This window comes from Hirundo rustica, chromosome 6 (assembly GCF_015227805.2).
Source record: "Hirundo rustica isolate bHirRus1 chromosome 6, bHirRus1.pri.v3, whole genome shotgun sequence".
Taxonomy (NCBI): Eukaryota; Metazoa; Chordata; class Aves; order Passeriformes; family Hirundinidae; genus Hirundo; species Hirundo rustica.
This window is the reverse complement of record NC_053455.1, coordinates 25006688-25078776: the sequence shown is the minus strand read 5'-3', so window position 1 is coordinate 25078776 and position 72089 is coordinate 25006688. Positions and strand designations below refer to the sequence as shown.

The 72089-nt window shown below is 43.0% G+C and overlaps 1 protein-coding gene across 1 annotated transcript; it reads right to left on the bottom strand.

Moving 5' to 3' along the window:
- Positions 1–48589: 48589 nt before the first annotated feature.
- NKX2-1 (NK2 homeobox 1) lies at positions 48590–50550 on the bottom strand. The gene is made up of 2 exons (XM_040067827.1): positions 50172–50550; positions 48590–49395 (listed from the first exon to the last, which is right to left on the bottom strand). The coding sequence occupies exons 1-2, from the start codon at positions 50536–50538 to the stop codon at positions 48725–48727; spliced, it is 1038 nt and encodes a 345-aa protein (XP_039923761.1). The 5' UTR covers positions 50539–50550; the 3' UTR covers positions 48590–48724.
- Between the last annotated feature and the right edge of the window lie 21539 nt (positions 50551–72089).

The following is a 72089-nucleotide window of genomic DNA, read 5'->3' as shown; positions in this document are numbered from 1 at the left end:
TTAGGTCATCCCAAATGTCCTCAAAATGAACATTTTTAAGCAGGAATGCTCACAGAAGAACATCAGTAGCTACTGAGAAGATTAGAGTCTGATCATACTCCAATTTCAACCATTATATCAGATTGGACTAAATGTGAGTAGTATAAAAACAAGTATTCTAATACATCACTTGAACCCTCCTAACAGCATGTTAGAGCCCATCTCTTGGACCACTGTGTGCAATTGAAGAAACTTGAGATGGCTTTAATGAGGATGATCTGATCTGATCTATATCAATAAAGTATATACATAAAGGTAGATTGCTGTATTAATATCATGAATTTTCCCCAATTCAGAGAAATCTTCTGAGTGCTATGTATGTCTATTATTGCTATGCAAGCTTAAGCTTTTCATTTCCTCGCCTTTGACTCTACCAAGATTGAGATATGGCATTAAACTCTCAACAAAATTATGTGGAACATGACAGTGAAGCAATGATCAGAAGTGATTCTAGTTTTCCCCTATGGTTGTAGGGCTTGCTGTGGAGCAAACTCCATGGGATGCATCACAACTAACAGATACTTACTTCTCTAATAAATTCAAGACCCAACATGCAGTTGTCAGTGAGGTGATTATGTAGTTAGTGTGTTCCAGTGAAATCTTTTCTGCTTACTTTTGGGACTTACAGATTAAATAGTTTCCTAAATTTTCTTCTAAATCTTACTCTCTTGGGTTCAAATAACCAAGTTTTATGCTTTAAGCCCACGGAGTTGTATATGCTGCAGAGTGGTCCAGGATTCTGGCCTCTTAGCACCCAGTAAAGAACCTGCCAAGGGCCACACCTTCCTTCTGACCACATGAAGGTCTCTGTTCAAAAGACAGCTGCACGTACCCCAGTTTCCATGCACCCATGGAAGGCATTGAGCCCAACAAAAGAAGTAGAGCCAATGTCCCTGTGGAAAGTGTTCCACTTTTTAGAAAAGAACTGAAAGTGTACTAGGACAGAGAGAAGGAAGGTGAGATGCATAACAACCGAGCCTAGGACTTAGAATAATTGCAAAAGCTGAAGTAGTCCTAAGTCCCCTCTTCACGACAGTATTTTTGTAGTTTATCCAAAAGGTACAATTCACTGAAGAACTAGTCTTATCTTTTCTAGTTATTGAAGTTTCCTAATCTTCAGAAGCACCTGTGAAAATGCACAATGAACTTTTACCTATGGAAACCAAATTCAAGGCCCAGAATCTATTTGAAACTTTATGTCTCTGACACATATGTCCTGTTGAACTAGACTGGGAAAATTTGTACCAGGGAGAAAATCAGTTGTGGGACGGTTTTCTCCTTTGTTATCAGAAGCAGCAAAAATAGGTAGGTATCAATTCCTCAACTACCCAACACATCACTCAGTATGAAGTCCTTTTTCTTTTGGTGGTGAAACTGAAATATAAGTTTGTGAAGTTTCATTAACCCTGACTAGCAGAGTTAAACTCACACTCTCCTGTATGCTGTCCTTTGCCCTACAGAGGTTGCAGGCAGTATATATCTACGTCAAGGGCCACTGTGAAGCTCAGCTTACTTATCACTGACAGCAGAAAGACTCTTAGCATGATTTAAAAAAACACAATCTAGATATGCACAGACTTTCTTCCAGTTAAAATTTAAGTCTCTTTAGGCATGGAGTGCCTGTGGCTTTAAGACATAAACTTGGATGATTGCCCTCTTTGATGTAGATACTTAAACCACCCATGAGTGGCTAATTCTTTGAGACTCTAGCATTTTGTTTCTCATCTCTCATGAAAATATTTTCATTGAAATCCATAGATGTTATGATCATCAAGAATATTACCTTCAATAACAGATAGCTCCTCAGAAATGGTATACATTTTCCATTCTTTTTTTTTTGATTGGTTGTTTTCTAACATTGATTGTAATATTGCATGGAAGTCACAGAACTACTGAGACTAGTGTGCTGTGGAGAGCTGAAACATGCCTGACTGAGATCCTGACTTTTGTAACTGATCTTTCTGCCTCTATTGTCTTAACTAAAAGCTTGGACACCATAGTTTAGTTTTTTCTCTCCTACCCCACTGTTCTCTTTGGGAAAATCACACTGATCTCAGAGAATGTTTTTGTTGCTGCTTTCTGACTCCATCTGTGTTCAGCTTTTTTACTGAAAACTAAAGCAAAAAACTACAGTTGCTGAGATATACTACATCTGTGTAACATGGCTTTGCTGGTTAGCATGCACAGGAGCAAATCACACTTTAAAATATTTTTAAAACATGGAAGAGCTTTAAAGAACTGTTTAAAAAGCTGCTCTTGGTTTGGTGCCAGATACAGATGCCACACTGATTACAGAAGATTACATAAATTCTCTGAGCCTTATTATCCTCTCACTTACACCTATAAAATTGGGAAGAATTCCACTGGAGTCCCTAGAATTATGCAGGTCCTGGAGAAGAATATATCCCTTCTGGATAGCAAGCTATCAGTATTTTTAGTGGGTCCAGTTATCGCTACCTGTCTACTACTAATACTGAAAAAATTGCAAAGAAAAATAGGGTATCTGTCTATGCAAATACTTCAGCCTTCATTGATTTCAACTGAATTGCACAGTTGTGAGCTGAATTTTCACCTGAATATGTAGGGAAAAAATACACGTGTTCAGCATCTTTGTTGTAGCACATTACTGAGATTTTCATACAATTTGTGAAACAAAATATGACTAGAACAGGTCAATCCAAAGTTCAATCTAGCTTTAGAAGCCTTTCTGTAACAATGGCTTAGAATGAGGGGTAAGATGTTCAAGAAAAAGCTAGGTGTGTGTGGAAGAGCTTTCCGGCAATACAGTTGCATATCCTGACAGTTTCAGAGATTTTTGAGCAAATCATGGGTACTGCTTGGAACCTACCTACTATGAGTGCTGACATCTGCTCTTTCAGCCATTTGCCCCACCGCCCTCCTGTGGCAAGGAGTTCCACAACTTAATTATGCATCATAAGAAAAAGTTATTTCTTTCAGCCTTATAATCTGGGTGATTTTATTTACTGCCCCTCGATTTCACTGGATGCTTCAACTTTTTTTTAAGAAGATGAAATTAGTTTTCTTCACGTACTTTCTCCACACCACCTGAAAAAGTATAAGCCACTACTATATCCCAGTCATGCGTATTTTCAGTACTGCTTTTCCATAATGCTCAGACTGTTTAGTTTTCCCAATTCAAATGCCATTCTACACCATAGCTCATCCTTCTTGAATTTATTTTCTGCATCTATTGTTACTCTCCTTTGAGATGGCTTACAAGACCAACATACAGTATTCAAGGTGAGGACATGCCATTAGTTTGTGCATGTTAGTCCTTACTATCACAGTAAGGTTGTGTTGTGAGTTTTGTTGTGGGGTTTCTTTTTGTTTCTACAATGAAACACAAGATAGTAAGGAACCTGAAGAATTTCTAGTAGAATGTGAAGACCTTTGTAAATCCAAAAGCTCCAGGGATAACACAACCATATTTTCACATGAAAATCATTGAGAAGTTGGTATATCCCATGATTCTTTTTATGTTATTTAGCTGACAGTAGTTACTAAGAGAATTAGAACTTTGTCACCTGCCAAGTTTCCACAGGCTGCCACCAACAGCTCCACAGACAGCCACTGGTCATGAAGCAATGGTTGGAAACCAAGCTACAGAGAATAATTCATACTATTTTTTCTGAAAAGTTGGGATGATCCTATGTTCTACCAGTGTAAAAAAGACGCAAGACCTTCACTGTGGTCCCAAACTCTCAAATTAGATGAGAAGTTCCTACTCTACAAAAGAATTGTATATTTCTTGAACAATACAAAGTTGAGAATAAAAACAAATTTGTTCCTTAGAAATTGCCTAGTGAAGCAGTTGTTTCATACTGCCTGTTGAACATTTGGGTAGACTGATTCAAATGTTAAAGCTGTGTTCAAACCAGAAAAAATAAAAATAATAAGCTGTCAGAATAATTACTAAGAACATACAAGGATTATACAAAGTAAACTGCAGCCTGCAAAAAGAGAATTGCATGTTAGCTAATTGTTAATTTTAGCAATTGCAATGGCTAATTACTGTGGCACACATTGACTATTAGCATGATGCCCCAGCACCTGCTTTCTCCAATGAACAGATTTCTTCATTGCTCGTGCAGGAGCAAAATGTGTAATTATTGGCCATCATTGGGGCGATTTTTCAGTGATTCTTTTGTGTGATGTGAATGACGCATAATGACATATTTTATTAGAGGGCAAATAGCTGTTTGTTAATGGAAATGATTCGAAATCCAAGAAACTAGAAACTAGGAGCATGTTTTCAGTATCAGCATGAATTCAAATGTATTTTCTTTTAACTCTTTATAAAAGAAGCATAGAAATCAAATCTAAACTTAGTATAATATATTTAATGATATGTGCAAACACAGCATTGATTAATTGCCTCAAATGTTTTCAATGCTACACCATTTCATTTGTTACAGCAGTCTGCTAAATTTATGCATTTCTTATTTAAACTCTTCTTTCCTGGGCATATAGTGTTAGCAAGATTATGTGGCTTGTTCCTCATTTACTGGGAAAAAAATCATCTTTGTAACTTAAGCAACAATTACAGGCTTTATGAGGCACATTTTCATTGCACACATTGTAGAACACAGTGCACTGACATTATTATTCCTGAAAGTACATGCTTGAATGTATCTATCAAGACCCAAATGTCAGCTACTGAATAGATTATGCATAGTTATCCAAAACAGAATATAGATACATAAAATATCAGCAACAGAATACCCAGTTTCTGAGGAAAGACTTTTATTAGATAATCTGTGTGATACTTTGAAGAACAATGGAAATGAAAAAATCACATATGAACATTAGACTATAGTGGTATTTAAAATAGCAAACTGCTTTGTCATTTTTGAAAGACAGGTTATAGCTAGAATAAGAAAACTGGCCTGTTCATTTTGCTTTAATTTGAATAGTGTTCAAAGCTGGGGAAAAAGAGGAATACTAGGGGACCTTGTTTGCTGAATTCCACTGAAGACTAACTTGATGGAAAACAATGAAGTAAGTTTGGATGTCCAAGAAATGTACGCAGTAGTAGTCTCATGAATGTCTTTGAAACTTTAAACAATAAGTAGGAAAACTAAGGATCTTCTAGACTCTTCAGATAATGAAGCCAAAAGTTTAATGCTACCTTGGAATATAGTAATAACAGATTTTTTTTCAATGACTGATCTCATTCCATTTCCACAAAGATCCAGTTGATGACCTTTGATTATTTGACTCAATTTATAAACACACAATTTGGATGAAATTCAGACTTAATGGATGCATATGGAATAACTGACTGAAGTAACCTCAGTTTTAAAAGCATATTCAAATAAATAAATACATAAATAAATCACACATATAATAGGTGTAATAGGATAATATCTTTTGTATTTCTTCTATAATTGCATATGACAAACTTACTGCATTTTAAAATTGCGGCTTCAAAGACCACCATAAGAAATTAAACCAACTCTACATACACTGAAAATATGGGTTGTCCCATATACCAAGTGAGAGTTATTTACAAACTTGAGGAAGAAACTATGAATGAGCACTTCCTCTTCTCACCCAGGGCCTATAGCTTCTCTGCTGTTGCAAGATTGTAGATAAGTTTGGCATTCAGGTTCACTGTTTGACCCATTAAACTGGTATTGAGGTATAATTTGTGTGTTTTCCCAGTACGGTTGCACATAGAATGGGATTCATTTCCACAAGTTTGAATAAATTTATCCAGTTCAGTGAACCTGTTGTTAAGCTTAGCAAAACTCAGTAGGTGGCTTTAAAGTCCTGTAATTAGCCCATTACATAAAATCTGTACTTTAGATTTTTGCACATTGGTTAATAAGTATAATGTGCTTCGTATATATAAATAACATTACATTAAATGATGCAACATAAAGGAATTAAAGGCCAAAGCAGTTAAATAAAATACTTGAAGGAGATCTCAAATTAGCATGTTTAATTCCAACTCATTGAACAGGAAAAGGCTTTAGCCTTACTGTACCAGTTCTATACAATGTGCAGAATAGCAGATATTTAGTCTCCATTTTACATAAGGTCGCTGTCATCTCTGACCTCTGTGTGACTTTGGAAAAATGTTCTAATTAGCTTGTTTCTTTTAAAATCTAATCATTACAATGTCTAAATATAGTAATGAATTACCAAGACAGCACTTGCCTCAACAATTTTTCATAGTTTGTACATAGCTAATTAATTCTTGATCCTTAATTTTTGCTTTCCGAATGAAATATGTGAGGAAAATGAAGTCTACAGCTAATTAACCCATGCAATGCTTACCGTTTCATAGCAAAAGCACTTATCCTAAAGTTCAGGGTTTTTACTAGCTGAAAAAGAAAAACACAGCTTTGAATCCTATTGTACTAGGTCGAAGTTCCACTTCAACCCAACAGATTATTCATTTTTAATTTTTTTTTTAAATAGCATAACCAATATCCCAGACTTTAGTTTCTCTTCATGTCTATTGATGAATTCCGTTAAATGAATTAATATATTAAAACAGTGTTACATATATAACCATTATCTTTTTAAAATTTTTCTATTTATATATAACAAATGCTATATAACATATAGCCCTCTTCAGAGATTCAATTATCATTGCATGAAAAAATATATTTTAATAATAGAAGTCTTGTAGAAATACACATATGTATACACGCATCTGTCTATGTATCTATCTATCCTTATATATAGAGAAATGTAAAAGTGTTTTGAAGTTATATGAAATATTCGGAGTTAATACTGCAGCCAAAGAAAACTTCCCCAGATTTGATCTCATGAAAAACTCAATAGTCTTTAATAGTTTGTCACACTTCATAAACACACAGATTCTAGGGGATGAACCGGTCCTGTTTTATATGTTTATACTGAATTATGGTAAATCAATGGTTTCACTTGATCTCAACCCCAAGCTAGACCGCATTCAAAACAACAACAACAACAACAAAAACCAACCACCTCATTCATTTGCAGTTTTAGGATTCATCTGCAAACTCACAGAAAAAGCCTGGATACCTCTACGATGCACCACAAAAAGAAACAAGATGGAAAGGGACAACTTTCACACATCTTGTGCTTCTTGTGGCATGACAAATAAAGCTGCTCAAATTTTTAGCTTTATTCAGTTTATCCTGTGCTGTTTTATAACATCATCTTTGAGTTCCTTTGACTTCTTTCCCATTTCAATTATTGCATGTATTGGATTTTGTGTACTGGCTCCTCTACTGTTCTATAATTGTTGCTTATTTTTCCATTTTACTGACAATTTTAGTTTAAAGCTAACGTGATTGCTGCTTTATATATATATATATATATATATATATATATATATATATATATATATACACATTTATATGTTTTTCTTCTTTTTTCATATAAACATTTACATCTGAAGGACTTTTGTCCTTTAACCAGACAATCCAGTCTTGGATCTAATTCTCTGCCATACAGATACATTTCCTGCTGGTTTCATACAGAGTTGACAACATAAAATTGGAGTAAAATTTGATCTCTGGTATAAGGATCTACATTTCTCATAGAACTATCTTCTATGTTTGGAGTTAAGAGAAATCTTGAAGAAAATATTGCATGTGGTATTAATATATCAGAAAGATTAAGAGGTAAAATGACCCACACTGATAGCATATTCCATAATTTGTGGAAAATTATTCAATTTAACAGTACAACAGTTAAAGAAAGTTTAGAAGAAATTGCAGGAAGGAAAAAACTCAGTAGAAGCCACAAGAAAAGCCATGTAGATCTTCCTTAACTTGTTTCATCTTCCCAACCCTCCATCCTGTCTTGTAAAATACACATCCTTGGGTTACTTCTGAAGGCCAGGTTAATGCTCTGGTAAGCTATTTTCCAACACCTGTTTAGACCCTTTTTTCTCTAACAAATTTGAATCGAATCAGTTAAGTACACCATCAATTATACTTCTTTACACTATGGATCTGCTTAAGTGAAAGAGTTAGGAGGTCACAGCTTATGGGTTATTTTTGTGAATGGAATATTTGATGCAGTCTCTTAATTGACCATGTGCATGATGTCTACTTGTGGGGAAGAGTTATACCTGGGGGTAAATCAGCAAGAACACTGAAGGAAGGCAGTTATGGACAGCATTTACAAAGTTGCTTTTTTTCTCTCTCTAAATGAAATTTTCCTCATTAATATCTAGTAGTAAGTGAACAAACCAAAAGAACACCATTTTGCCTACCAGCCATAATTCAATTTTACAGAAGCAGGAGCTACTAATGAATAGAGCACATTGAGTCAAATTATTTTTCTCAGCGTAAACTATTTCTGTGTATTTCTGTTTGCTGTCATTTTGTAAATATATGTATTTCCAGGCAATTCTTAAGCACATTCATCATTGACCATCTCTATAAAGAAGCTGAATTTAGTAGATGTATCTTATCACAGCTGAAGAGATTTTTGGGATTTTTTTTCCCAGCAAATAACTTGAAGAGAAGACTTAGTTTCCTCTGTCTAGAAAATGGGTATGCATATAGAAATAGATGAATAGTTGTCTAAATGAGACACACACACACTTTTTTATATATATATGTGTGTGTGTGTGTGTGTGTGTGTGGCAGTAAATTAAGTATTTCTCAAGTGGTGAGAAATGTGTGTTTACTTTGAAAATCAGGTCTATATACAATGCATTATGTGACCATTTTTCATTGTATATGTGTTGCTAAATATCATGTCAAGTTATTGGCTGCCCCTGCATCAACTAAATATTCCTGTATATCTGAAGGCTATCACTGTTATATATGAAACAGCAAAGATACAAAATTTTGGTTTTGGTTGCTTTTGGATCAATAAATTATTAGCGACATTGTATCTGGAAGCACCTACCAAATCTAAGGACTTTTGCTGGTTATTGTTTAGATTAGTTTGGGTTCTTTAACTATTTAAATAAGAGAATTAACCATTCAAGTACTGAAAGGTATAAGTATCATTGTCATAAAGGTAGCTAAGGCAGGACAAACTGAGATAGAAAAACTGTATTTCCTTCACTTATGTTTTTTTGGCTGAACAATACTATTTATGATTGTCAGGGCTTTAGCTTTGCTTTCACTACGTCCTTAGCTTTCCTGGATACACAGACTGGTTTGAAAATATGATTAATTTTAATAGTCCTTTACTACTTTTCCTTATATACCACATGAAAAACTAAGAGGCACAAAAGAGCAAAGATGCCGAAGAAGCGATGTATTCTTTGTTGCTCCACTGACTGTACTGTTCCAGAGTTGGTAGAAACAAAAATCCATTACAAATTTCCTTATCATAATGGACCTTTTATAATACATATTGAAAACATGTTATGTGGGAATATTTTGTGTGGAACTATCACAAAATACAGATTTTTTTTGCTTACAGCTATCATTATGAAGACACTAGTCATGACTGGGTAATGAAAAATGAGTTGATCTTTTTATTTAAATGTAACAGACTACCCAAGAGTACTCTAGTATATCCAGTCATCATCACACTCCCAGCAACTGGCAAAGACAAAAGTAAAATACAGGAGGTGTGCTGCATAGTTTGTAAGGTGTGCAATAATTATTGTTTGATTTTTGAAATTTACATTTTAAATTATGGAAAGGCAATTTTTTAATAATTTACTGAATTTGCTGTCTTCTCTATCTTCTGCTAAGACAAGCTTTCTTTATACAGTGACTCTAATTATCTATACCTTGAAAACATTGAAGGACATATTGCTCATGTAGCAAATAACTCTTAATTTCATGTAATATCCTGGGATGGTTGAAAGCTTGAAGCTAGTCCCGTGGATTCCACTCATTGAAACAGCCCAAATTTTTATTTGCAGAATAATATATATCTCTGGGGAACAAACTGTTTGTGCAAAGTAACTGGCTTAAGAGAATATAGTTCAGCAGAGAACCTATCTAAAGAATTTTTTTAAGCTTTCATGCAATGTGAGAACTGTAAACTTAGAGGAGTGACCACTCTCCAACTCAAATGAGAACACATTGGTACTCAAGCAAGTACAAAATTGAATTAGAATGGATGTTTTCTCTGGTAGATAAGCTTCATTCAAAAGCCCAAAGATGATCTGAACTTTCACAGAAAATATCATGGTAGACAGAGAGCATGTCTGGCTGTCAAGATTACATGGGAAATATAACATTGCTACAATGACATTGGAGTACATTATTACCATTGTTGATGTGAAGCCTATGCTTTCACCAGTGCATAAACTCATGGAATCTGTTTCTAATATCACTGAGTAAATTAAGAGGAAAATTCTGTATACAGCAGTAACAGCAATTCTTTTGATTTACCAAACATTCATTCTAGAAGCTGTGTTTTTGCTCACTGGCAATTTCTACATTTGTTCTACTCAATTTGTGGGCTAGTTGTTAATCTTCTATCAAAGAGATCCATTAAAAACACATGCTAGGGGATAAGAAAAAAGGTTATTAAAAAGAGAATTACCCCTTTATATAGAATATGATGTGTGTTTCTTATGGTCACCAGCAAATTTATTTTATAGTAATTCCTTCTAAAGATATACAAACTGACTGCATTGAACTCAGGACTGCAGCCAAAACACCTTGGACACAAGACACCTTAATGAAGTGGAAGGAGTTTTGAAGCACACACGGACTGCAGGATCAGAGCTAAACAAGATACAAGGATTGCATAATTAATTTTAATCCATTGTTGCATGTCATCCAAAAGAAATTATATTTATTACCAAAAAAAAAAAAAAAAAAGTTTCAAAAAAGCCCCAAACACTATTAAGATGGAAAATTTGTGTAAAATACTTGCTATTAATTTAAGTTCTGTGAAAGAATCCTTATTTTCTGAGGCCATTTGGTTACATGGACTTGGTAAAAGAACCATACTTGTCTTCAGACTATCATCTCACTACCCAAGAATCCAGGCTTTCCAGTTGCAATCCTGCTCATGTGCACTTCAGGGAAGGAAGAATAAGTGGCTAGGAGGAAATAAGTGTGCAGGGAGAGAACTCACACAGCAGAGGAAAGTTTTAGATCAAGTAAGCAGAAGTCATATAATCTAAATTAATTATCCAAGCTTTTCTCTTGGTCAAGTGTTTAGAGAGTTGGACTGGAAGTTCCAATATTCAGGGTATAAACTTCCAGCTCGGCTCTAGGGAAATGCGTGCTGAAGCTTATTAATTCTTCTGAAACAAACTGTTCCTAATAGGTTCTGGCTGTCAGAACTTCCCATGCTTTCTCTGAAAGTGTTTTAATTTCATATTCACAAGGCTTCTCCCACGTTAGCAAGTGAAGCACAAAAATTTCAATCCACTTAAAACTCAATGCAGGAATCTGGAAGGCCCAAGAGAAAGAATTTTGCATCTCTCTTTTCAGAGCACAAAACCTTTAAAATGTGTAAATAAAGCTCCAATTAGGTTAACCATTCTAGAGGATAATGAGAAGTGCCCATCAAATATGCTACATTCTTAAAATGTTTTGATTTAGCAGGCAAAATTCAAACTACCGTAGTAGCTTCCAGAGTAAAACCTGATTGCACTTGCATGTCACACTCACTAAAAAGCAAGAAAAAAAAAAAAAAAAAAAAAAAAAAGAAAAAAAAAGAAAAAAAAGATCGACACCCCACCACCTCCCAACACACACATACACTCACACACACACAAACCATAAAGCTCTAATTGGAAAGCTTCCATCATCTGAATACTTGCTTCCTGGCATACATGAAATGATCAGTGGGGAAAGCAGGGTCAATCGAGACAGACTGAGAGTGAAATTAAAATAATAAAATGTCTAAACATTTAACTGCAAATAGGAAATCTTTATACCCACCCACACCCTATTCTGTAGCATAAAACTAAGGCAACAATTATTCATATACCTCCAAGTAATTTGCAGGCTCCATACAAAAATCTCATTTAAAATAAGAAATTGCTATTTCTGCACATTTATTCTCCCCAAATGCTGGCTAATTGCTGCAATGGCCATTATAAAGAATAATTTTCGCTTAGTGAAAAAAAAAAAAAAAAAAAAAAAGAGGAATGAAGAGAACATTTTCTGGTTTTGTTCCTCTGCGGAGGCTCTATTCAGCGAATCCTGAATGCACAGCGTTTCACTGCTACATTTATTATGCTGAGAGGTCAAGTATTACACAGCATCTTGTATTACGCTTTGCATGCTAAGTATTTCACTTCACAAATTGACCCTTCGGTGTACTTACTACATAATGCTCTAAAAACCCAGCTAAAACGCAGGACAATTAGCAATACTTTGGCTCACGCTTAACAATGGGGACACCAATGTAGGTGATTGCATTTACAGTGTTGCTTTCTTCACAAAACATTTTTGACACATTAAAGGTACTTTGAAATTGTGCAGTACCAGTCGCCTCTCTCGTGAATGGCTTTTCCAGCATGTACCGAGAGAAACAGTTACTGTAGTTTAGGGCTTAATTGAAAATAATTCAGGCACGGCCCTATGAAGCATCAATTAGAGAGATATTATATCATAAAAAGCTGTAATATCCATTTTCAGGCTTGTTCACCTGCCAAACAAAGTAGGACACGGCTTAAAAAAGGAACCGATCTGCAACTCGGGAGAGCGGGATGTTTAGGGAGGAGGAGGAGGGCGGCGGCCGACTGCGGGAGCAACGCCAGGTGCGCCCGCCTGGGGGGCACGGAGCCCCGGCACGGCCGCGGCCCCGGGTGGCAGCGGGAGCCGCGGGATGCAGAGCCGGCCTCTGGCGCCAGGTCCTCCTGAACGACAACGGCGGCGGCGGCGCGCAGGGGAGCGCGGCCGGGGGCAGGGCGCCGCCGGGGAAACTCCCTGGGCTCGGAGAATGAAAGCACCCGAAATTGTCGAGATTTTTTTTTTTTTTTTAACTATTATTATTTATAGCTGTAATCATGGAAACAAACAGAACCCTCCATTACCGCCGGCGGCTCGGCGCGTCCCCGTGCCTCCCGCTTCCACCCCCAGTCCCCCCCCCATCACCCCCCCGCCTGGCACTTCTCGAGAGCGGCAATTTCTTTTGGTTCATTGTGAGCAGAAAACAAACAAACATAAACTTATCGCCCCGAAAATTTTGTATTTCTCGTGTCAAGCTGCTAATAAAGCGACATTAATGGATCAGCTCCGCGAAGTGACTCTTCACCGCCTTTAAAGTATCTTTCGAGTGCTTCGGGGAAGCCAAGGCGGGCCCACTCCCCGCCGCCGCCGCCGCCCGCTGTGGGCACCCCCGCGCCGCTCGCCGGGCGCTTCGTGGTCGCTCCCGCGCGGCGCCACCGTCCCGGTAAACGGCGATCCGCCGGGGTGGCCTGTAATTCACTGGCCGCGCTCGCCGACAATACTTTAAATATTTTATTTTATTTTATTTTATTTTATTTTATTTTATTTTATTTTATTTTATTTTATTTTATTTTATTTTATTTTAAACTGTGAAGAAACGGGAAGCACAGCCGGGGTGCGCGGGCAGCCCGGCTGCCCCGTGCGGTGCCCAGCCGCGGTACCACCGCGCTCTCCCGCCGCAGCCGCGGCCGCCGCCGCCGCGCCTCGCCCTGCCCCGGGTGCGCTCCTCCGCGGGGACGGTGTTATCACCTCTCTGCGGCCGGGCGGAGGCCCGACAGGCGCCATTCTGACGGCTGAGCCAAGGCAACACCTCACGGCCACCATTTTACTTTCCCCGCATGGGTGCCGTTCCTTCGCCTGAGGGCCTCTCGGCTGCCGCGGCCCTGCTCGGGCTGACCAGGACCACGCTGCAGCCATTTTGCTGCCTGAGGCAGGGGACATGCCTGCAAGTCTGTGTTGCCCTGTCTCAGGCAGAGCAGCAACCTCACAGTGACCAATTTACTTCCTCCAGCAAAGGTGACTGCCTTTGGGGCACCAAGACCAAGCCTTGAGGAGTATGAGGGACCATGTGTAGGGGTTCCAGCCATCTCTGAGCTGACCAAACTGATTAACAGAGCCAGCCCCAAACTTATGGTGTCCTGCACAGAACAGTGTCTGCTCCCAACGTAGCCTTATCACTTATTAACCGAGTGTGAAGTGTGAGCTTGAATCACTGTCCCGGGCTAGAAGAGAGTACTGGAGGAGCCTAAAGGTCATTCTAGTTCAGTGTTCTCTCGAACACTCACTTTTGGACTGAGCTGCTGGGAGGGTGTGTGCAGTCATACAGATTTCTCTTCATTCAGTCCTGAACTACTCCTCTGCACCTGGAGGTGCCAGGAGAGCATCCTTGGGGCCAGCCCTGCAGTGAACCTGTCTTTGGCCCATAGGAAAGGTACATTGTTACTGTAGCTACATGATTTACTAACCAGACTATTTCTAAGGTTTACCAGGATATTTCTAACCCATTAATCTCTTCCTATTTGATGGCATTTAAAAACAGGGGAGAGAGAAAACTCAGGTGTAAGGTAATTAAACTCCCCTTCATACACCTGGAGTGAGGTTTTTACTGGAAAATGCCGTGGATCTCCTGCCTGCTCTTAAGTCCATGCTTGTCTATTCCTGCCTCCTTTGCAGCCAGCGATGAAAGGGTGAAGTCCAGTGTCAACACAACTGATGGAGAGAAGATTTTCACTGTGACTTCCTGAACAGATGGTGAATGGGTACGTCAGACTGTGCCCCTGTGAAAATAAATGCCCTCAAGAAGAACAACAAAGCCTGCTGTAGAGGAAGACAATGCAGAATTGCAACACATCTGATGCCTCTTCTGTCGGGCTTTTCTCAATCCACATATTTTTCCTTTCTCCTTTTCCTCAAAGCCTGGCATCAGGTCTTTAGCACTGTCCTGGGAACAGAAGTGGTGCTAAGATCATGGCATGAGGGAGGAGGACTAGTTTAACTAAAGGAGGACATTTAACTAAAGCTAAATGATGGGGAGGGAGGGGGATGCTGGGGGCAGGGAGCTGTTGGATGCATGTACAATCTGGGCAGCACTATCCATCCTCCTGAAATCCCAGCTCCTGCTACTTCATGTGCTTAAGAGACATCCTGTAAATGATAAAGCTGAATGTTTCCTCTGAAGTGAACTGATAAAATAGCACATTTCAATGGAATGTGGTTCCATCAGTGCTCCTCTGTCTTGCTCTTGAGACAGTCTTCATGCATAAAGTACTGTTTGTGAAGAGCAAGAGCTTCGAGGGCTGACAGCAGCTGTAAACTGTAGTGGCCCTGCTTTAGCAAGTGCAAAGTCACATGTTTTCCTCTAGTAAGGGCTTCTTGGAGCTGCACATAGCAGTGAGTCATTCTGTTTTGTCATACTTAAATTTGTGACAGCTCACTTCAGGTCAGGCAACTTATTACTTTCACATTAATCGTCTGTGTGGTTCGATTTTAGCTGTATCATCTGACAGCAAACTTTTAACACCTATCTTAACCCTAAATTATGGACACTGAAGGCATTTTTTTACTTGTTATCTCCTTAAATATCTCAATTAAACTATGGGTCCTAGCCCATTGCATAAACTCTGAAGAGGCAGAGAGTCAAAAGAAATATTCCTTTTGAGAACAGAAAGAGTCATGTCTGGTTTTAGTGTAAAATATCTTATTTACAAATGTGGGGACAAAATAGAAAGCAAATATTTTGGACTAGTTTTAAACAAATAAAGAACCAAACCTATAAGTCTGGCTGAAAAGTCCTTTCTCTGTGGGCAAATGGTAGTAAGTGATGATGTGGAGGAGCAGTGTGGGATGATGATTTTCATACTCTGCTTAATTATAAATTAAGTACAAATTAATGATATTCTCTGTGGCCACAGACTGCAGCTGTTTTAATTCATTCTTCTTAGTGTAATGTTAGGTGCACTGTTGGAAGTGCACAGCAGTTATGTGTTTCAGCAGTCAAAGCTGCTGAAAGTAAAAACCTTCTCTTCTGCTCGTGCAGAAATAACCCAAAGTGCAGCAAACTGGGCTTTATGTTTGAGGGTTTTATGTATGGTACAAAATAGGTATTTGCAGTGACCTGCTGCAGGACTCTTGTTGAGAGGCCTATGTGACATGCAATGATTCATTGGGGTATAGAAAATATGACATAGCTGGCTTTAACTAAAACAAGTTTTTCATGTGCCTTCCAGAGGAAAGCATTTTTCTGTAGCTCAGTTAATGCAACCTCATAGCTGATATGTGTCTGGTTTTTATGGAAGTCAGTATTTGATACTACATCAGTGTACCTATGTCTCTCTGGTGCAGCCTGTATCTCATTGCGCCTTGTCTGTACTTTTGTGTCCCTTATTTTAAAGCAACATTTGGTATAAGAATCATTTAAATATTGTTCACCATGACAAGCTAGCTAAGTCAGCTGCAATAGCCACAACATGGTGTTGAATGGATGAATACCCCAGCAACACAACACTTGATAGAATGATCCACGTGTTGATTAGTCCAGTGAAAAGTACTGTCTAATTGTATCACCAAGCTTAATGAAACCGTGATGAAATATTTTTGAGAAACTTTTTTGTGTCTGTCATAGTAGAATGTGTGGAGGACAACTTTTTGTTGCAGGTGGTGAGTGAGCCCATCAGGGGAGAGACTATGTTAGACCTGTTGTTTGCAAATAGAGATGGACCGGTGGGAGATGCAGTGCTTGGAGACAGCTTGGGGCATAGTGATCATGAAATTATAGAGTCCTCAATATTTGGTGAAATCCGGAGGAGCATCAATAAGACTTTTACATTGGGCTTCTGGAGGGCAGACTTTGGCCTATTTAGATGACTTATTCAGAGAGTTCCTTGGGAAGGAAGCCCTTAAAAACAAAGGAGTTCAGGAAAGATGGGTGTGCTTCAAAACAGAGAAGTTGAGGTCACAGGAGTAGACTGTCCCTGTGTACCAAAAGATGAGTTGATGAGGCAGATGTCCAGCCTGGATGGGCAAGGAGGTTTTGAAGGAACTTAGGAATAAAAAGAGGATGTATTCTCTTTGGAAGGAGGGTCAGGTCTCTCACGAAGTATTTAAAGGGATTGCTAGGGCATGTAGGAAGAAAATTAGGGAGGCCAAAGCTCAGTTCGAACTTAATTTGGCAATTTTTGTAAAGGATAATAAAAAATGTTTTTAGAAATATATTAACAGCAAAAGGAAGGATAAGACCAACCTTTGTTGTCTACTGGATGTGGGAGGGAACTTAGTAACTGCAGATGAGAAAGCAGAGGAGCTTAATGCCTTCTTTGCCTCAGTCTTTAGTGAGAAGATGGCTTGTCCTCAGGACAGCTGTTCTCCTGGGCTGGTAGATGGTGTCAGGGAGCAGAATTGTCCCCCTGTTATCCAGGAGGAGGCAGTCAGAGAACTGCTGAGCAGCTTGGATGTTCATAAATCTATGGGATCAGATGGGATCCATCCTGGCAGATGTGGTTGCAAAGCCGCTCTCCATCATTTACCAACTGTCCTGGCTCACTGGTGAGGTTCCAGATGACTGGAAACTGGGCAATGTGACGTCCATTCACAAAATGGGTGGGAAGGAGGATTCTGGTAATTATAGGCCAGGTAGCCTGACCTCAGTACCTGGTAAGGTAATGGAACACTTTATATTGAGTGTCATCACACAGCACTTACAAGAGGATGGCCATGGTATCAGGCCCAGCCAGCATGGGTTTAGGAGAGGTAGGTCATGTTTGACCAACCTGATCTCCTTTTATGACCAGGTGACCCATCTGGAGGATGAGGGAACAACTGCAGATGTTGTGTCCATTTGGACTTCAGCAAGGCCTTTGACACTGTCTCCCACAGCACACTCCTGGGAAAGCTGGAAGCCCATGGGTTGGACAGGAGCACTCTTTGCTGGGTTAGGAACTGGCTGGATGGCCGGGCCCAGAGAGTGGTGGTGAATGGTGCTGCATCCAGCTGGGGCCAGTCACCAGTGGTGTCCCTCAGGGGTCTGTGCTGGGGCCAGTTCTGTTCAATATTTATTGATGACATGGATGAGAGTATTGAGTCTTTCATTAGTAAATTTGCAGACAATATTATGCTTGGAGCATGTGTCCATCTGTTGGAAGGTAGGATGGCTCTGCAGGGAGACCTGGAATGGTTGGATGGATGGGCAGAGTCCAATAAGGTGAAATCTAATAAGTGCCGAGTCCTGCACTTTGGCCCCAATAACCCCCTGCAGTGTTACAGCCTGGGGACAGTGTGGCTGGACAGTGCCCAGGAGGAAAGGGACCTGGGGGTGCTGGTGCCAGCAGCTGAACATGAGCCAGCAATGTGCCTAGGTGGCCAAGAGGGCCAATGGCATCCTGGCCTGGATCAGGAATGGTGTGGCCAGCAGGAGCAGGGAGGTCATTCTTCCCCTGTACTCAGCACTGGTGAGGTCACACCTCAAGTGCTGTGTCCAGTTCTGGGCCCCTCAGTTTAGGAAGGACGTTGAGATGCCTGAGCGTGTCCAGAGGAGGCAACAAGGCTGGTGAGGAACTTGGAACTCAAACCCTCTGAGGAACGTCTGAGGGAGCTGGGGGTGTTTAGCCTGGAGAAAAGGAGACTCAGAAGTGACCTTATCACTCCCTACAACTTCCTGAAGGGTGGTTGTAGCCAGGTGAGGATTAGTCTCTTTCTCCAGGCAGCAACTAACAGAACAAGAGGACACAATCTCAGGCTGTGTCAAGGGAAATATAAGTTGGATATTAGGAAAAAGTCTTTTACGGAAGGAGTGATAAAGTACTGGAATGGCCTGCCCAGGGAGGTGGTGGAGTCACCATCACTGGATGTGGCACCCGGTGCCATGGTTTAGTTGAGGTGTTAGGGCATGGGTTGGACACTGTGATCTTGAAGGTCTCTTCCAACCTTTGATTCTGTGATTCTGTGATTCTGTGGTCAAGTTTAAATGGGCATGCAAGACAGATTAATTCTGAATCTTATGCAGACTTATCTTTCTTTAGCCATTATGTTAATCTCAAACCAAACTAAAGAAAAAAAAATGTAGGACAGAAATATCCAATAAAAGAATTCTAAGAAGGAAAAAGCTTGCAACGATCAGCAAAAGTAAAGAAAAACATAGAGAATTAAGTGTCATTGTACAATCAATCCAACTTCTGTGTTATGTCTATATTGTTGGTTGCTAAGTTTGCAATTTTTATTTATAAAGTATTTCAATTGCTTATAAAGAATTACACAGCTAATCAGTTAGAACTGACATATATTTTGGCTAAATACCTATAATTACAGTTGTTTCATACCTGAGCCCCTGTAACTGATGTTGTGTAACAAGCAGTCCTGATTGCTGACATCAGCCCACTTAATGTTCCTGCATTTATGTGATAATTAGATAAAATCAAATAAAGACTTTCTAGTAACTTCATAAAAATGAAGTAAATATATTTACTGAGATTAGTGTAAATCTAAAATATTATGTATGGTTTCATCTTTTTCTGACAGTGAAAAGGAGCATGAAAATACATAAGAGTGTTTTCTAGGCAGTACTACTTTATAAAAGTAGCAGTGTGCAGGTCTGTGATATGTGAAGTGAGATTTGCAGAGATAACATCTTTGATTAGACCCACTATTTAGAAAAACACAGACAATTCAAGATTTTGTGCTTGGAAGGTCTCTGCTTCTCCCAGGTCTGTCAGCTCACGCTTGCACCCTTAGACCATCACTGCTACAGCATGAACATGTAATGTTCATGTTAACCTAGAATATACAGAGGAGCAAACTAAACTGTCCTTGTACATGTCCATGTGGAAATGATGGCATGTTTAGAAATTAAGCTTCAAAGATATTCTAGAGCATCATCTTATTCAAAAGATGCTTCAGATTAGAAAAGATGATTTAAAAAAACCCTTTGGTCAATCCGAGCAGCAGATTTGGATTGATTTTTAGATCTTTTCCCCAAAGCATCTGTTGTTCAGTACATGGGACAAGTAAAATATGTGGGTGGTATACATGTCACAGAACATCACTTTAAATGTTAGAGCAATTAAACTACATTTGTTTACCCCAAGGTAAAATGCATTGTACAGCAAAGGGTCTGCAAAGGGAGTTTTTTCCTGCATTAACTCCATGGCTAGTGGAAGCCAGAAGGAAGGGAGATCTAGCTTTTGGTGATGCACACCCAAGGTGACCACAGGAACAGTCAGTAGAGGCTTGGGTTTTCTCTTTCTTTCTGTAGGCTAGAGGAGATCAGCAATGCAGAGTGTCAGGCTGCACACAGACAGTTGAATTTCAGTCCTCCAAGCTTTCTCCTCTTCTCTGTTCAATTCTTTATTTCACTGATTCTAAGTGAATCCTAGTAAAGCTCATCCTGTTACATGCTCCATGGTTGGGTCCTAGCCTTGTGGACCAGTTTCCTCTTAAGCTTTCCTCAGCCTGAGTAATCTGCAGCACTGCTTCTTTCCTTGACATCTCTGACATGTATCCTAGGCCTCTGCTTTTCATCTTTAATCCCTTTACAAAAATGGGTTCTTGATGGCCAATTGCCATAAGCCAGCAAGAGCAGCTTTGGCTTGCCAGGCTTCTCATTAAAGTAAGTACCTCAAGCTCCAACTTTCCAGGCTCCACTTTATCATTTCCTGGGCATATGTAGCAGTAAGACAACACAAAGTTTGTGAAGATTTTGAAATCAGTCACTCTGTGCTTGGATAGACAACAATAACAAACCTTTACAGGTATTTCTTTACCTCCTCAGCTTAGTTTGTCCTCCACATTCAGGTAAGGGTGCTGCTGCAGAAATCTTTGTCTTTCCTATCCTGCCATCATAAGCTTTTACCTGAATTGTAGAATTTTCCTTCTGTATATCTGTTTTATTTTCTTTCATCTGATCTTGCAGTTAACCAGAGCCATTCTGCTTTGGAAGTATGCCCATCTGTTCTACCCCAGCATCCTCTGTCTGTTTGCAAGTTACCTTCGAGTGACCCTGCAGTCTTTCAAACTGTGGGGTTTAAAAGCAGTCCTGTTAGCTCCTCTTCTCTTTCAAATCCTTCAGAACAGCTGGAAATAAGTGGTTTCAGCCACTCCATTTCTTGAAAATTAGTTTTTATTGTTTCTCATTACTTGGATACATAGCAGAGCCATGATGAAAAATAACCAATTCAGAAGCTTTTCAGATAAAACAATGGTATAGAGTTTAATAAAATTAATTGGAATTTTTCATTATATACAGATTTTCCAGGTCATCACATGGACATTTTCACATCTTGTGATGTTATGAAGAAACACCTAATATTTAGTTTTATTCAAAATTTCTGTTTCCTGGAATCATGTGGCTACATGAAAATACCAGTTTTCATTTCTTCAGGAAATTCTCATATGAACATAACCAGAGACTGACCTTATTGGATCAGATCTAAATGATCAAGGATGCACTGTTTGACAGTGTTCAATGGCAAACTCCCACAATCTAAATAGATAGGGGAAATACAGCATGGTACTACTGTGTTTTCCCTTAGACATCTAAGAAATCAAGGGTTTAATGATCTCCTGAGCAGAAACTTGCACTGAGATCATGCTGTGACTAGAACCCACATGAAGAGTTTAATTCCATAAATTTGTCGAAGGCATTTTAACCCCCTTGCACTTCTGGCCCCATCAAACCTTACATCAGTGAATTTCACAAAAAGATTACGCAGCATTTATTTTTGTTACTTTTAAACCTACTACTTCATCCTTTCACTAGATGCACTCTTGTTCTTCCTTATTCACCTTCCTCATGTAATTCTTTACAGGTCTTGGTTTCCAAGCTGAAAAGTCTTAGTGTAATAAACTAAGACTTGATAAGAAACTATGTTATCCTACTGATAAATCTGGTCTGGTTTTCTATTTATTTTTTTTCCTGAATAAGTTGTAACATTATATTACTTTGTGGTGGCTTCACTCTAGGGCTAGAGGCTAATGTGTGGCTGCAGTATGAATTTGTTCATTGACACGAAGATACTTTCTGTTTTCTTCTCTATCTTCCCCAGTAATTTCTAACATATGTTCCATGTATGTCATTACCATTGAGCTGATATTTTCACTGGACTATACAAAAAGATTGCCAAAAGCTCCTTCCCACACTGCTGGCTAATTTAGAGCCTAACTTTGCGTATGTAGAGCTGTATGTAAAGGGGTTGTTTTTCTTCAGGTTTGTAACTTGGTGTACATCAGCATGGGGTTCAATAATCATTTTAGTGGCCAGTTACTCAGTGTGAGATCTTGAGATCTTTCTAAAATTCTCCATAATCAGCTCTAGTTGTGTAGAGCTTGAGTATCAGCAACAATCTCTCTTTGCTTGTGGCACCCCCATTTTCTTATCATTTATGAGCATTCTGGATGGAGTTTAGCTAGAATGTACTGGTAACCAACTTCCATATTTTCCATCAACATGGTAAAACCTAGCCTCTTATTCCTGTCCTTGAAGCAGAAAACCTACCATCTTATGCAGGGCCGTTTAATTTCAGAATCTTTGATGAAGAACTTTATCAAAACCTTTTATTAAAATCTGCTGCGCACTGTGTAGTCAATATATAATCATTGATCTTTTTCCCCCAAATTAGTGGTGAAGTTGCTAACAGCTGTTTGCTTAGGAAAACTCTGGGGGAAACCAAACATACAAATTTAGTCAGTGCCTAAACAGCGTTCTACACATGCATTAAAAATTGTCAACTAAAGGCCTATTTTGTAACTTTTCGATGATTTGTGTTGGCAATACAACTAATTGCATATAATTGATAGTACTTTAATATTTATTTCCCTTTCCCTTCTGTACAGCTTCTATTATGCATGGCTACTTGTAGTTAGGGAAGAGGTGCCTGACTAAAAACCTGATTTGATGAAATAAACCTAAGATTTACTCTGAAACTGAAGGGGATTTCTGGAGTTCCTAGGCTTTGCATTAGCGTGGTGCAGAAGGCAGAGTATCAGGCCCAGTAAGCCAAAGCCACTTTTCCTATGCAAAAAACTGAATGGTGTAAAATGCTATCATTAATAGGCACTCATAGTATTGGAGATAAATGTAAAGATGGAAACTGTAAGCATACTTATAAGTACAGAAGGCTTAACTGTGCCATTAATCCACAGTTGCCTTAATTGAATCAGAGGATTTGGGGTTACTGTGCTTCCAGTAGTACCAGGCAATATAGCTGCTAACCACAGGAACCTTCCAGCAAGAAATCCTCTGTGGCCATAACAGGCTCCAGGTTTCCCATATATAATGTGCAACACTAAGATGGACAGAAATGTAAGGAAAATGCAAGGAGTGAGGTGGTCTCAGTTACTCGTACTGAATCACCAATGAGAGCAGTCTATGTGCTGTGCCATTGGATATGAAAGTACTGATCCTACCATTATTTTAGTAAGTGGAGGTGCAGAAACATTGTAAGAGCTGTAGAATGTATCTTTTAGAAGCAGTCCTGAAATTGGAATATAGAAAATAGGAGGTTGCTTTCTCAGTGTTTGTGCCTTCTCTTCTATAGCTCTTGTATCACAGTTTAAATTATCAATATCTATACTTCACTGCAGCTTCCTTCTTTGATAGAGAAATGTACTTGACTCCCCACAGTTATTGCAATTGGAGGGGGATCTGATTAGGATGCTTTTCCTAATTAAGTGATATCACCTAAAGTGAGTTTCCCTACCATTGTCTCACTGCGGTGTAAAAATAACAACAGAGGAGAATAATTTGGTTATTTTATTTTCCTGATTAAAACGTCTTTACTAATTCAAATTTTACAGGGTAAAACTCCATCTTAATGAAAGACTGAGGGTCAGTTTTCTAACACAGCTAATTATGTGTCCTCATATCCCAATCACAGTTAGGGCTCAATTCCGTTGAGTTGAACAGCAGCACGTCTCAGTAGATCCATACGTAAGGAGAAAACCCAAGGTGGATACTCAGCCACCAGAGATCAAACAAAAGGTCCTTCAGAATGTTTTCTGCCTGCAGTCAGGTCTGAGAGAAAGCTATATATCATACCCCCCCAACCAAATACAGCGTAAAAGTGAGTTTACACAGTGTGCCTGAACTTCTTTTACTTGAGCGGATTCCATAAGAACTGTGTATTTCAGATTTGGTTTTTATGTTTCTGCTTTTGCAATAAACCACTCTTCCCAGGGGAAGTATTCCTCTAGAGTCCTGCCCCTTTCTGTACTCTTTTAAAGGTGCATCTGAACCCATAGTTGACCAAAACTCTGCTCTCCTGGGGCAGGTAGCTCCATTGAACTGGTTGGCCAAATAAAGAGGATTTAGAGCATCTTTCTGTACTTTATGTTTCTTGTTAGTACCTACAAATATGATGGATGATTTTGTATTTTATCAGCACTTTCTCTTTGTTTCCCTGACCTATTTAGGCATCTGTTCATGAAGTTGCATAAGAAATCTTTTTACGACCTTAAAAGTTAAATAGGCATGGTCTTAGAAAATATATTTCTCCCAGAAAAAGAAATAGTTTGTGATGGGAAGAGTTGTTTTACTTAAGAAAGATAGAAGATAAATATATTCATTTGTATTAAAGAATTGCAGGCATAGCCATTGGATCTGATTCCTGCAGTTCTTCCAGCTGAGTACCATATTAATGGAATTCTTTCCCAAAACATGTTTCAGCATCAGGCCTGGTGAGATAGATTTTCTAAATAGGTTACCGTGTAATGTTCGTTCATTCATTTATTATGAATCATTTATTTGTTTACTTTTAACTCTAAAGTATATGTTGCTTCAATCTTTCTCATAATTGAATGCAGCACACTTTAAAAATCTGTTTTCTTTATACTTATATAAAAGTTGAATCAGGATTTCATATAGCTCATTCTTTTCATTTTGACTAGGAGCACTCTGTAAAGAATATTTCATTCCTGTGCTGCTGTTTTCTGTGCCTTAGTGCCTGTGTGCTTAGCCACCAAATAGTTTTCTTTCTTCTACTTCCTTTCCCAGTACTGTTGTTTTTATTGATTCTATTACAATAAGTAACACACAAAAGAGAAGATTAGGACAGAAATATTTCTCCAGTCCATCAATAAATTTCCTAGGTTTCCTTAGCTGTAATTTCTTGAAAAGACTTAGAGTTACATTTACATTATGTAAAAAAAATGTATAATCCAAGGAATCAGCTCTTTCTCATTTAATAATGTATACCAAAAATAATTCAGCTGAAGCCAGTGGCTTAAATTTGTACGAGAGTGCAGAAAACCAGGCTGGTGTACAAAATGGCAAATTCTTGTCACTTCTGCTTAGGCAAAATCTAGAGAAAGACAGCTGTGAGAGTTTTCTCCAAATAAGAATTTTGATCCTCAGCCAAGGAGCATGAAGAAGACCAGAATTAAGTACCAGTATTTTCTAGACAGAAGTGTTTGACAGACTGCTCTGTGCTTGTGATTTTTTTTTTTCCTCAAATATTTTCCTTTTCAGTTGTACACAGCGCAGCAGATTCTCTCCATATTAGCAGAAGACAGTTTTGCTGTTGAAAATTATGACAAATTAAGTGATTGAATTTTTGCTTTTAAAATTTCTTGCATAGTATATCCTCCTATTGAGCCAAAGTCTAGTATCAACTTCGTGTAATTCCATGACTCCCTTTATAACTTTGTCTATCAAAAGAATTCAAATATTTGTACCTAAATCATTTGACCTTTCCCTGAGATATATTTGCTTTAAGAAACAATGAATTCAGAGACAATTATGTGACTACTTTAATACTCACAGTTGGCACTGAGGCATGGACGTTGTATTTACTAAATAAATGGGTTCAGCAATGTGATTTTTCATTAACCACTGATCATAAAATCGCCAGCGTGTTAAGAACATTGCAGTCTTTGCAAGCAAACAGTGTCTCTTTCACAAAAGTCTAATTGAAACATGAACATGAATGGCACAATTGTCCTGCTGGTCAGTTTTGAATATCGCCTGTAATAGAAGCATTAAATAATTTGAAGACATATGTTCTATTGCAGTAGTTTATTAAATACAAATGAGACTTCAGAAAAGCTTAAGAGCAGTCTTTGAAATTTCATTTACTTCTGCTTTCAATTCTTATTGAATGGGGTCTGGGATTGTTTTTTACTGTTTGTTTCTTTCTTTTTTTTTTTTTTTTTCCCCCAAAGCAATCAAACTAATGATACAAGGTAGTTTCCTTTTTAAGTGTGAATCCTTGCATTCCCTCTTCCTAATTAATCCCATTGCCAAACCCCATTCACTTTTGTAATAAAAGTGGCCCCTTTTCGGTTGGGTCTGGTATTTACAACTGCGGGGCAGAAAATGTCTTAGTACTACTTATTTGTTGTTACAACATGAAGAGCAACAGTGAACAAATAATAAATAATGTTTGAGGAAAACATGTTACTGGGATTCAGAAAGTTCACAAAAAGAGCTGTCTCTCTTAGTGTGGCTTTTCAGACAAAATAATTTTTTGCCTTCTGCATTCTCTAGTATGTATCCTTGTTTAAAAACAGGATTCTGAGTTTTGAAGCGTTGCCTCTGACCTCAACAATAGTGCATGTTTATAAATATGTACACAGTAAATACTAATACCCAGATTTTAAAATAAAACCTTTTAAAGCAAATACTGTATTCCGATGTTTTAACTGATGTTAATCCATAGATAAGCTTCCTTCACTCTGAAGTTAAAGCCACTTTTTTGGAAAGGAAGCGTTTTAGACATTTCATCTCAGCTGTTATACATAATGGGAAGCTGTTTAGTGCCTTTTTGAAATGCATGATGTAAAGAGTCTTAGCCTTTTAAATGCATACATCGCACAATCAAAATTAAATTACATAGATATAATGCATTAAATAGGGTGCTTCTCCTTGGAAAGTCGTTGGCCTTATACAAGTTAATGCTGCACCCTCCTCTGGGCTAGAATATAGTTCAATAGTTGCAATAAGAAGAAAGATCAGATGCTATTTAAAGGCATTAAGCAAAGTGTAGACGTTTAATACAGGTGACTCAGCTGTGCATTTAGTTAATATGGAAATAATTATTATAATGTAGCACTTCATTATTTATAATGCATTAAATGGAGATTTCTGTATGATGCCTTTACAAACGGTTCTCTTGCATGACAGATAACTGCAGTACACAAAAATTAAAGTAAGTACAGAAAGACGGAAAGATCTTTTAAAAAGCAATATATATGATTTGATGATTAAGAACAGATATTAGTACACACATATAGAATTACAAGCCACACTCAGTGGTTTAATCTCTGATTTTATGGAAATGTTAAAAAAATACCTTCTCTGGTATAGGAATACCATCTGAAATAATTTCTTAATTGGAATGAAAAAGCTATATACTTTCTAGTTTTATTTTCTTCGTGTAAAGTGTGGTAAATGTTTATTCTGAAGCTCAGATGAAGCACTGATGTGAGAAATGTAAAGCATTTCGTGTTGACTGGAGCTAATTAACAGCGATGCTTCAGTGTTGTTCTCGGTTTTAAGCAGGAGTACACAGTACAATACCTTTTATTTTGCTGTTCAATAGATTTTTGCTTAAAACCAGATAAATTCAATATCCTTACAATTTTAACTGGGTTTTTTTCTTAAAAAAATATTGGTGGATGTACTAGAAATATTTCCACCGGCATGTTGCTTTTTATGTTTTAAAGTAAAATGTAATTCAGTGAATTTGTGCCCTTCTCTAAATACAGTGTATATGTAAAACATACTGCTTTGTGGCTGCATTTCTAAATCAGAGTTATATTTTTAAGGTAGATATACAAAGGAAGCAAGTCCAGACATAGAGAAAGCTGAAAGAAAATTATTTCTTTTCCCTTCTCTCATACATAAGGTAACTTTGAATCAGAAGTAAATGCTGCTGTCCTCTACATCCTACCTTTGCCTCTGTTTGTCTGTGGAGATACATTCAGAGAGTTAAAAACTGGAATAATAAAAAGCTATTTTAGTGCTGTAAAAGCAGGCATTTTCTTATTTTGCAAATCAGCTTGTTTTAATATTAAATATGTGTGGAATGTGTAAGAATTCATCATCTGACTTTAGTTGGTGCCTCTGGAATTTTAATATCTTGAGATATGCAGTGCAATGAGTTTTATTTAATATTAAAACAAACCAGTACTTCTAAATAATTTGCTTTTAAACATCTAATGTTTCCCATTGGCTACACACACACACACAATAGAAATCTCTGTAATTTTCATCTGACTTCTAATTTACCCATCACCTCTTCATGCCACCTTTCAAATACTTTATCTTTGTTTCAAAAGTGCTTTTTTATTTTTCCTAGAAAGTTTCTTCATTCCTGCCCATACTGACTCGAAAAAGTCAGAACAAGACATTAATCTAAACTCAGAGGGTCTAAAACTAGCCATTTGAAGATTTCAGGTTCAAGAACTTCAACTGTGCATCACACGGGAGCCAGTCTGCAATGGGAGCTCTATCTCCCACTTGGAATCTGCATCTTTTGCAGTCCTACCTTGCGATCAGCCTGTGCTCACAGCTCTCACTGGGATTGTCCCTCTGGGGCATTGGGTTCTCGGGATGCTAGGGAGGGCTGCAGGGACCCTAGGAACAGACAGGTGGGTAAAATATGCAAAAACAAACTCCAGGGTGCAAACACCAGAATAAAATCTGTCAGCTGTTGGATTGCTGAAGAAGAAATCAATCCCAGCTGAAATACTGTGTACATTTTAGCTGACAGTAGGTAGGACCTACCCTTTCTCTCCATCCACTGTTATGCCCTTCAGACAACCATGACATATTCTTGGACCCCTATGAAATCACACTTCTATAAAGTGGAATTGGAGCTGAGAGGCCTCTTCAGGCTCGGGGTCAGTGAGAGTGTACTACATCTTTTGTTTCTGTTACGCTGCTCCTGCTGCTTCTAGGGATTTGAGAGTAAAGAGAATAAGGAGAGACTTGTGACTGAGATGTTAGCTGCACAGTTCAGCAGGCTATTTTCTTGTTCCCCCTCATGCTACAAATTTCTAGAAGATCTCTGAGGCTGTTTCTTCTGCTCTCTCTAACCTGTTTTCTTCATTTGGGTAAAATTCTTTTCTCACTCTTTTTCTCTGGTTGAATCTGGGCCTGTTTCTGGGGTTTAGGCACCACAGTAGGATGATTAAGCTCCCCTTAATCTATACACCACCATCACCTTTGCACCAGAAAGTAAGAATCGTCAAAGGCCCTGCCTGTGACAGTGGTCATCCACAAAAAAGAGAAAGCAGAAATCTCTGACAATTCAGAGCACAGACAGTTTTTCAGTCTTTTTCATCTGCAGAAAAATACGTACTGAAATTGCAGCTTGTGGCAGGTTTCCACCGGGCTTGAGAAGAAAATAGATACTGCTTGTAATAAATCAGTATTCAGTCACCTATTTACATTAAATGCCTTTCTATGGAATTAAGTATTCAAAGAGAAGAATTCTCTCCATCAGTAAACCCAGTGTATGTTCCGGTTCTTCGATATCCTCCTATCTCCTCTCTGTTTCCTCTGGTGCTATGATTTTCCTTTGGGTTTCTTATCTTCCTCTTTCTATGCAGCCATTTGAGTTTCCATTTTTACCATCTGCATTTCCCCCCCCACCCTTTGTCTCCTTCCTGTCATTACTTACTAAGCTTTTGAAAACAAAGTAGCTAAAACTGAAATGTTTTCTGAAGGCATTAACTTCATTGTTATGTTTATACTTGGTTAACTCTGGGAGTTAGAGGCATCTGAAAAATGGGACTGCAATTTCTGTACAGTCTGAATATATCATCTGGGTCGTTGAGATATATTACATAGGCCATATATCTAACATCACAGGTTTCCAAACCATGTGCACTTTTTTAAAATAACATTGGTCAAGTAGTGCTTCACACTGAGGACAAATCATGCTTTTCCACTAGAAAGTACCCTGCTGGGTTTTTTTGTTGTTGTTGTTGTTGTTGTTTTTTAATTCCCCTTATTGGAAATATTTTAGTGGAGCAAAGATTTCCAAAAGCAACCCTCAAATCTTATTTCAATTGTATTGTACTAGATACTGGATATGAAGCTAGTATTGAAAAGGTAATCTGATTCTTAGCATAAAAGTGAAAACCGTATTTCAGATTAATTGAGATTTCTCCTTTTCCTGACTGTGTTGGGTTTGAAGAAGCCCTTTTACTTGAGTTCTTAAAGGCTTATTGCAGCAGCTTGTCAAAGTACATTCTTCAGCCCCAGTTAGCTCCTGATACACCAGCATGAACTGGCAGCAGAGCTGACTCCTGTGTCCTCTCCCTCCCTCTTTCCCAGCAGAGACACTTAGACTAGAGATGGAGAAGATACATAGGGAGCAGAAAAGTGGGGCTATGACAGTGAGAAAGAGAAGTATTAAATCTAGTGAAAGATGGGTGGTAAAAGCTTTCTGGAAGCCTCTTCCTCTTGGGTCACATACACAAAGAGCCCAAATTAACTGTAGCTTGGATAGAGACAATGAAAAATGGGTTGCCATGTGTTTCCATCATGTGACTGTTTTCTCCAGACAGACCAAAACAATCAGGGAACTTGTCTCTGGACTGAATATGGGAGCCCTGTAACAGCTGATCATACCAGGAACCATGGATTTGTGGGGAGTTTAGTGTGGACTTTGCAGTGGAAGTTAAGATTTCAGTACATTCATGTGTCTGTCTGATGGTGGTTTGTCTTGTTTTGTTGAGAAACCCATGTTCCTGAGACTGAAAAGACCCCAGGACTTCACATGCTGTGAAGTACAGGTGTATAGGATGGACTTGTCAACAGCTGAGTGGAGTAAGTTATGCCACTCCTTGAGAAGGGAGGTGGCTGGAATTGGTTCACTGGCTTGTTGAGACTACACATGTGATGGATGACACAGTAAGTACAGAGAAGCAGTGTTTCCATGTATATTGAGCATTAACATAGAGACAGAAATGCTTTTCTCCAACCAAAACCTTTGTTCCTATTCACTATTCCAGAGTTTTATAAGGGTAAAAGCTTTGCAAACTTCTTTATGTATTGAATTCAGGTTAGGTGTAGCATAGATGTAGATGTCAGGTTATCAGTGTTACCTTTGTAATTGCGTGGTTAATGGTCTTGATCTCCAGTAATACCCTTTCTGAAAAAGAGAGCATTGAGACATTTCAAGGACAAAGAGGCTTTGTTGGTGTAGGATTCCTCAGAGTTACTGAAACTGAGACAAGAAAGAGCCAGTGTGTATCTTCTGTCTTACTTCCTGCACACAGCAGGTGACCACATGTCACCCAGTAATTTCTACATCAGGGTTCTGTGCATGCTATGGAAAGACATACACCTTCAATTTAAAGTGATGGAGGATCTATTACTTACACCGTCACTGTTAAAGATTTGCACCTTATTTCAGCTGGAGTTTTCCTAGCCTAAGCTTTCACTTCTAAGGTGTCATGTTTCTTTCTAATTAATTAAAATTATATCTGGTATAGGAAATCTTTTCCTAGTTACATGTAAAGTGTCACTGTGTCACCTCAACCTCTTTGCTACTGCCCTGGAAAAACACACTTAATCGATTTCATATACAGAAAAAAAACCCTTGTATTTCATAAATAAATATAACTAAAATATCACTTCTAAACTAGGGTGGAAATGGAGTACATAAGAGAGAACAAAATGGAAGATACTGTTTGTATTTGCAAAGATGTTTTTTAAAAACCCATTACTATTAAGAGTATCATATAGGAAGAGAAAAGAGTTTGGATTGTGGCACGTATTTTTGTTTCCATTTGCTATGTTAATTAAACAAGCAAGTGGTGATTCATCCTATTATGAAAAGACTCATAAAATCTTGTGGTTCTTTTTCTTCAGAGGACATACCAACTATTCAGGATAACGTGTGTACTGCTCAAAATAGTGATGTATATAACTTATTCTCTAAACTGGATAATACCGAAGAGGACATTAGAAATAAGAGAAGACTTTGCATCTTACAACACTGCTTACTGACCCAACAGGAAAAACATGGTTTCTCCAGCTTGCTCCGATTTCTGCAGCTTCTAGAAAAAAGGTTGCGTTACACACTGCATGAAGATCATGATGGAACTGTTTCCAAGACACAAAGTACTGTGAGAAAGAGGAACCCTACCTTTTAATATAACACCACCCAAGCAGTTTCCCTATGTACCCTGCCCCCTTAAGAGCTCAGGAAAAGTGAGACCTTGAACTGCCGAATTTGAGTAGTCGTGGTTCAAAGGTGCTGCTGTTTCTGATACACGCTGATACACTTGGGAAAGTCCTAGAATTAATGAAAGCTTCCAGACACAATTCTGACAGCACTCTTTGAAGCCAATTATTCTATACTTAGCCACTTTGAGCATCTTGTTTTAGAAGCAATAGGTAGTACTGTTGTCCGAGGAAAGGGTACTGAGTTATATGAGCTACTGGTCTGATTTGACTTTGCATTTTTATATAATCTTTTCTCTAAATATGAATAATGTTTTTGTTTCTGTGAACTTTTGAATAGTCACACCATCCCCATTTCTTTCCTATCACTGCAGTATTGCCAGGATTTTTCTCTAAGCTATAATAGCCTCCTACACCTCCATGAGTCTTATCCTTCATTAGAGCCTGGGTTTTATTGGTGCAGGAGGCTACTGGAAATGAGTGGCAGAAGTTTTCCTCACTTCAAACAGTGAAGATTGTAGCAGAGAACTTCCAGAACACACTATCTCACTTTCCGTATTCCTCCAAGCTTTGATACTAGCGTACATTACAGTGCAAGTTCTTTATTGCCAAACAGACTCTGGATCATTCACTTTTTTTCCCTGACTCTTTTGGAATAGGCTGGCCTGGATGAGACAAGGTGCCCAGAAAGAATGTGAAATGCAAAGACATTTTTAAAACCTCTTGTCCTCTCTGGAGACACCTGCCTTTCACAGTTCTTGACAAAATTCAGACTGTGACCAAGGTATATTTTTTCTGTTCAAAAATGTGAAAAAACAGACCCATTTCATTGCACATTATCTTAAAACAATCAATAATAAAGATTGCATAGATTGCATATTTAGAAGTAAAGGACTACAAATAATGTGTTTCCATTATTTATGTTGCTAGAGGACATGTTTGTCCTGCAGCTTATGTCTTACAAAGCAGTCTTGACATCTGGGTTTCGCTTAACTAAATTGTTAGAGAAGAGAAACAGGGAAAATTACTGAAATGCTTTGGTCACCATCCTTTCTACAGACAAGTTCCTCACTGTTTTCTAAGAAATCCCAGTGCCTTAGATCTGTAATCCAGAACTGAATGCATCAGGCTTTGCTCCAGAATAGATCTATCCAATAGATAACAGCCCTAGGGAAAAAAAAAAAAAAAAAAAAAAAAAAAAAAAAAAAAAAAAAAAAAAAAAAAAAAAAAAAGGCAGGAAAACTCATAATTTGACTTATTCACTTGAATATACCTGTAACAGAGGACTTCAGAATTGAAACAAAATTAAAAAAAATAATAATAAAAAAAACCAAACAAACAAAAAAACCACCTCCATAAAAAAGTATGCAGTTGTGTTGAGGGTTTTTAACTGGCTGTTACTGGCTTCTGCAGCAGTCAAATCTCTTCTCACCTCTGAGCTTCCCAAAAATACTCACTATAGGAATAATGTAATTACATCTTTAAAGGCCAAGAAAGCTTTGCCATTAATTTCAGCACAAGGAAAACAAGGCTACTTCTGCATGTTTTGAAGGTCTTTTTCTAACTTCTCTACAGATGTGGTTTTGATGACATTGGGTCCACGCTTTCTCTAGTCGAAAAGACTTTCTCCACATCCTAGGAAGCTGTTGGTTGCAGGTCGTATTTCACTTTCCATATCAAAAGAGCCTGCTGGTATGCCTCTTAGCATAATTCGGAGACTTATCGCTTAAGACCCCTTTGCTCCCTCTTCGATTTCAGCACGTAACTTTTCTGTGTTACTGTGTTGTAAGACCTGTTCTTCCTCAGTGAAGCATCAAAATCATCCAATTAGACTGAGCTCATTTGCCTACAGTCTGATCAGCTGCCTCCTGTTTCTAATAAAGTGTGGAGTCTTTTGGAGAACAGGATTCCATGCTGCTTTTGCAGAGCTTTGCACATGTTAGCATTGCTCTGGCTTGTTTCTTCATGCTTGCTCTCCATTCTTACAGCAGCCTCTCTCATTATCCTAATCCTGTGTGAGATAATGCTTGAAGAAAATGCTAGATTCTCTTCGGGGTTTTTTTTGTTTGTTTGTTTGTTTGTTTTCCTTTTCTAGAAGCATTTTTCAATACATGCATGTTGAGAAAAGTGTCTACCTCCTAGCTTTAGTCTCTCCTTTGTTGCATCTCTAGTTCTTGGTTCTGTCTCAAGCAAGGACAGTACTGAAACTGTCAGTTCCTTTTGTCAAAGTAGAACCTTTGCCATAAGTCCAGACCTTTCTGCCTTCTGTGAATAAGCCACACATACACAATCACAGGTGCTACAAGCAGAGGAAAGAGGAGGGGCAGCAGAGGTACGGGGTTACTCTTGAACTGATACCCGAAAAAGTCATCATTTGAACTCATTCAGCTCTGTTCAAGCCTAATGTAAAGCAGATTAAGCTGTGGCCTGAGTTGCTTTCATCTGTTTAACAATCTTTTAAGGCAAGAATTACCCATTGTTTCAGGAAGACAATATTTTAGCCTCCATTTCACCATTTTAATAAGATTTTTTTTTTTTTTTTTTTTTTTTTTTTTTTTGTATTAAAATCATTTGGTTTGGTGCATCCTACAATTTGCAGAGAGTATTGATGAATTCTACTATTTTATTTTCTTGGAGCACTGATTATTTGGTGAATGTATCTCCACATCATAGGAAAGGTCTGAAGAGCACTTTATTTTGCAGAAATATATATAGATCCTTTCAAGTAAATATCAAGTTTTGTTAGGCAAAATTTTGTCTGTGGCTATTGGACTGAAAGCAAAAGACAAACCGTAAGTCATGGCAGGTCCAAGGAAGTAGTAGAAATCTGAGATTTAAAAATAATCCTGCATGAAAGAAAGGTCAGGCTTATATCCCTCTAGCAGCCCTGAAACAAAGTTTTTAAAGTGATAATGCCAGACTACCCCAACACTCCCTGTAAAGAAATTTTCAGGGCAAAAGGAGCAAGCCTAGCAGCACAATTATGGAGCAGGTTACACATGGGAGCTCTTGCACTCCAGCACTTCGGTCCGCACTCAACATCACAGCAAAGGCTGCTCAGATCAGAGGGTAACTCGCTCATTTTTAAAAAGATGACAATTTCCTTCAGCAGTCACCATCGGGCTGAAATATTCTGAGCAGCATAGGCTGATGGGGCTGAAAGACGCTGGTAGTGTGATTATTTTTTATTATTATTACTTATTAGACTTCTGAGGGAAAAGAATGACAAAAGAGCAGTGGGTTATTGGTATCACTGCCTGTGGGTTATTGTAGGTTGTGAGAGGTGATAGAGAGCTGTTTGCTGTCACCAAGGAAATGCAGGATAAATTTAGGAGGAGCAATATCATTGCACCTGACCGGGTCAAGGTTATAATGGTGGTTGTTGGGCATGTGCTGATGCTATTAAACCTCTATTAGCATGGAAGGGCTTGATCCTATTCTGCTGAGAGCTGGAGGAGGTCTCTCATCGTAACTTCAGCAGGAAAAGGATCGGGCCCTGACAGTATACCCATGGCAAATAGTTCTCTCACACGGTGGGGGGGAGGGGAAATTGTCCCCAAATTTTAAACGGAATAACCCCGAATTTTAAAGCCTTTTGAAAAGTTTCGAGTTTAATTCACAGAGATTTAATAAAGACTTCTCGAGAAGTCCTAATGATTGGGGGGTTGGGGGGGGGGGGGTGGGGAGGAAAGAGGAAAAAAAGGAAGACGAAAGGAATGAGAGTATGGCACTTGAAAACCGTAATTATGTGAATGTCAGTAGTAAAAGCATTCTTCTCAGGCTGTCCATATGAAACCTGAACACAAATAGAAACTTGTCATACGAGCGAGGAAAGAAGCCCTCTGAGTGTAAATTTTCCCCGTTTCACCAGTTTATATCCTGACAGTAAAAGCCTCGGGCAGCGGCAGGCAGGTGGCGTGGTCAGGTGTCGCTTTGCTGGGGCGCTTTTGGGAAGCCGCGCTGCAGGGGGGTTGTGCTGGGGCTGCCCGCCCGTGTCCGTGCCAGCGTGCTGCCACGACGGGGCGGGGGTGGGCAGCGGGGGACTCCCCGCGGGAAGCGACCAGCCCGCGCTCCGAAAACGCCGACAGCCACCACCGCGACCGCTTTAAAGCCGGCGAGCCCTGGGCCCGATCCCGGGGATGGTTCGCCTCCCCCCCGGCCCGAGGTTTCCCGTCCGTAGGCAGAGGGGTCTGGCCCAGGGGCACGCCGCTACTCCCGCCGGCTCCTAGAAGAAAGGGATGCAGCAGGCATCTTCTCCCCTCCGCGTCGCAAGGAATTTCAGCTTGTTTTTTCTTTCCTGCTGTTTCCTATTCATTTTCGCCCGGGAAACCGAAGAGTGCTTTGCACTCCAAACCGCCGAGCGATGGGGCGGTAAGGATAACATTCAGGGGTTGAAAAAATTAGCTCTTGCCTGGAGACTATCACTTAAAAACCGCTCCGAAATATTCTGTAGCTCTTTAATTGAAGTAAACAAAGTGCAATAAATTCTAACTCAAATATGATTGCGCTGAGATTAAGCTCTAATTGCTTAAGGCTCAGGTGGAATCTGCAGGCTAAAGCCTATAAGAACAATCTGAATTTCACAATCATTCTGTCAAAAGCAAAGAGATGAGAGCCCACACGCTTCCTAACAAGTCATTTTTAACAGTTACAAGCTCCTTATAAAGACCACACAGGGAGTCTAAGAGATGCAAATCTAATCCCTGGTCATTCTGCGGGCCTTCAACAAAGATGTACTAAAGCCTAATAGAAAAGAAATCAGTTCTCTGTCACCAGCTCCTACTAAAATCTATTAGAGAAAGTACGGATCTTGTATTTACAGCAGTTCCTTTTAAAGGTTAAGGACAAGTACATATAAAAGGTATAATTTTTAAAATGTGAAATATTTAATGAAATCCATCATCTGCTCTTTTATTCGCGAAGATGCTTTGGTATTTAGTTTGTATTCATTGAGCAAAAGAATTATCCATCCCTTTGTTCTTTGAAATATTAGCAACAGATTTTTTTTTTTTTTTTTTTTTTGTTTTTATGTTAGTGATTTGGACGAGTGCCGTTTTTCTTTCTTTTTTTTTTTTTTTTTTCCCTTCCTTTTTTTTTTTTTCCTTTTTCCTTTTTCCCCCCCTGTTCCCTCATTTAAAGACCGGTGCAGGGACCTTAAAACAGCGGTTGGTATCTTTTCAAAATACCTTGGAATATCTCCATCCCATCGGTAGTTTGACCACTGTCCAGGAGTGAATATTTAAATCAAACGAATATGTAAATAAAGAAGAATTTAAAGTCCGTCTGCGCTTTGGCAAAGGATACACGTAAATAGCCAGCCTTTTTTAGGATCCTCTGATAAGTTTTGGGTTTAATGACCTTTTTTTTCCTCATAACTCTCTGTATACTGAATTAACCCTGTCTCCCGGGAAATCTCGCCCTGATTTAGCGCGGCTCTCTATTGTACGTTTGAATAACTGAACACGAAAATAAACACTTTTCTGCAGGAACACACTCTTGCTAAGACGCATCTGCGCACACCTTAGTGTATATGCACGAACCATGATTTTGCAGACGGTCTGCATTAACACGGGACACATGCGTACATTTGTAGCACTCATAATTTTTAGGTCACTTCTGTTCCTAAAACTTTCGCCTGCTCCTTTTGCCGAAGCGCGGTGGACATGGGGGTGGGAGTAGTTCCTAAATTACAACTGGAATAAGAGACTGCAAACACGCGATGCTTCTGGGGGTAACATGTCTTTTTCTAGTTCGGGACTGTTGCCCATGTGGATAAAGTTTTGACTCCCGATATCTCCCTGTATCTTGGTCTCTCTCTCTCTCTCTCACACACACACACACACAAAGATCGAGACTGTTCTTTAGGAATTCCGTAAAAAGGGAAATCATATCGGAGTCGTTTCCCTGTTCTGCTGAGAGCCCCGGAATGTTTTTCCCAGGAAATACGCCGCGATTCAGCTGGGTGGCTTGAGGAGAGGAGAAAAACTCGTGGGACCAAAATCTACTCCTTTCTCCCCATTATTATCACGTATATTTTGGTGGGACTAGTCGTGTGAATAAAACCATCGGCGCTTGTGCTGGGACGAGTCGGTCCTTCTTTCTTTCTCCTTTTTCGCACCCCATACCCACTTCCCCACACCGTGGTCTTCGTGGGTGAATCAGCTCCAGCCGCTGGGCAGGGGGAAAGCGGCTCTCCCATGGAAACAGCGGCCACCGCGAAGCCCTGCTTGGGCACCGCAAGTGGAAATCCCCGCCGAGCGGTGCAGAGTGCTGCGGCTCGGAGCCCCGCGGCGCCCCTCGCTCGCCGGCTCCGAGGGCCCCTTCCTTCTAGAAACTGGCCAGCAGCTTCCCCCCACGACCAAATTTCTATCATGAATGTGAAGCCAGCCCGGAGGAGTTCCCTGTCCCCATTGCTCAGCTGGTCATGGGAAGGGTCCCACGAGTGATCAGTGCCCAGCTTTTTTTTTTTTTTTTTTTTTTTTTTTTTTTTTTTTTTTTTTTTTTTTTTTTTTTTTGGAAGAAAGACGGGACAAGACAGGTTTGTCACTGTGAAATCTCGGGCCGGGGAGGACACTCTTCAAAGCACCGAGCGCAGCCTTTCGGGGCTTCCAGCACCCGGCCCCTTGCCGGCCCGTCTGGCCCGAGCCCTAATTAGGGTTCAGACCGAAAGAGCTGGCACGGAGGGAAGAATGTGGGTCTTCCTTGGCGGGCTGGGGTAAGCGAAGTAAAAATCCCAGTGGAGAGAAGTTTCCCGGCTCTTGCACGGGAGAAGGAGAGGCAGCAGGTCGCGGGGAACGGAGTTAAAAGAAGGGGCTGGGTGAGCAGCGGGTCCCGGAGCTCTGTCCGGAGCTGCCTCTCCCGTGGATCCAGCCAGCGGGAGAGCGCTGGGCCCGCCGCGCCCCGGGACGAGCCCCGGTGCTCTGCACAAATCCACCTGTCAGTCTCGTCAGTCTGTGTGTGGCTTGCAAGTCAGTAATAACAGTTTGTGCCTCTTGTAGGGCTAATTCAGCTTTCTACGACATTGCCTTATTTATTCAAATATTTATTTATTTACTATATCCGCCCCCCAGCCCTTCTCGACAGCTGATTTGGTCTTTTAAAGTGGAAGAGAATAAAACAGTGTGGCGGAGGGTGGGAGCCCGGAAAAGCAGGACTGCTGTGACTGGGACGGGAACGCTATTTAACTATGAGAAACAAGTGTCTGCCTTCAAAATCCAAACAGAGGATAGGGCGGAGGGTCGGGCCGGGCCGGGCAGGGCCGCTGCCTGCAACTCCGGCGCGCTGTCAGCGGTGCGCACCGCCGCAAAAACACGTAAATGAGGGGAATGGGAAATGCCAATTAATTCGCTGTGCGCGGGGCTGGGTGAGCCCGTACTGGGTACCCACAGGCGAGCCTCGGCTTCCTTGCCCGTTCCTATCCGGCAGGATAATTATGGTGGAGGACGCGCAGGCCCCCTGGCTTTCTCCTGGCTCCGGGTACTTGGGGAATAAGAAAAAATGCTCTAGAGCAAGAAGAGGCGGGGAAGTGCGGTGCCTGCTTGGAGTAGGGATGGCTGCGGGAGGGGTGGGGGGACGAGGCGAGAGAGGGGTTCTGCCCTCCTTGATGCCATATCCCCTCCAAAGCTTTGCGGTCTGACTTTTGTGCATCCTTTTCCCACCCTCTCAGCGGGACAGGTCGCGGCTCTCGAGGGCCGCGACCGCGGGGAGCTTCGGCAGCCGCGGGCGGGTGCGTGTGCTGCCCTGGGTCCTGGCTCCGGCCGATGGGGCTCCTCCGGAGTAGAGCCGACTTCGGTGCCGGGCTCGGCGGGTGGTAGCTCCTATTAAGACCCTCTGCACCTGCCCCTCCTCTGGGCCTTGTTTTAAAAAATAAATTACCATTTTCTAGGGATCATTTACCCAGCGAATTTTTGATTAAATGACTGTTAACCTTACGCGATTGATAGGACAATCAACAGGCTTTTCCAATCACCATTTTTACTTGTTAGGCTTTTGTTTTGTGTGTGTGTTTTCCACCTCCGTAGGTCAAAACCTTGCTTTCTAAAGCAATTAAAGGATATTTTTTAAAAAATAGATAAAAAAAATTACGTCGTGATTAATACCATCGTGTGAAAAATAGTCTGCAGCAGGAAGAAAATATTTGGTGCTTGTCTGTAGATTCTCTCACCTACCACCTACTCTGAATGCGTCCTGTATCTTACAGCGTGTCCGGCCCTCATGATTGCAAATAGGCCTGTTTTCAAATGGAAATAGGACTTCCAAACTGATTATGTGTATTGAATCGGAATCACTCGCTAGATCCTCTTGTATAAAATGTATTGAAAAAACCATGATGGTTGCACAGCTCTGAAACTGGCTCCTTCTCATCTCAGGGAGGTCGATCTATTTTGCAACTTTTTGCCATTTGTGAGTGTTTCAGCTAGATAATTACGCTACCATTGTGGAAAGGCGATGCACTGACACAAACACACACACGCACACAGACACACTCCCCTGCGCGCACAAACACACACAGCCATCACCGCGGAGCCTCCTCTGTGCGCAGCCCACGCCGTGCCCAGACTTCCACGACAAGAACATGCCCGGCCTCCCCACGGCAACGCAGCTCCAACGCCTCGCCACTGCCACGCAAGCACGGCGTGTGTCCGCCACCGCCACGCACAGCCTCCCCGTGACACCGAGCACAAAATACACGATCCGCCAGCACCCTCCCGAGCCCCGCGGGACAACACGGTTCCCAGGTCTGGGTTCCGCCTCGTGAGCCACTATTTAAACACAGACAGACCGCGTACGTGTGTGTGTCCGTGGAAAAGTGAGAGCCAGGGAGCAACAGCTATTGCTCACACACTGAAGAATGGGGGCAACCTCCAAGCAGAGGTTTCGCCTATTCATACGCAATGAGAGTTTTAAACCCTGTCATATCTTCCGAAGACTATCCATTCGAAATCAAAAAAAGTTATTAAAGAGCGATGAGAGAAAAGGGGGATCTGGATCGAGCAGGAAGCGAACAGCTTCCCTCGCCCTGGGGAGAAACATCGGTGGCAGGAATAGGGGTTCCCCCGCCGCGCCCCCCGTGGGGGGATGGGAGCAGCCCTGCACGTCCGCGCTGCCCCGCTCCCACTCACTATCGTCCCGCCTCTGTTTGCCCAAACTTTCTCAGGTGCTTCCTCGGGAGTTGCTTTCCCCCACCTAAACCAACCAACCGAAACCCGAGCGGGGATGGGGTGAGGGTGCCCAGCCCTGCGTGCCTGGGGAGCGCGGGGAGCCCCCGGGGCCGGGCAGACAGGGGTCTCCGTCGAGCTCCGCGAAGGCAGCGGCGGCCCGGTACCACCCAGCAGAGTCCCTCGAAAGCGGCTGCCGCAGGAAACTCCTGGCAGCGCAGAAGATGACACTGCTGGGACCTATTCTCCGTCCTTGCCGCACTCGCACAGTACCTTTGCGAAGACGTAAATTAGTCCGCCGCATCCCATCCTCGATCTTTTTTTGGGGTACCGTGGGGGTGCCACGCACTTCCTTGCGATTTACCCCGCTAGGCAAGTGTGGTGTGTGTTGCAGTGACGGGTCCCCGAGCCCCATGCCACTCGCCCTAGCTATGGCAAGGCGCCATAGGCGGTCAACACCTTGTCAGGGCGTTTGGGAGCGGCGCTTGGACGAAAGTCAAAGGGGTTCCTGGCCCGACGTTTGCAGCCCTCCCGCCTGGGCATCGCCTCAGTGCCAAGGACGAGAGGGGCGGTGGGTGCGCACAGCTGGGTCTGCCCGACAGCACCTGCAGCCTGGCAGCCTGGCGCTGCAGGCAGAGCCTGCCATAGTCGGCATTAAGAGAATACAGAGGGAGACAATCGCTGCTCTCGACTGGCTGTAGCCCCCGGGAGAGGAACCCCGCTGGGTCGCAGCCGACTCCCGAGGGCAGCAAAGCCTCCGGGGCTGCGTGAGCGCCTGTCCTCGGCACGCGAGGGACCCCGCGGCCAGGGTGCAGAGCCCACTGGCAAAGGGCGGGATCGACCCCGCTCCCCTCGACGGGGAACCCAGACCGGAGCAGCGGCGGCGGCTGCGGCCGCTCTGGGCAGCGCGGCGGGCGGGAGCCCCGCTGGGCTCCAGGGGGCTCGGGGGAAGCCGGCCCGGCTCCGGCGCTGCGGCTCCGTTCCCACCGGCGGGGCAGCCCCGCTGGACCCGGGCGGAAAGTTGCGGGAGGGTCTCCGCGCTGTAAAATTAAGAGCGGAGGGGAGACACAGGCCGGCGGGCAGTGCTTCTTCAAAGTAAGAGTTTTCCTGCCGGCCTCTGCTCCCCAGACTCCACGGTTACTGCCGTGCACATCAGCTCCTGGATACACCTCTCAGACGCACGCATCTATAGATAAGATGCTTATATAGACCTACATGTGTAGACTATGCGCTCCGCGTCGGCCATCCATATGTTTTTTTCTCTCCGAAGTGAGCTAATGCGGGTCGAGGTGCAGAGGACGAGTTCCGAGTACCCTATTTCGCAGCAGCAACAGTGCGTTTGTTAAGTAACATCCAGTATAATAGCAAAAGCAGAGACCAAGTTAAAGGTAATATTTTAAGAGCTTCTCTGAGAAGCAGCAGCGCCGAAAACAAACAAACAAACAAAGTTTAACGAACAAATGCAGCGAGAGGAACTTCGAAAAAAATGGTGTCCTAGAGCCACATTATTAGGTCAGTAACACGCTGAAATTATTCAGCCACTTCAGTAGCACCTTTGATATGAAGCAAAAAAGTCTGCTCCCCTTACGATCCCAGGTGTCTGTAAGTTTGCCGCCGTCTAGCACGTTATTACTTGATCGAGAAGAACTCCGGTGACATCCACCAGAACAAATGGAAGCGACGATCTCATACTTTGTTTAGTTTTCTAAGCAATGCAACTATCATTCTATTAAAAAAAAAAAAAAAAAAAAAATCCCAAAAAACCAAAAAAAACCCCCAACCCCAAAACCCCCCAAAAAACCAAACCAAATCACAAACCCAAACAAACAAAGCTCCCTTTCCTCCCCAAAACCCCCGCAAACTAACCCACCTCGTGTACATGCGCTTAATCTTTTCCTGTACACTTTAGGGAGCCCCTGTATTGATGAAGCGCTATTTAGAAAGATATGGGGAGTTCTCATTGAATCAATTTAATAGATCTTGTATGTTCACTAAAACCTGACATGTTAATTCACTTTCTAAAGACGCACAACCTACAAAGTTATTTAAAATTACTCTAAAAGTTCAGCTGTGTTTAGTGAATAGAAATATTATTGGAAGAAAAAATTGTCATCTCATTCAGACATGGTTGTTAGCATGAGATATGGAGCTAGCCAGTAAAAGCAGACTTAAATATAATGGTAAATATTTTTAGAATATACATTTTCAACCTTATTTCGTTTCTATACGCCAGCTCAGGACAGTAGATTTACACCGTCTTTCAGAAGTCATTCATTCGGCTATTTGTAAATGTTTTTCCTTCTCAATCTGCCTTATGGGGAAAAAAAAAAAAAAAAAAATCCCTCTTCCCCCTCCCTCTAACAAAAGCCTTTACATTGAAGATTAAATGTCACATTTTACACTTTCATCTATAGGTTTCCCAAGATTTTTTTCTGTGTAGTAAGTTGTTTTAAACTTCAAAACTAATTTCAGTTTCTTTTTACATCAATGCATCTTATACACCATCTTATTTATAAAGCCGACCAGAAGCCTTTGAGAGAAAGACATAGGATATAGAAAACTTTGACCTTACCTGCTCCCTAATGTGCTTGCAGCCAGAAATAGAGGGGGGGAAGAAAAGTAATTTCACATTATTCACCATTTTGCCAGGGACAGTCGTCTCTCTGCCTCATAGGAGCAGCCGCACTGGGTCAGATGTCTGTACACATTTGATATATATAAACAGTATTATCATTAACTTAGAGTTTTGAGGGGTTTTTTCGCCCCTGATGGGGATCATGAGAGGAACAGCGGGTCAGACAGAAAAAAAAAATTCTCAGCTTTGCTCTCTACACGGCTATGAAAGGTCTTAAATTCTTCAGAAGTCACTCAGTCTTTAACTCTAGATCCCCTTTGTAAAGGCTAAAGGCAGCGATCACGAAAAGTTGAACGGGGGCTGCCTTCCCGGCGAGGCCCTTTACCTGCGCTTCGCCACAAAACTCCTAAAATACTTTTTTTCGCTCCCCTCCCAGCCGTGGCAACTTCTCTTGGTGTCATCTCAGAGCTGTCTCAGATTACATTGTTTGGGACCTGCACTTTCAACGCCGTCTTAGGGCCCTGCACTGCCTTTTGAACCGAGATGCAGGCAATGTACTTTTAGATCCGCTCGTCATCCCTTGCCTCTCCGTGGGTACAGTGACACCGCGCCGCGCCTGTCCGCTGCTGCCGGGGCCGCAGCAGAGCCCGGGGCAAGCCCTGCCGCCCCGGCTCCCCTGAGCCCTTCCTCCCGAGCATCCGCTTTGCTAACAGACTGCTGTGAAACCAGCAAAAAAGCCAATAACCCACCGCCCGCTTTGCCACGAAGCAGCCCGTATGAAGAAGACTTTTGCTATTGTTGCTGTTGTGGATGTAGTAGTGATGTGGTTTTGTTAGGGTTTGAGACTTTTTTTGTTTGTTTGTTTTGGGTTTGTGCTTCGTTTGGGGTTTATTTGGAGTTGTTGGGTGGGGTTTTTTTGGTTTTTTTTTTTGTTGTTAGCGGAGGGTGGGGTTGTTGTGGGGTTTTTTTTGTTTGTTTGTTTGTTTGCTGGGATTTTTTTGGGTTTTCTTTCCCCCACAGCCTGCTGTACCACTTCACGCACACTTCGTGGAACTTAAGAATGAAACTCCTATTTACAGCAGGAAAAATACCCTCCGCGATTCTCCTACACTTACAGGCAGTGCCAGGCAGTGGGGGAGTGGAAGCGAATAGTCATTCTTCACTAGATCTTTTTATCTCTCAAAATACGGGGTGCCGATGGTCTAGCGTGGATAAAGCAGTTATATTGGGAAATGTGCATCTCTTCCATCATTTCAGTTTTGAATCATGCTGCCCCTCCCCTCTGCCATCCCATTATCCAAGTTCTGCGTTGATTACCGGGAGACTGGAAATAAGCATATTGGAAGAAGCAGGAGTTTACATGGACGAACATATTTTAATTTCAGTTTTAAAAAGCTATACAGTAACTAAGTTCTCGTGAGTGTTCTCAAGGGAGGCTGGACATTAAACTGTATTTACACGCCTCCCTCCAAATATCTTCATCCTAATCAAGGCATAACTAGTTTACTAAAAAAAATATGATAAAAGGCAGTATCACAATGTCATAAAAAAAACCCTATAAAAATGTTAAAGAGCAGTTTGTTTGCATTTCTCCTGATTGATATGTAAATACAGTTTGAACTGTGTTTGCTCGGTCACTAGTGCTTAATAAAGAGATGAATTCACCTTTCTGTGGAACAAGTAAACAGACTTTAAACTAAGCCGACATCAGACAAAGTGGAAACGAGTTTATTTAATCGAAACTAAATCTAGTTTAAGAAAGATAAGTCAGTGTACATAATAATCCATTACAGTAATTACACCCGCCACCAAATATGTGCTTATGAGGTTGTTCGAGACACAGTAAAATTACTTTATTTCCCCCTAAGTCTATAATGAAGAGTCACTGACTGAATCTCTATCAAACATTCTAACTCCAATATTAGGGGGCGAGGGCTCTAATATTTCTGGGCCGTATTAATGCCTTTCGGTGCTACTCACTTTTGAACGTTCCTGGGTTTGAAAAAACGCACATTAATTACGTATGAAGGGGAAATGTTGATTTAACTGGAGCACTTTCCCCTCAGTCTTGCTTATAAACTCCGGGAGAAACTAACGCTAATTAAAAAAAAAAAAAAAAAAAAAAAAAAAAATCCTTAAAGTTAACCCTGCTCTCGCTTCCTCCGCAGAAGCTGGCATCTCTGCACAACGGACCAGGAATCCCCAACACTTTCTTCTTTTAGCAGAAATAACCACTAAACTCCAGACACTCTGCCGCCCCCCACCACCCATCCCCCGCCATGCTTAACACGATGCTATAGATCTGAAATGAATATTCTCCGTAGAAAAATAACGACAGAAAAATTTGAATAATCTTTGGGTTAGTTAAGAATGTCGTTGTATAAATCAGGACATAGCCTAAAGAATGAAAGGTCTCGAAATTCCTGTTGACACACGTGATGTCCTCCAGTTAGAAATAAGGGGGAGGGGGTCAGAAAGAATCCGATACTTCATTTTTTTCTTCGGTGTACTTCCCTTTTTCTCCCTCCAGACTAGCACTTGGTGTCCAACTAACACCGGCTATCTTGTATAAATAAAGAATTGGAGCTTTCGAAAGCTGCTACTTAAATTGGAGGTTGGGCTGTTTCCATCCCAGGCAACCTGTTTTCTTTCACTTCAAAAATATGATTATTTCGTAACACCGATGTAATTCAGAGGTGTTTCAGTGACTGCGATCGCTTTCTATGGATTTGGGGGGGAAAAAAAAAATGAAACCAGGCAGCAGATGCAAAGGAAAACACGCTACGAGGTCTTTTAGAGTGGGGATACTTCTTACTTTGTTACATTCACAAAAGGAATATTTGGGACCTGAAAAAATAGATAATTACAGGGATTTCAGACTCATCAGATACGAGCTGTTTAGCTTCATATGCTTTATATATTTACAGAAAAGTTACCATCCAACCGCCCGTGCATTACCGATAATATTTACCTTCCTGCCAAACGCCCGGCGCGCACCTATGCGCACCCACCCACGTGCGCGCACGCACTTTCTCCTCATCTCCTTCTTTACAAACTTCCCAAATGGCTACACAAAATAACCCCCAACAAACAAACAAACGCCCCTTAGATAAACGACACGAAAAACAGCACTCACACCAACCACCCGAAGCCCGTCTGCGTTCCAGAGAGCCGCAGCGTGCGGCTGACCTCCGCCTGAGTAGTGGGGTGGGCTGTGCGGGGGAACCTGCGTGGCCGTGTGCGGCCGTGTGGGGTTGGATACGAAGAAAATTAAATACTTGGTAATGTAGAAAATTAATCACAGCCTAATAAAGAAAGTTAATTCAAACTACGTGTTGTACACAATAAACTATCTTTTTATTATAAATAAAGTGACTGTACTTCCCTTAAAATACAAGTACAAAGGAAAACCTGGTAGAAATTATCTTTTTTTTTTTTTTTTTTTTTTTTTTTTTTTCCCTTATAAGGTGTTAAAACTGGACACTTGAAATCGGACTCATGTCCTATACTGACAGCAGGTTCTTCGTAATTTTATTTTTTTCTAATGGCGTTAGACTTTTACCTTCATTCTCCTCCGTGCCTTTGGCATTTGAATTTCTAGCCCTGGAATACTTTGCTTTCTCTAGCAAGAAGTCGCTGAGGTGGTCCCCGCCCCCACCCTCATCCCCCCCAAAAAGAATCGGGCTAATGAAATTGGACTCAATTTCTTCACTCTCGCGTTCGTGAATCCCACGCGTTTGCTTGTCCTGTTTGCACGCTGCGGACTGATCCTGTATCCCGTTAACCCTCTGGCGCAGCTCCCCTTTGGGAACAGGGTCTGGGCCTCGGGAAGGGCAGGGGCCTTCCGGGGTCTCGCAACATCCCGGGTTGTTTTTCCACCAAGAAGAAAAAAAAAAAAAAAGGGGGGGGGGGGGGAAGGGAAGGGAAGGGAAGAAAAAGGAGAGAGATGCAAGGAAAGGAGCGTCGGGAGAGGAAACCAAAGGGGGAAATAAAAAAGAATATTCGTAATGTGTATAATTTATTAGAAGCTTCTTAGGAACTATATTTAAGCCAAATATCTACATAAGTTACAACAGGAAAAGGCGGCGTGCGCAAATAACAAACTGCCAGAGGATTTATGACGGTGTGATCAGTGTCCATAAAAAAGATGGGGGTTGGTTTGGTTGATTGTATTTTTTTCCTTTTCTTTTTACAACAAAATATACAGGATACTAAAAACTATGGGTTTAGTCCAACTTTTGACAGCATTATACAGCTACAGGTTCACATCAAACGTAAGGAGGAAAATAAAAGCCAAGCCTTTGATGACTCCTCGTCTCCATTCGCTGGCCCTGGCAGCGGGCTGGGAGAGACCGGGGAGGGGGAAGCTGCTTCTTGTGTCTGGGTGACGCGAATGCGTTTTTTGGGGGGGAAAACCACCCCATCCCCCAAAATCTCTGTATTTACATGCAAGTCCTAGACGCTGGCAAAGTGTACATCTGATATCCAAGTCTTCAGACCATGCCTAAAGATGGTCCCCTTTCTGCAGACTGCTCCATGGTTATTAGTCTGAATATTTTTATACACCCCATAGGACAACTTTGGGGGAGAAAAAACATAAAGACCCAAAACCATCAACAGTAACAATAAAACGGAACAAAAAAGTCTCTCAGAGATCCGCAGAGACCACTCAGTAAAACGGGGGAAAAGGGAGAAACGCATTAAAAAAAAAAAAAAAAAAAAAGAAAATAAAAGAAAAAAAGAGGGGAAAAAAAAAAAAAAAAAAAAATGGGGAAAAAAAAAAAAAAAAGAAAAGGAGGGGAAAAAAAGAGAGAGAGAAAAAAGAAAAAAACCCACAAAAGCACACAGTAGTTTGGAGAGGACAAAGATTTGTGTAACTGGGAAAATCTGTTGGATTTTTTCTTTCTTTCTTTTTTTTTTTTTCTTTTTGCCTTTTTTTTTTTTTTTTTCTTTCTTTCTTTGTTTAATCCTTTTACCAGGTCCTACCGTATAGTAAGGTGGAGCAAGACATGGCAGTGCCATAGTCAGAAGTCGAAGAGTTTAGGTGAGACAAACTGGAGACTTGGCTCTGCAGAGAGGAAGGGCTGGCCGAGTGCTGTCCCATGTCTGGAGACTGCCCCGCACTGTTTGTCTGGTGGCTCTGATGCTGTCCGAGGCTGTTGCCATTGGTAGCCACTGTGATCGTTGTAGCTGCCTGCTGCTGATGGCTCTGGATAGCTGCTGTGGGTGTGTTGGAGCCTGCTTGGCAGGGTTTGCCATCCTTCACAAGCACTGGCACCGCCACCCTTCTGGGAGACTGCTGCTGCTGGCAGGAGCCGTTCTCCTGTTGCATCTGCTGCTGCGCAGCCTTGTCTTTGGCCTGGCGTTTCATCTTGTAGCGGTGATTCTGGAACCAGATTTTGACCTGAGTCGGGGTGAGATGTATCATGCTGGCTAAATGTTCCCTCTCCGGGGCGGAGAGGTATTTTTGTTGCTTGAAACGTCTCTCCAGCTCGTAAACCTGGGCCTGCGAAAAAAGGACCCTCCGTTTCCTCCGCGGCGTGCTCTGGAGCGGGGCCATGCTCTTGCTCACGTCTCCCAGGGAGCCGAGGCTGCCCATGCCTCCCATGTTCATGCCCGAGGACGGCGCCATGAAGCGGGAGACTGCAAGGGAGAAGGCGGCACGTTTTAGGCGGCTCGGCTCGGCCCGGCCCGGCCCGGCCCGAGCGCGGCCCCGCGCTCCGGCAGCCCCCGCCGCCGCCTGCCCCCGGCGGGGCTCCGCGGCCCCCGGCAGCCCAGCCCCGGCCGCGGCCACGGGGCGCCCGCGCTTCTACACAACGACGTCCCTGGGGCGAGCGGCGGTCCCCTTCTCGCCCGGCCCAGCCCCGGTGAACAAGGGCGACCGCTCGCCCCTCGCCCTTCCCGGGGGGACAGCCAAGAAAGTGCCAAATGTGACCGCGGCGGCAGCAGCGGCCGCGGACAGCGGCTCCGCCGGCGCCGGCCGAAGAGGATTCTCCCGCTCCCCCGCCGCTTCCCGGGACGCGGCCCCGGCGCCTCCGGCTTCCCCCCTCGCCCGCCCGGCGCCGAGCGGCGAGCAGGCGGACGGGCACCGCCGGCTCCCTTTGGGCCCCCGGGCCGCGACGCTCCCGCCCCGCTGGACGGCGAGAGCCGGGCTCCCGTCCCCCGCCACAGCGGGGCTTCCAACCCCCTTGCCCCGCAAGAGCAGCGGCGGGAGGCTGACGCGCGACCAGCCGGGGTGGAAAGGACCGGGCACCATCCTCGGGCGGGAGGAGGAATTAGGGGTTGGGGGGGGGGGGCGCGTCTGGGTTTGAGACCGACTTTTGCCCTGTCGCGGACCCCCCCGTGCCGTCCGCCCGCGGTGCGTCGGGGCGGTAGCTCGGCAAAGCCCCCTTCGGCCACCCAGCCCCGGGCTGACTTACTTGAGGAAAAGCGGGGATCCGGGTTGGTGCCGTACCATCCTGTCGCCGAAGCGCTGTTCCTCATGGTGTCCTGGTAAGGCGGCAGTTCGCTCATGTTGCCCAGGTTCCCATTGCAATAGCCCCCCATCGTAGCATGGGAGAGCTGGGGGACCCCTGCCGCTGTCATATGGTAGGCGGCAGTCACTGTTCCGTTGTGGCCCATGGGGTGCTGCTGCATGGCCGGCTGAGAAACCTGAGACTGTCTGTAGGCTGACAGGGGAGCCCCCAAGTTACTGGCCTCCATGCCCACTTTCTTGTAGCTTTCCTCCAAAGGACTCAAGATGTCAGACACTGAGAAAGGAGTCGTATGCTTTGGGCTCATCGACATGATTCGGCGGCTGGGGAGGAAAAAAAAAAAAAAAAAAAAAAAAAAAAAAAAAAAAAAAAAAAAAAAAAAAAAAAAAGGAAGGGGAGGCAATTTTTTTTTTTTTTTTTTTTTTTGCCAAATATTCTGGTGTTGCCTTAACGCCGATCTTGTTGGATGTACACGTAACCGAGTGGACGAAGTCCGCCTTAATTGGATTGAGTGGAGGCTCAGGGCTGCCTTTCGTTTGTTTTAGCCAGACGCCAGGTTTTAGGCTGCCACCAGAGGCGGGGCATAGGCACTAAAGCAACAAGACAATAGAAGCCTACATCTTGCCCAAGATAATTAGCTTACATGCTGATGACAAGGTAAACACCTTTAAGTTTTACTTGTCAGATTTTTTTTTTTTATGTCTTTAGAGAGAAAAAAAAATAATAAAAAAAAAGGAGACAGAGAGGACGGGCGAGAGAAGGGGGAAAAAAAAGGAAAAAAAAAAAAAAAAAGACCCCGTGAGGACAACTCTTTTTTTTTTTTTTTTTTTTTTTTTTTTTTTTTTTTTTTTTTTTTTGCCTCGGGGGTGGCAATATCGTGGACGGGAAACGGAAGGCAAAGCAAAAAGACCACCATTTGACTGGGTGAAAGATTTAAAAACAGCTCCCGGGTGGCAAAGCTGTCAGCCTAGCCTTTGTGAGAGCTGGAGAAATGGGGTGGACTGCCAGTAAGCCAAAGGACAGAATCTCCTTCTTCCCCCACTAAGTTAGGTCCGAAAGGAGCCCCGCCGCCGGGAGGACAACTCTCCGGAAGGCAGATCTTTCTCTCCGGGCAACAGCTCCCCGTGCACCGCACTCCCCGCTCGTCAGATGTCCCGGCCGGCTGGGGCTGAACAAGCGCTTGGGGTTTCTCATCTCGGGAACACTCTCTATGTCTCCTGAGACACTCAGTGCATGGGTCGTTTCTCTCCCTAAAGCCATAAATTCCTTTCAACTAGGGATTATTTTTTTTAATATCTCAGAGAGGGATGGAAGACACAAGTTTGCAAAATTAAGCAGTAATTTAATTGCCTGGGGCGAGAGAACGATGAAAAATAGGTTAGCGCAAAATGTCGCTTGTTATTCTCAAAGGCAAAGACTCTCACAGTCTCTCGTGGTCCCTCTGAAGCTGAAGCTGCTTTCTGAGGTTATTTATACAGCACGGGAGCTGGATGGAGAAGACCTCTCCGGTCATCTGCTACACGACCTTGCCAATGCCCTGTAGTTTCCAATAAACTGCAATTTCTGGCACTTTCGGATCTGTTCTCGGATCCGGTGTGAAAACAAAAGCGATCCATTCACAGCCACACGCACACGTACAGGCAGCCAGTAGCTAATGTCAATCGGGTCTTTGAAGAAATCTTCCAACGCCTAGTGTCTCCAAAGCTTATATTTCGGGGTGATCCAGGCGGAGGAGAGAAACCTCCCCCGAGTGTTTCACACCCCGGCCCACAGCCCTGGCAACCACAATTTAATACAGCGATTACCTGAATATTAAAGAAAATTACAGCGAAGGTACAGTTAACCCTGGGACTTTGAAGTGTCAAGTAACTATTTAGTAATTGCACTTGTAAATATGTTTGTGTTCGGCTGGTTCGTGCTTAAAAATGCAAAAGTGCACTTGCTACCCGGGAATAACTAAATATCTTTGTCTAAAGTGGCAGCATAAATAGCCGGTCGCTTTGTGACTGTGCTTGATATTAGTGCATAAGGATCATTTTGCTTCAATTGGGAGGCTCTCATTCACTAGGCAAGAAACCGTTTAGGAGAAAGTAGGTTCCCGTATGAGAGTTAACATCCTTCAAGTGTAAGCCTCAGTCTTGATTACACTTTAGAGCTCTGCAAGAGGTGAGCTTTTCCACACAAATATAATCGGGGGAACTTTCCTTCAATCAGGCCTCCAGCTCTCTTACATCATCTCAGCTGCTTCTTTAGGCACTGGCTCCCTCAAGGCTGAATATCCCGAAAGTAGGCTGGTTGTGAGTCTGCTGGGTCACCAAAGGCAGGGAAGGGCGACTTTGTGAGCTAGAAAGGCGTTTGGTTTTTATCTCTTCTTTTTCCTCTTTTCTTTTAAAACCTTTCAATCTTGTCTTTCCAGATCTCTGGAACATTTCTTTACCCCCCACCCGCCCCGTTTTTTCCCCTTTCTGAGCGTATTTTTGAGTATGGTCTTTGGTTTTGTTCCTACACAGAGGACCTTGCCTTACTGGTTTGATTGTTTGGGGTTTGTTTTTCTCATCCCGAATTTCTCAGACACTCCATCCCCATGCCTCTTTCATGAGCCTTTAAAAGAAGGGGTTGGATGGAAGGGGAAAAAAATTAAATACTGCAGGATCCACCAAAACGACAGCTTGGGCGACTTTAATCAGAGACGAAAGGCGGCAAGTGACCCGCAAAGTGGGGCAGGAGCAGCGACTCCGTTCCCATCACAGAGTGCAAGGTGGGGCAGCTGGGTAGGCCCCGGCAGCAGCTCCGGCAGTGGGAGCGGGGAACGGGGTGCAGGGAGCGGGGAGCGGGGTGCAGGGTGCGGGGTGCAGGGTGCGGGGAGCAGGGTGCGGGGAGCAGGGTGCGGGGTGCAGGGAGCGGGGAGCGGGGTGCAGGGTGCGGGGAGCAGGGTGCGGGGAGCGGGGTGCAGGGAGCGGGGTGCAGGGTGCGGGGTGCAGGGTGCAGGTTGCGGGGTGCAGGGTGCGGGGAGCAGGGTGCAGGGTGCGGGGTGCAGGGTGCGGGGAGCAGGGTGCAGGGTGCGGGGTGCAGGGTGCGGGGTGCAGGGTGCGGGGTGCAGGGAGCGGGGAGCGGGGAACAGGGAGCGGGGAGCGAGGAGCGGGGAGCGGGGAGCGGAGAGCGGGGAGCAGGGAGCGGGGAACGGGGAGCGCGTCTCTGGACACGCGGGCGGGTGACACTCCCGGCCGCCCTGTGCCGACCCCGAGCGCCGCCCGAACGACTCTTTGGACGCCGGCTGCGCCTGCCAGGGCTTATTTATCCTCTCACTGGAACGAGAGCAGGTTAAATCGCCTCCGAAACGTTGCTCGGTTAGGTTATCCCGAGCGAGTCGGGCCTTGGCTCTGCGCGGGGTCCGGTAGAGGGAAGCTAATGCGAGAGCGCTCCGTTCACCTTTGCTGGGAAAGGGGTGAAACTCTCCTGTGCGCGTCTGACCGCTGAGTGAGGGGCACACCGGCGCGTACAAGCACAGCTACGTCTAGATACTTTTCAGCCCGGCTAGATGGACGCCGTGCAAAGGAAAAGAGTCAGCCTTTGCACCTGCTTTCCCGCCCCAAATGAGCTATAACGGGGCGAGTCACACCATGGACAAGGGGCGACAAAACGTATTCGATGGTGCCGTGTCCCTCCACTCTCCCTTATCTTTCACACCCTCCACCGGAGTTTCGTCTGCCAGCGATGGCTGCTTCCAGCTTCCGGGGGGGGTGGCCATCCCGACAGAATCCTGCCTGGGCTGTCTTTAGCGATATATTCCTTTACCTGATGATGCTGCTTAGTAAAACACTCGAGTTAAAAAGAAATGCTAAAGAGGAGAGCAAGGAAGATGAGATGCGTTCTGCCTGGTGGAAGCATTTTCATGAGAAAGGCACGGTTTTCACCCCGTGTTTGCAGAAATGCGGTTACACGGACGTCCCTTCAATAGCTTCTGACCCCACACAATCCTTTTGATAACACTCGAGAGGTGGAAGAATGGGAGACTTTGTCAATCAAATGGTGCCAATCCCAATGGAAACGGTGCCACCAAGACCGCAGAGCGTTTCCTCATCAACTGGATTGCGGGGGCTGGGAACTCAAGGATCAGCTTTTGAAAGTGCGCTCAGGGCTCTCCAAAGACAACAATGTCTTTTTTATACGAGCTGCTGTGCCTCCCCAAGGGGAATTAAATATGTTCGGCCAGGCAGAGCTCGGAGGGCTCGGAGGGCAGAGGGTAAGGGTCCCACGCAAACCGCACGCAAATTCTTTCTTAACAAGAAAGGCGCTTTCTAGGTGTAACTTTTTGATACAAAGCCTTGAGGTGCTCCGTGCTCGCTCTGGGTCAGTTCACGGGTGCACGTCTGGCTGCACCCCCTGCCCAGCGCTGCCGCCCCCGCTCCCAGCGCCGAGGAGGCGGCTCTGCCCGCTGCCCTGCCCGCAGCCGTACAGCCCGCCCTGCCGCGGGACCAGCCGCTCCTGGAGAGGTCCGAGTTAGAGGTGGCAAGAGCAGATCTCTGACAGAGCTCTTTTTTCCCTTCTGGTCATCAGTCTAAGTCTAACACATCCATAGAGAGACGTAAATGACCACCTGGAAAAATGGCACCACCCAGTGCACCTACGCAGGGAGCGGAGGTTTCCGTAGTGATCGTGTAGGGCGGACTCGTGTTTCTGCCGGCCGCGGGCAGGGCGCTGGGAGCCGCTCCCCGCCTGGAAAGCACATGCTTGGGCGTGTAAGAAGGCAGGAGTCCTCCCAGAGACGAACCCTGCGAGCGCTACCTAGGCACGGAGCGCTCTGGGTGGGAGTGTGGGGAAACGCCTGTTGTGCCTCATGGGGGGCAATTCCTCGCCGTGGGAAAGCCTCCCTGCCCTGGTTATCTCGTTAGGGTGGGAGAAACCCCTCAATTCACCGCTCGAAACCTCTCCCCCTGGCGTGGGAACCTAAGGCAACCAGCGAGACCACCAAAGGCTAAAGCGAAAATCCTCACCCCTCCGCAGAGCACGCACAGTTGCTCCTCCAGCTGCCCAGGGCGTGGAGCATCTCGCAGCTGGGGGTTCTCGGGGCCTCTTCGCCACCGGTCCCTGGCGGCCCCGCTCGCAAAGCTCTGCGCCGGCCAGGGCAGCGCTGCCTCCGCTCAGCTCTTTTCCCTCCTTCCCCAGCTGCTGGAGGACGGCTGAGCCCTCCTGCCCTAGTCCTCGACACCCTCCCCGTCCTTTCCTTCGCCGGGCCGTTCCCGGCCAAGAGGGCTGGGGTGGGGCCAGGTACGGGGTGCCAGGGCAGGGCTCCGGGAGCCGCGGCGGCGGGCGGAGGGCCGCCGTGCCGGAGCGGGGGCGGCGGCGCCCCGCGGCACGCCTCGGCCCGCCAGCCACACCGCGCCCCCCCCGGCGTGGGGACCCGTGGGGAAAGGGCTCTTTGTAGGCATGGGTGCCCCGTTAATCTCGGGTGGATGGCAGCAGCGCTCGCCCCGATGTGTGAGCTACTGTCTGACCGCCTCGTCCGATATTATCTGCAGTTAATATAAGCCCACCGCATCTGGCTTTCTTCGTGTCAGTAGACTGTCACTGCCGCGACGGTGTCGGTACGCACATACAAGACTTATCGTTGCCCCGAAGCGTTTTTGATACCCTCAAGACAGAAGTGATTCTGCGGAGGATTACTTGACGGTGGTTGTTGAGGGAGTTTGCAAAAAGTTAGCCTGCAGAGTTAGTTAAAAATATAAGCACGTTTTATTTAGGTATAAAATACTTTTAATCGGTATATACCTACAAACAGAATCCCTCCGGGATCTATCTATTTATCTGCTTCTGGGTATAGCAATTACTATTTTACATTAGCTATCTCAGGAGTTAGGCGCTTGTGTTCCCAGACATGCCTACACACACACACGCAAGCGTGGCGGTGCATACCTCCGGCAGTGGGTATGCATGAGTATATATTTACGCATACATTCACAGTCCTCAACCCTGTCGTCTCTTAAGTGTTTCAAAAAGGAACTCAGCTTTTAAGTGGGTCACCTCGCCGCCCTCCCTTCCCCTTCCCTCGCCCAGGCCTGCGGCCGCGCCGGCGCCGTGAAAAGGGGCTCTCGGCTCTCGGGTGGGGCTGGACGGGGAGGCGACGGACACGGACGTGCCCGTGGGTGCGGAGTGGAGGGGCGGGTTGGGAGTAGCTCCCGGCAGTTTGATTTTCCGCAGACCTTTCCCGTTCCAGCGCGGCTGGCGGTGGGGGGCTCGCTGCTCACTGGCCCCCGGTTTGGTGTCGGATCCCCCTCCCCGTGCCTCCGGACCGCCCTGCCGAGGGCCGAGGGGAGCCGCAGCCTGTCCTGTGCGTGCTACGGGGCGGGGGCTCCGCGCCCTCCCGCGCCCTCGGGGCTGCGCGGACGGCGCACAGGGCCGAGCCCGGGGCCGCTCCCCGGCGCCCGCCGGCAGTATTGCCGCTGGTGGACAGGCGACCTTTCCCCCTCGACCTTACCCTGGGGGTAACCAAAGCTCCCTTTCATTTTCAGTGTCACTTCGGAGTTTGCCTTTTGTTCCCCGCTACCTCTCGCTTCCAGGGATACGGGCGGCTCCCCGCTGGCTCGGGGAAGAGCTAGCTGTCGCAAAGATAGCTCATTTAAAAACTACAATGGAGTCCTTTCGACCAGCCCGTGTGGTGCCCGAGCTTTATTTTCGTGCCGGGGAGAATGGAATTGTTTGTTTTGCTTTTGTTTTCACAGCAAAACTCGAGGGCATGTTCCAGGAGGGCTGATAGGAACCTCGGCCTTTCCTCGTTGCCCGTGGGTGCCCAGCAGGGCCACCCAGCCGAGGGCCGACTCATTCGGTATATGACCACAGCCCGGGAACCCGCGCAAAGGGCGCGGCTTCAGGCGGATCTGTCCGCGGACGCCCTGCTGTCACCGATTTCCGAGTGACCGAGTGCTCTGATTATTGTCCCCAAGTTCTTTTCTGCCTCTCCTCTGTTGCCCTCCGTCTGCGGCTTGACCTGAGCTCCCTCAGTGGCTTTAATTCCGAAGCTGCCGTCTGTCCCGTTGTGCCCTTGGCTTTTTCCTCTGGGCAGAGGCCACCAGCGCAAGGTGGGCTGTGCACGCCCTGCCGGCCGTGCGGAGGGGCGCCCCGGGGCCGGAGCCCGCGGTCCGCCGGGGCGGAGGGACCTGCAGCAGCCTCCCTCCGCTGGCCGCCGGGGAAAGCGCAGCGCCGGGCCCGGGCCGCGGGGGCTGGCGCTGGCCTGGCCTGTAGACTTGCTGCTCTTGCTCTTGAAATTTCATCCTAGCCGAGGCAAAAGTCATATAAACGAGAAAACAGAACGGGAATTTGCTCAGTTACCCTTGGGATGTAATTACATGGATATTCATCTGTTTTCAGTGTGCGTTTCTCCAAATCTAGGGGGAAGGATTAGCTTCTTTTGCTGTTGCTGCAGCTCCTCCTCAACATCTTCCCATAAAGGTAGCTCTGCCTCTGAGCAAGATTCTTCCCCCGCACTGGGGAAAGTGAAATTTCCTGTTCCTAGATCAAGAGGAACTGTTTAATAATTTGTGCCTGTTCCAAGAGCTTTCTTTACGGCAGCACAGTCAAACAGTTTCAAATTGTGATCTTGCTAGTTGATGGTCATATACACAAAAGATTCTCACTCAAAAACTTCCTTTTGGGAGTGACTCTGCCTCTTCTCTAGCAACTTCCTGCCTTCTGAGCTTGTAGCCAATGAATCCATCCCATGAGAGGTGTTCTCAGTCCCTGCTCTGCAGGAGCAGACCAATTGCCCCACCCTCTTCTCTGACGATGGGAAGTGAAGATGCAAGTGCCGTCCTGGGCTGAAGCCCTTGGAGGTAGGGCTGACATGAATCGGTGAGCTGGCCTGGTAGGGCCAGAATTACCCAGCTGCCCACTCGAAGTGGTAGGTAGTTTGTCTATTTGTCACGTGAGCCTTAAAAATCAACATTTCCCAAGTCTTTAAAAACCCAAACAAGCAAATAAACAAACCTAAATCAATGTTCACTCTGCCTTGATTTTCTTCTATTCCTTTCCTGGAAGAGAGGACACAGAAGTCTCCTAAGGGAAGAGGTCCCTTTCAGAAGCCCAAGGGCAAACCTAGGGATGTTTCAGAAGCCCATTTTTCATTTCATGGGAACCAGTGTCTCTGGGAAGATCATGCCCTCAGTCTGGCTAGTACAACTGGTAGGTCTAGTTAAAAGCTGATGTAAAAAGCTGCAGCACAAAGGAAGCCATTTGTAGCTAAACTCAACAATGAACTTTATTGGTCCTGCTACCAAACCCATTTAACAAAGGTCTACACTCTGCAGCATTGTTTCTGGGGCTAGGTTTTGTTAACCAGTTACTGATGTATGTGTACGGCCCAGGGTGCTGATTTAGCAAGGTGCATTCCTCTTGCCAGGAAAGCGTTCAGTTCAGTTACCACTTTCAGCTAGTCCAGTTTCAAATACCAGTCTTACAAGCATTTCCTGCTATAAATAGGGTCTCAAAAGTTTGTTGTACAATGGGATGGATACATGCATGACATACATGTTAGGAAAGTCTCTTCTTGAGCCATGAGACCTGTGCCAGGAATGGGACTACTCAGAAAACAGCTCCCATTTTCTCTAAGTCTGTAGGTCAGGCATCTCAAACTAGATCAGGTTCCATCAGCAGGACTACTCTGCAATACTCCAGCCTTCAAAGAGGTTGCTCTAAAAGCATTGTATGGGGCTTGCTCAGTCCAGCACCAGTGGCACCTGTATGGTCATATGTAGCAGAGTTCCTGTATTTTATACAAGAAATTGGGAATAGTGAGCTACAACTATTTAAAGCACTGAATTTCCTCTAGGAAATGAGCATCTGTGTCTTTCTGCAACTGCATGCACCCCATATCTTTGTTCAAACATTGTAATTTTCACTCTGCCAAATATGTTTGTTTAAATGAATTGCACAGTGTAAAATATAGGATGTTTTTCTTGCCAAGGAAGTTGAAGCAATGGATTCATCAACATATTTCACCTTTTCCTTGTCCCAAGAAGAACTAGTAATACAGAAAAGAAATGACAAAATTAGAAAGAGATCTCTCACCCCTGCAGCTATGTGAAGAACAGAACTGCTCCTAAATGAGCTGCCTCTTACTTTAACCAGCTGATGTCCGTGTCTTCCTCTGTTGTGTCCCAGCAGCAACCTCTCTTTCCTTCTTTCCTTTGGTTATCCATTGGCAGGATTCTTTGGCTCCCATACTTCTAGGGGATGGATAGCACAGTTCCACCTGCAGCCGAATGTTTATTGAAAGGTTTCCCAGATTTAACAAAAGATGGGCTCAGCCTTGCAGAACATTTCTTCCTGGAGCTGATCAGCAAGAAGGAAAGAAAGTAGTTCAGCTTGAGGTTCAGTTGGGTTGAAGGACCAAGAGCTGGGAAGCAAAACCAAAGTTTCCTTGTATTGTAACCTAAAAGATACACCCAACAAATTTATGAAGGTCCAGAAGTATTTTGTCTTTGAATTATAACAGCACTTTCTATTAGAATAGAAATCCTAAAACATATGCTAAAACAAGTCCTTGCTAGCAGCTCTATTTTCTGTTTTCCCAGACATTAGTCATTATTAGAATTGTAGTACAGAAGAGTCTCCATGAAGCAGGACTATCTTCTAAATTACTTTGGATGATAGATATAATGAAGTCAAAAAATTCACTCATCTTTGCCCTGTCATAAATGAAAGCACATGTTATACTTATTCAAAAAATAGCTGACCATAGAATTAGGTTCAAGTTACATTTTCAATGTAGAAATGTTTATGCTGAAAAAGCCTAGATACTTCCTGGAAAGTAGTTTAATCATGTAAAATAGTCCATTAATGGATTTTTACTACTATTCAGTTTTTAAAATAATGTCCCTCATAATTAGTTGTTTTATCATTCCTTTATGAGCCTTGCTTATTTTGAATTCCAGGGAAAGAAGACTTCTAAGCTGATATAATGAGATAATATCCTTCACTGGCATAAGTAAGGCCACGAGATGGACTGCTACCCACATCGGTAATTATACGTGCTCCATTTCCACAACTGGAACCAGAATGAATGCTCTACAGCATTTTACTCTCCCTGAATAACATTAACTGGAAAAAACCAAGTGAATAACTTGTTTACGTATTAGTGTTGGAGGAAACAACCTGAGCTGGCTGTCCTTGAGTCTGTGGAGTCAAACTCATTCAGCAAGCACTTAGCACAGGACTAAGGAAGAAGCTATTTTACCACCTACATACAAAACTAGCGTGCCAGCTCTGCTATTCCACAGAGGTGCCAGCTTCAGGTTCTGTATGCCCTGGGAAGGGAGCAGACAGCAGAGACAGCATCACAGATTTGTCCAGTTGTGAGATACAAGCTTCATAGGTGAACAAAAGTGGTACTTCCATCCCATCTTGTCTGTGAGAGCTCAAAACGCTCTGTGAATATCAGAAGTTTTAGGGTGAGAATCTATTTTGACATGTTAAAAGAGGCAAAGATGTAGCCCATGGTCATATGGGCAGTAGATGGGTCTGCTGGACGTGCTGGAAATATCTTATGACTAATGAAGGGATGCAAACCCACACATTGCCTATCTGGACACACTGACCTCACTGGCAGCACAACTATCTCAGTTTGCTGTTGAGACTCGGAGGCAGAACTTGTGGTTAAAAGTACATGCACAGTCAGAGCAGCTCAGTGCTGCAGACAAATGAAGCCCTTCAGTGGTCCCTGTGGCTGCACTGGCTACAAAGCAGCTAAAACATTTTGAGAAGAAAACCGTCAGGGTAGCCTAGCAGTTCCACAGTCCCTCCTTGTGTGACTGCAAGCAGGGCTGCCCACGGTGCCTCAGGAGCATGAACACTGCCATCATCTGCAGGCAGGGGTCCACCCTGCCATTTGGCCACCTGTGGCCTGGGGCTCTGCTGGAGTGAGAAATAAGGATGCATTTAACTTCAGTGAGAAGAGTCTCTGGTACTTACAGCATTTAAAGCTTGCACTGCAAAACCTATCAAAGAGTACTTGCTTTTAATTATAGAATTTTGGTGCTTTTGCTGTGAAAATATTTGGTCCTGAATGCACCCGAGAAACATCAAATGGAAATACATATTATATGAAGCAGGGGGTTCCAAACAGATATTCCTTTGGGTACTGCTTGCTGCAGCAGCCCTTGCTGATGGCAGGGATGGCAGCTGAAGCTCTTGGCATTAGCTGTGGCCAGGGCTCCTGACAACAACTGGTGGCTGCCAGCACTGACTTTGTACCAGACATATGCCTCATTCCACCTCCTGCTCCTCAGCCGCTCATCAACGCTCTCCCAGCACCAGGATGATAATCATCAGCTTCCTAATCGTTCCCCAGGCACGCTGCATTTCTTCCTCTCCCTTCTACCCCCCTTTCACAGCTGACCAGCACCAGCAATGGACTGGCAAGAGCTGGCTTTGGTGGCAGAGGCTGGGCGACAGCTTGCAGTCAGGTGCCAGCCTCACAGCTGAGCACCTTTCTTCGTAACAGAGCAGTGTGAGTCCCAGCAGTATTACACAGGCTGCAGAATCTTCATGCCCAGGAAAATGATGGATTAAAGCAGCCAACCACTTCAGAAAAAAGAAGGAAAGGTGTCTGAAATCTGTTTGTACATCTGCAAAATTTTGGGTTCTGTAGAAACTTTTCAACGGATTTTGGATGCTCAGCTCTCCATGGCCTGTTCCTTTCAAGGCATAATACTTTGCTGAATGTGCAGCCCCTTCAATTGCTGGGCTTCTCTAAATTTTCTTTTTCTGACTAAGTCAGATGTATCCTGCATTTATCAAAAATGGCTAGAAATACAGGACTTTGCCTTTCTCTCAATCTGCATGTCATTCCTTTACAAAGCTTGAAAATATTTCCTCTGGTATTTATTCATTTTGCTGTGCTGTATATCCAATTAGACTATTCTGCTGCATTCAGAAATGAGAACAGTTCCACCTCCCTCGCATCCAGCTCCATTTCTCTTCAGTTTCATTTCCCTCAGGGTCACTGTTAGGTGATGATATGCAGTAATGTCCCCAGTGAGGTGCTGTTTTCATTAGCTTTCCCCTTCAGAGGTGGTCAGAGGTCTGAATCCTTATATGATTTGTTTTCTTGGCTACTTAGAAGATAAGATTCAGCTCTGATCCCCCTTCTAAATGGACATGCTTAATTTTCTGTATTTCTTCCTTTTCTAATACGGCAGTGCCTTTTACCTCTGATTTTAAAACAAGAAATACGTTTTTGTGCATGATGTCTTTTAATCAGCATTCAACTCTATTCATATAAAATGACTGTAAAAGGAGGAAGAAATCACATGGCAGAACATAACGTGCCCATCTATACACACATACTAAGAAGATCACAGAAAATGCTCTCAAACACATTTACATGAAATGCATTGAGAAAACAAAACCCACCTCTTCCTGCGGAACACAGAGTGTCTTCTGTAGATGAATAAATGTGTAAGCTCCATAATAAATGATGCAGTCTGTCCAGTGGGTGTAAACTTTGCTGAATCAAACATGATCCAAGATCCAATGTGCTTTGGGGGAAGAAAGGGGATGACAAGCCAAACATAGTAGTTCTCCATTCTTCTCTCAATAAAGGGTCTTTTGAAGGTTTATCTTCTGAAATGGTGGTATTTTTCTCATCATGAAATTTTGTCATGTGCAGTGCCTTGTTGCACTGTACCTCACAAGGGTGGCAATTTCCCTGAAGTTACTATTACTTAGTAGCCCTTCACATGTTTACACTTCAGGCCACTTGAGGCCCACGGTACGGCTTTGTGAGGGAAGCTGGAGACAAATGGCTCTGTACTTCATCATCATGGACCTTGAATAAACTGTTGTGGAAGTAGGTTTGGAGACAAATTAGGGCAAGCATCTCGGAGGAATCAAGGCCCGGAAATATGGAGGAGAAGGTCTGGACATGCAGTGAGTATTACTAAAAAATTAAAATTATTGCCCATATAGTCAAACCTACAAATAAGCATCATATCTGGGGTGAATTTCAATCACAAGTTGGATTTCTTTCACCCATTTTTGTTGATCTTTCTATGTTTTCATTTTAATTTTTTTTCCCCTACATTATGTGATGGAGCTGACCCTGGCTTTATGTCAAGTACCCACCAAAGCTTCTCCATCACACCCCTCCTCATCTAGCCCAGGGCTGAGAAAAAATACCACTAAAGGCTCTTGGGTCAAGATAAGGACAGGAAGAGATCACTCACCAATTATTTTCATGGGCCAAACAGATTCACCTCGGGTAAATTAACTGAATTTATTACCAAACAAATCAGAATAGGATAATGAGAAGTAAAACATAATCCTAAAAAAAGTACCTTATCCCTACCCCTCCCTCCTTTACGGGCTTAACTTTATTCCCAAGCTCTCTATCTTGTCCCCTGCAGAACACAGAGATATGGGAAAGGGGGTTACAGTCAGTTCATTACTGCTGCTGCTTCCTTCTCAGAGGAAGGATTCTTCACACCCTTCTCTTACTCCAGAATGGGGTCTATCCCACAGGAGACAGTCCTCTATGAAATTCTCCGAAGTGAGTCCTTCCCACAGGCTGCAGTTCTTTCTGAACTGCTCCAGTGTGGGTCCCCCATTGGGTCACAGGTCCTTCTGGCTAACCTGCCCCAGTGTGGGCTTCTCCACGGGTCCTGCCAGGATCCTGCTGCAATGTGGACTTCCCATGAGGCCACAGCCTCCTTTGGGCACCCTCCTGCTCTGGCATGGAGCTGCTCCAGGGACTGCAGGGGAATGTTGGTTCCATCATGAACACCAATGGGCTGCAGGGGCACATCCCATCTCACCATGGACTGCACCAGAAGTTGCAGAGAATCTCAGCTCCAGGGTCTGGAGCACCTCCTGCCCCCTGTTCTTCACTGACCTTGGTGTGTAGAGAGTTGCTTCTTTCACATAATCCTCTGTTCTCTGGTTGCAATTTGCTTCTGCCTTTTCTTAACCTTCCTTCCTTCCTTCCTTCCTTCCTTCCTTCCTTCCTTCCTTCCTTCCTTCCTTCCTTCCTTCCTTCCTTCCTTCCTTCCTTCCTTCCTTCCTTCCTTCCTTCCTTCCTTCCTTCCTTCCTTCCTTCCTTCCTTCCTTCCTTCCTTCCTTCCTTCCTTCCTTCCTTCCTTCCTTCCTTCCTTCCTTCCTTCCTTCCTTCCTTCCTTCCTTCCTTCCCTTCCTTCCCTTCCTTCCTTCCCTTCCCTTCCTTCCTTTCCTCCCTTCCTCCCTTCCTCCCTTCCTCCCTTCCTTCCCTTCCCTTCCTTCCCTTCCTTCCCTTCCTTCCCTTCCTTCCCTTCCTTCCCTTCCTTCCCTTCCTTCCCTTCCTTCCCTTCCTTCCTTTCCTTCCTTTCCTTCCTTTCCTTCCTTTCCTTCCTTTCCTTCCTTTCCTTCCTTTCCTTCCTTTCCTTCCTTCCTTCCCATGATATTCCAAAGGTGCAACCACAGTCACTGATGGGCTTGACCTTGGCCAGGGTTGGGTCTCCCTCAGAGCTGGCTGGCACTGGCTCTGCTGAACATAGCTGGAGCTTTTAGCAACTTCTCACAAGAGCTCCCTCTGTAGCCTCCCCCCCCACCCCCTGCTACCAAAACCTTACCATGTGAACCCAATAAAAATTATCTATGTTTAACTAAATAAGGACACATCAATATACAAATCAACACTATAATTAAATAGGGCAAGATTAAAGCTGGATTAAACGGTATAATTTTCAGTATATTTTTTCTGAATTCTCATCTTTTTCTCTTGAGCAAATGTAATTTAAACTCCTTAGGGGTGTAGATTGCCATGTTTTGGTCTGCCCTCCAGTGCCTTAGGTGGATATCTTTGCCTAGTTGTATTGTTGATTAAAATCTGATGTTATAAAAAACGGAACTTTCTCTCCCAAAAATCTTCTGTTCTCTGTTTCATTACAGAAGTGAAGAGTGTGTCAGATGTTAAGTTCTTTTTCAGGGACAGAAATGTCACCAGGATTTTGTTGTTTGGATAAATGGTCTGAATTCAGGAGGAGTACAAAATTCTTTTGTATGAGAGAATTTTCAGTTTGCAATCATCTCAAATTTAAAACACCAAACAATTGATCTGAATTCTTAAAATATTTTGAGTAAGTGAAAGCTTATGTGAAATTTAATAGTCTGTTTCCTTCTTGGGAGTGGAAAGTTGTGGGGAAAAAAACTCTCAAACCGTACAGCTGAACATCAAATATTTGGCAGAACTCCGCTCCATCACACAGTCCAAGTAGTTGACAAAATGTTTTTCTCTTGTATGAAAAACTAATGCTCATGTACGTAGTTTATTAGAGTGAGAATGGGAAATCAGTTATGTTGTCATCACAGCAGGACTTACTGGGTCTTATTGGGAATGTTATGATTGCTTTCCAGGCACTGAAAGGTGTCTGTCCTGCCTTTGCCAATGGATATCCACATTTGTTACCTGTCAGAGAAGGGTTTCATTCTTAGCTACCAGGGAGGTTTGTATCCAAAGCCTGACATGGCTTAGATTCTTACATTAGAAGACAGAAAGGTGGAAATGAATGTACCTAGGAAGCAGCTTGAACCAAATTTTAGGCAGCAGCTACAGATACTATAATCTACCCATCTCTGTTTATAGACACCCTTATAATATAGAACTGCAGAACTTTTCTGAGCAGTACAAAGCTGGATTGAGCCATGTTGCGTCATTGCATTGGAAAGCCTTCAGATAATCATTACACTGAGCTGACTACACATTCATCACTGCTGAGACAAGACTGGGGCATTGCCACAGGCAGGAATCCTGCTCCTTGTATTTGGGCTGTAGTCCTTGTTTCCCAAGGGGATGTTCCTGAGTCTTGTGAATCCACCTCAGATACAATACCAGAGACTGTCATGGCATCCCAGAACTCAGAATAGAAAATCTAGCAGACATATGATGTGTATCTTGGGACTTTTTAAACATATCATTCTCTCTCTACTGGTTAAAAATAATTGAATAAAAAGTGGTAGTTTTTTTTCTTTTTAACCATTGTTCCCTCAATGCATATTTGTTTCCTTTAGGATTTTTTTGGCAGTATTGTTGACTTTTACTTTAAAAGATGCTCTTCCAAAATGGTTGGTCCTCAGCAGGGGATCAGAATGCCTTTAGCTTTTGTCTTTTATTGAAGAGACCAAAACCCACTCTCTCCATATGAGATGCACATTACCCTTTTATTTGGTGAAGCAGACCATTCTGTACAATTGGTTTTAAACAGAGAATTGTGGAGTACTATGGATAAGACAATGCATAGACACAATATAAACCCTCATGAAATGCCTGCAAGCTTAAAGTTATTATTACAGTATAAAATTAATCTGTTTCTTGTTTTCAAGTCAACAGCTCCAGAGGTGAATAAGTAAACATTTCCTCTTGTTTACTTTTTTCCATAGGAAAGGTTTTCCATCAACTTTTGAGAAGCATTATTCTTTGTATACTATGATGTCTCTCTTTGGATTAGTTTTGTGGATGGATAACTAACAAGGATTTTCAAACCTTTCCGTTTTTATATGCTACATAACTTCTACTGATCTCAGAGGTTTGAGAAAGGGTAGAGACGTGGTAGTGACCAATGACATAGCCATTCTTTTAAATGCAACTCGGTGAATTAAATTTCTTCTCTCTTTGATTGTATCTTCCTTCGTCTGTTAATTTCTGTTCCTAAGCCTCGTCCTTCCTTTGTCAACTGCATGCACAGGTGTTCTCTCTTTTTTTTTTTTTTTTCCAGAGAGCTGAGGAGACCAAGTAGTAGTCCAGGAGAAGACAATTATACGACTATGAAGGGCACATAGTTGTCAAGTATATTTCTATTCCAAATCCAGTTACATGGATTGTAAGAAACTTGTAAGAAACCTGCTGAACTGATGAACCAGGGAGAAAAGGAATCAAGGAGAAAGTAGCATATATGAGTAAAACCTGTTTTAGAGGCACAGATTTGCATCGTCTGCTCAGTGAATGCATGAGTTGCTCAAAGGGTCTCTAAATGGTCCAGAAAGCAGAAAGCATGGACATTTATCTCCACCCTTTTGTGCAGAGGAAGGGGCACCCTAGGAGGTCTCTGTGCTGAGACACGCTGACGAGATGATGGAGCATTGCAATATGTGTTTCTCTGGCACCCACTCTTCCACAGTGTATCCCCAACATATACATCTGACGTACAGCTTTTGGATTGCTACCAGGTGAGGTAGCTGCTATTTGGGTCCGTTCACCTAAACTCCAACTCAGCTCTCCTCAGACAGCCCGGAAAGCTGGGCATAAACAGCTCAATGTCCCTCTCACAACTGCCCAGGAGCCACGTGATGCGAGGAGATGATATGACTCTCAGCCAGCAGTTTGATGAAATAAAACTTGTAGCAAGCAGAGGCTTCCACAGAGACTTAGGGGACAATACTTCTTTTGCCTGTTGTTTGTGAAGATGAGATTTTCATGAGGCCCTGGGGAAAAATGTGCCTTTTCCATTGTCTGAGATGACTTAGTGTGGCTGAAGCTTTCCCTGAGTGTTTGAATTTAAAAAAAAAACAACATTTCCAGTATCCACTGACATGAAAAAATCCCCGTCAAAGTGATTGTATGAGAGAGGAAGATGGAAGATTCTTATGTTTAAATAACCTATATTCATGTTTCTTTCAAGGTTAGTTTCTAAAAGGTAGGTGCCTGGAATATGACTGTATTGATTTCAGTAGTTACTCCAGGAATGCTTGAGAAAAAAAGTAGAAAGTCAGGGACAAGCTATTTTTAACAAAGCAAAGCCTATTGTTATGATTGTTTACAGCTTTCTGATGCCATATATGATCTGTCAGGCAATGTTAATTTTTAGAGAGTAATAGTTTATTGTTTGGAACCTTTTGCTAGCTGAGAACTTTGATATTTTGCAGGATTTCCCCTTCTTATCACCTAGTTTTACAACTCTTTTCTTTACTAGCCCGGACTAGGAAACTCCTGAACAACTGCTTCTGCTAGCTCTGATGGTCTCCTGTGACTGCCTAATTTATCTGTGTACTTATAGATGAATCGTGAGTTAGAGAAAACAAACCTGAACTCTATAACTTCCACTTGCCCAAATATGTAGTTTTAATGAGCAATAATCTTTCTGGAAAATACAGTATCAGTTTTCCTTGTATTATCCCTGTGTAAACCACACAAAACAGCAGAACTAGGTGGACAACATAACTGGTTGTCTTCTTTTTAATTAAAATAGAGGACTAAGATTCCTGTGGGAATCTAAGTGAGATTACTAGTCCCAAAGGCTAGTGCCTTCACCCCATTGTGCCAGTCAGACAGCATCTCACTTCTTCCTTGGCCATTTTCAGACTGTTGCTCTACTGAAGATGAGATGCAGGCTGGAGCAGGGGCAATCTGAGCCTAGCACAGCAGATCCTCCATTGGACAGCACTAGCATGGTCACCCAAACGTCTGGCTCAGCTGTGTGATTTACACCCAGTGACATAGCTTCAACAATGGAGGATTGATTATTCTTTCTCTTGTACTTTATCTTGTCTTGGATAGGTTTTTCATTGCTTTGCCTGAGGGTTTTTCTTTGTCCTCTAATTTTACTTTTATTTTTTTCTTTCTATTGCAAGATCCTGCTTTTATTCACACATTTTGTTATTCCACCACTTTTAGCCATCCATAGTTGTTCTCCCATGATTGTGCTACGGATGCCCTCGTTTGCCTTGTTGTTCATACCTACAGTGTGAGTTGACTCACTGGAGAAAGACTTGCTTCCCTGTATAGACTGTGAAATGTAGTTTATGTAGTTGTCTGTGAGTGAAAATCTACACACTGATATTGCCTGTTAGGTACGTTGAGTCTAGTTCTTTTGGCCAACAACAGCATCCTTACACGATGACTGCCAAGGGGCACAGTGGTGTTTTGACATTCTCTTTCTCACAGTGGAACTGCCCAGGGAGTTAAGTGCTAGTCCCTTGGTCTTTTCTTCTTGCTCATCACTACCTCTTTCCTTAAGAATTAATCTCACCCTACCTTTTCATATGCCTTTATTAAAATATATAATTTTTTGTTTTCTTTTTATTTTTCCATCTAGTAGAAATGTAGCTTTTGAAATTGCATTCATGAGCACAGTATACTGCTGTGAAAAATTCAAATCCCTTCTCCCTGCCCTTTTCTCTTTCATTCTCTAAAATAAAGTCACAAAACTAACAAATAAGATTCCTTTCCTGAATTTGTATCTAATTAGCATGTGTTTTTTTCTAGTTTAAATGGCTTTCCTGCTGTTCATAGCATCAGTAAGAATTTACAGTATATCATTAGTCATAGCATAAGTAGTATTTGCTGGACAGCAAGTTTCAGTGAGTATCATCAATATGCATCATCAATAGAGGGCAATTGAAGAGCCTTGACTAGCCTTGTTCTGAGTTTTCCTCCCTTCCTTCCACCTTTCATTTTTTCCTAGGTCAATCTTGTAGTTTTCTTTTTATTTATAGACTCCTTTATTTATAAAGACTCCTATAATCCTTTAATATAATTCATTTGTATAACATGATGTCCCCAGCAAAGGATGGAAATATTTCCCAGGGAAGAATCCACTGCAAATGCCTCCAGTAAGTTTCCAATATTTTTTCTCAAATCACACTACAGATATTAAATAAAATCAGACCTATCTTTGCTCTCTAGATACCTTTCCCAGCTTGTCACATTAGTGTTTATTATTTCAGTCCAGCAGCTAATGTATAACTCATGTGTTAGTGTTATTGAAGAAAATTAATGTGCAAAGCAAAATTCTAGACCTTTTGAAAGCCAGGTTGATTATTTGCTTTAAAGAAAACTGTCTTCTGTCCCTCATGCTCCTTCTCCTGCAGACTTATTTGCTTGTGTTCTCACATTTACATACTGACAACAAACGCTGTGTGTATGTTCCCAGGGTCAGTTTTGTGACTGGGAAGCAGGAAAAAGCCCTTGAGTCCTCCCTATGCATTGCCTTCCTCTTTGTGGGTGACAACAGGCAGCAAATTTTAATAGAATTTTTATACCTTTTAGGAGCCAAACTTATTGTGATATGTTCCCTTGACTCCAAACCTTGTTTATTTCACCTTTCATAGGTCTAAAGTTGATATCTGTTGTTTTGGGTATCTTTAAGGCTCAGGGCCAGCTTCACTCTGAGCTATTGGCAAAAGGGAGAACCCATGTCGTACCATATTTTTTACCCCACTCTCCTACCATTAAAGGTCTGTGCTGTGTCCTTACTGAAGCACAGACCTTGAAGTCCTCAAAAAAATCCCATTCCTCAAGGTTTACCAGTTTGACTGCAGCTGATAATGTCCTTGGTTATCAATGCACGTGTCTCAAGGAATGCTTTCTTATTGGTCTGTAAGTATGGCTACTCACAAGGAATTTTCAAAGTTTCTTCAAGTAGCCGTTCCAAGGATTTCCATTGATTTGCCAATTGTGGACTTCTTTATAGGTTTTGGGTTATGTGTAATCCACTTCCTTTAATAGAGCTGGTCAACAAATGCTAAATACAATTTGATTCTAAAAATCTCAGTCTAAATAAGCAGTCATCTCAGACCCTAAGTTAATGTGTCACATTATCAAAGCACTCACACAGAAAAGGTCCTATCCTGTACAGTTTGACTTTGGTAGAGTAACTGAAGCATACTTTAAACATGGGACAAATAAGTTCTGTATCTTGATGGTTTGAGAATTGCAGTCTGTTGAGCTGAATCAATTACAAATGAAGGGTCATTCAAAGACAGCAAACATTTAAACCGTAATTTCTCATTTTGCAACAATGAGTCAAACAGCACTGCACAATCTCATCTTCTGCACGTTTTTGTTCGATGTCTATGGTTTTTAGCACTGGTGGTGTTAGCTATGAACACACAAACCCAATACCCATGTTACATATTTATTCTATTTCAAGGTCAAGATTTCCTGAGAGGATAGAGATATACAAATAACTTACATTTGATATGGCTGGGTATTCAAGCAGCACTGCTATTGTAAGTGATAACAAAAGACAAAATGTAAGTCTGATACTTAAGGCCAGAACATGTTGTTTTTCAAATCTTTTGTATTATTATGAAGAAAGAGAAATTTCATTTTCCTCAAAAAAGAATCTTTATTTCTCTGTATGTTTAGCTCATGATATCAGCTTTACAAAGTGATTCAAATAGGCTTTGCAATAAAAGAAAACACACTAATGTTCCTGCAATGTTAAATACTATTTCTTGATACACATCAGTATCCAGAGGTTGTTGCTTTCTTGTCAGAGAAAAATCTGAAGCACTGTCTTTTGTGTTTAATTATAAGCTCCTTATATTTCAGTAAATAAATCCTGACCTCACTTAGGGATCTTTCTGTAAAAATGGCTGTTTGGGGTTACCGTTGCTATTTTTGGTCATTCTCTGTGTGTGCATGCATTGTCATCTCTAGTTTGGATTGTAAAACTCGAAGTCTGGTAATGAACATTAGTATGCACATATATGTCTAATTTCTTTGTCTTCTACTAAGTTTCAAGCTAAGATAATCCATGTGAGAAATAAACTGTCTTATATAATTTTTTTGTTGCTCTATCACATTTTCATCAGCTTTTTGTAAAATCATTAAATAAGATTACAAGTTTTAAAGGTTTTTTTCCATAATTTCCTCCATTTAGGGCTGCAATATGCCTGAACTAAAGCTCATTGTAGGGGAGGGAATCACAACACATTCATGTGGCTGCAGTGCTCACGAAGCTGTGGTGGATGCCATTATCCTGGTCTCATATTGTTCCCAATTGTGCCGGGAAAAGCAGTCATGAGTGGAATTTTATTCAGATTCATGTTCAAAATGTAGCACAGGACACTGGAAACAAAGGCTCCCAAAACCTTATAGCTCAATTCCTATCCTGTTCAGTG

Excerpts from the sequence above, each read along its gene's own strand:
- NKX2-1 (XM_040067827.1), bottom strand. The coding sequence starts at position 50,538 with ATGTCGATGAGCCCAAAGCATACGACTCCTTTCTCAGTGTCTGACATC. Across the intron at positions 49,396-50,171 it reads GGATCCCCGCTTTTCCTCAA|TCTCCCGCTTCATGGCGCCG; the intron begins GTAAGTCAGCCC and ends TCTCCCTTGCAG.